General features: G+C 44.7%; 2 protein-coding genes across 9 annotated transcripts; both read right to left on the bottom strand.

Moving 5' to 3' along the window:
- Window positions 1–14,981: 14,981 nt before the first annotated feature.
- On the bottom strand, window positions 14,982–38,529 carry KCNA5 (potassium voltage-gated channel subfamily A member 5). Of its 3 annotated transcripts, none has more exons than XM_085048932.1 (4): window positions 34,986–38,529; window positions 20,000–20,106; window positions 17,975–18,100; window positions 14,982–15,654 (listed from the first exon to the last, which is right to left on the bottom strand). In XM_085048932.1, exon 1 carries the CDS (start codon window positions 38,415–38,417, stop codon window positions 36,528–36,530), a length of 1,890 nt encoding a protein of 629 aa, XP_084905058.1. In that variant the 5' UTR covers window positions 38,418–38,529; the 3' UTR covers window positions 14,982–15,654; window positions 17,975–18,100; window positions 20,000–20,106; window positions 34,986–36,527. The 3 variants fall into 3 exon arrangements, with proteins under 3 accessions (XP_084905058.1, XP_084905061.1, XP_084905059.1); XM_085048933.1 differs by lacking the exon at window positions 14,982–15,654 and adding an exon at window positions 15,662–16,566; XM_085048935.1 differs by lacking the exon at window positions 20,000–20,106.
- Window positions 38,530–44,509: 5,980 nt separating this feature from the next.
- On the bottom strand, window positions 44,510–55,410 carry LOC146443846 (very long chain fatty acid elongase 4-like). 6 transcript variants are annotated; one of them, XM_085048929.1, is made up of 9 exons: window positions 54,550–55,410; window positions 53,969–54,051; window positions 53,330–53,395; window positions 51,340–51,527; window positions 50,065–50,145; window positions 49,253–49,312; window positions 47,974–48,088; window positions 46,954–47,081; window positions 44,510–45,812 (listed from the first exon to the last, which is right to left on the bottom strand). In XM_085048929.1, exons 3-9 carry the CDS (start codon window positions 53,385–53,387, stop codon window positions 45,642–45,644), a joined length of 801 nt encoding a protein of 266 aa, XP_084905055.1. In that variant the 5' UTR covers window positions 53,388–53,395; window positions 53,969–54,051; window positions 54,550–55,410; the 3' UTR covers window positions 44,510–45,641. The 6 variants fall into 6 exon arrangements, with proteins under 6 accessions (XP_084905055.1, XP_084905054.1, XP_084905056.1 ...); XM_085048928.1 differs by having other exon boundaries at window positions 53,969–54,041; XM_085048930.1 differs by lacking the exons at window positions 53,969–54,051; window positions 54,550–55,410 and adding an exon at window positions 54,086–54,519 and having other exon boundaries at window positions 44,510–45,763.
- Between the last annotated feature and the right edge of the window lie 15,855 nt (window positions 55,411–71,265).

Below are 71,265 nucleotides of genomic sequence, written 5' to 3'. Positions count from 1 at the left end.
TTTCCACTCAATAGACTTTAATAGCTAATATTTGCTCGGAGACCTTTTGTCTGCCCTCCACACGCAGGACCTGCTTCCTTTTTGAGATAAATCAGAAAGAGATGAGCCATAACTGAGACAGAATCTGTCCATTTGAATTTCTTCTCCTCATCATGCGGAACTGTCTAGAACACACCACACGCTCATAGACACTGACAGAGATTTGAAACCAAGAAAGAGGGAGAGAGACTATTGGACTGGCTTGGAAGGACCTCAAAGATCATCATGTTCCAACCCCCCCAGCCATGGGCAGGGACACCTTCCACTATCCCAGGTTGCTCAGAGCCACATCCAGCCTGGCCTGGAACACTTCCAGGGATGGAGCAGCCACAGCTGGTCTGGGAAACATGCCAGAGCCTCCTCACCCTCACAGGGAAGAATTTCTTCCTAATATCCAATCTAATCCTACTGTTTGTTTGAAGCCATTGCCCCTTGTCCTGTCACTCCAGGCCCTTGTCAAGAGTCTCTCTCCATCTCTCCTGCAGGCTCCCTTCAGGCACTGCAAGGCCACAATGAGGTCACCCCAAAGCTTCTCTTCTCCAGGTGAACAATCCCAATTCCCTCAGCCTTTCCTCCCAGCAGAGCTGCTCCATCCCTGGGATGCCCTTGGTGTCCCTGCTGTGGCTCCAGCAGCTCCATGTCCCTGCTGTGCTGATGGCAGCTCTGCAGGGGTAACCTAGCAGAAAAGAGCAGAGGGGTGAATCCTCTCCCTCAACGTACTGTGAACTGAATCAACTCACTCATCTGACTGCAGCATTATTACAGTATTCTAATACCAATAAAAGTTTATTCCAGTGTATCTTGTTTGATCTGATTTGCAACAAATAAAGCAGTTAAGTTTTATGATGTGCCCTTTGAGATGTTATTTTTCTTTGGAATCTAAATTTGAACTAAATCAGTCTCTGGTCCCAACAAGGACAAATATTTTAGAAGTGCTGCCAGCCATGCCTTTTAGCCTGCTGTCTCCCCTTTATAATTATTGACGTTGGCATTATACCAAGAACCCTTTTCTTGGTGTATCAATAGAGCTGTGTTTGACATTTTCCTTGCTGAATAAAAAACTGGTCTCAGCCGCGGCATCAGTTTCACTGGGTGCTTCCAAGCAACAGAATCCATTATTTTTGTGTTTTAACAGCATTATCTTTTATTGATATCATTTAGAAAATCATTCAATAATTCTCCAGTAAATGATATCCAGAAAGCAGGAAGTTATTTGCTACAGACCACATCATACTGAAAGGCTGTGTTGAGTGCATGAAGCAAATCTCTTGGCACACCCTTATCAGTGGGCTCATGAGAAACTCCCTGTAGAGGGGAGAGCTTTCCAAGTAGGAAACTGCACCCTCCTGACCTTCAAACCCTGGCATTGTGGTCTCATAGCCCTGCTGTCTTCTCCTGGGTCTGCTCCACACCAGGCTGCACCAAGATGCTGTGAATTACTGAACCCCGAGGAGAATTAGGGTTTGAATCTTGTTCTTATCTTAATGCACACCTTAAGGTGTGAAGGGGAGGAGGTAAATGTCTGGTTTTGTCTCATGTCTGGTGACACAGGCTTTCTGCCATAGCCACCTTCAGGACATGAATTATTCACTAGAAATAATAAGAAGACTGGCACTCAATAAAAACCTGTCAGGTTTCCAGGTCCCATTCAGATGCTAACATTAGCTTTCTTCTTTCAGATGATAGATATTCAAATTCATTTGCTAACCTATTATTTGGCAAAGGAGTCACAGGTCACATTAAGGTTAATTTATGAAATCACTGAAGTGAAACCCCACACCTGGCTTTACTTTTCACCTCTGCAGAATGTTTGCAGGCTGCATCATTGCAAATATTTTTCATCAGAGTCAGCAACAAAGGTGACAAAAGGGAAGTACAACAGCTGGATTTAAGAAAAGCAAGTCTTGATCAACTTTAGTGCAGAGTCTCTTGAAACTGAGCTTTGCCATCTCAGTGCTAATTCTCAAGTCATTATGTGAGTGCATCTGTGTGTCAGAGCCCTGCTTTGAATCCATTGCAATGCCTCATCATATCAGATATTGAAGAAATATGATCATCTTGTGCTGCAGCACTGCATTACCACTGAACTAACCTCCTGTCACCTGTCTGTGCTAAAATCAGGATGCTGGAAATGTGGGAAGTGTTTCTCTAAAATAATAACCTCAACTTTCATGAAGTTCACATGATCATGTTCAGTCAACATGTAAGGAAAAATGAACAGGCTCCTGTGGCTATAGAGACCTGCAGACTCTCATTATTCCTGCACATGCAGTGAAAAGTCTGAAATGTCCTCAGAAAAGAGGGCTGTCAAAACATAGCAGAAAATTTGCCCTGGTTTTCCTCAGTGTACCTTTCATATTTCTTTTAAGTGGGCCCATGGATCCAGCCTGTAAATCTCAAAATAAATTTAAACCTGATGATGATGCTGGGAGTGACCAAAAGCCCAATATGCAGAGCCTTTCAGAGGCAGAAAGGTCACCACTAACCTGTCCCATATTTGAAATATGCCCGGGTTACCTTTTGGCCTCCAAATTGTCACTTGATCTCCCATGGCACAATAATGGCAAAGGACCTGTGGTACTTTGTGCTGCCTCAGCCTAAAGAATTCTGAGGACAAATGGCTGAGAAAGGCTCCTGTGTCCTCTCAGATCCACTGCCACAGGTTCAGTGTTTCCTACCTACACTACTCACTATTCCTGAACAGAGAATAGAAGAATTTCTGACAGTCTACTTGTCTATGATTAGATCAAATGTTACATAATAAATATATTAGACATGAGTGAGTCCATAGTCACCTGATTTCTTCAGAAACCTGATATTTTTCAGATACACGTTTGATTCCAAAAGTCTTTCATCTCAAGCTCACAAAAGAAGCAGAATGAGAGTAAATACCAGATGAAAATCTGCCTTCCTCACCCTCAAGTGCAGAACCTTTTGGTAGTGAACCAAAGTAAAACTTGCATCAGAGACAAGATTGCTTTGTCCCAGTGCAGCCCAGGTGAAATTGGGAGCAGCACAAGAGATGGATACAAAGGGGCTGCACAATACAGAGCTGTTAAATCAAGCTGTTAATATTCTGGAAAAGCAATAGGCAATCTGCCTGCAAGCTACTGATCCATAAAAAGACAAACAATTTTCAGTGAACCTACTTGAAGTGATTTTTATTGAATCTTCTCTCCCAGGAGAAGAATTCACCCTGCCTCAACTGCACTGCTCAAACCTTAATTTTCTGAAACATACAGGAAGATTAGTGCATAAAGGAGAGACCATCTGTTTCCTCTCATCAGTAAACGAAAGATGGTTTGCTCTGTGCAGAAGATTGCAGCCCTTATGATCTTGAGACTGTAAGCATTTGTTATTTAAATGCAAGCAGGCAGGAGTCTAACAGGTCGTTGTTTCCTTTTAAAATGAAGGAGGAAAGTTGCATTACCAATCATTATTTCACATTATTTCAATCTTATCTCTTCTGGCTTTAACAAGCAGCCTCAGGCACATGGTCAGCAGCATGCAGTTTCAACCAGGATTTTGTTTTGTTTTTCTCCTGGAATACCTGTGTGACTCCAGGCATCGAGACACATTTTAAACAGACACACATATGAACCATTGGGAAAAATCCCCTTGGAAGCAAATGTCTGTCTGGTACATATTATTAACACTTTTTTATGTGTTTGTAGATGACAAGCTCTTTCCTTTTCATGGGACTGGCACTGTTAGAATAGTTAATTAAAACAAATTCAGGAGCAAGCCTGGAGACTTGATGTTCCCAACTCTCACACTACTTAATTCCTTCTAGAAGCAATAATGGGGTTTTGCCTCCTTGGATTGTTCCATTTTTATGGTCAACATGTTTTCTAAAGACAGGAAGGTCTTTTAAATGTAGGCAAGCAAAAGCTGGAGCTGTCCCTCTCATAGATTGTCCCTCTCATAGATTGTCCCTCTCATAGAGCTGTCGCTCTCATAGAGCTGTCCCTCTCATAGGTTTCTGCAGCTGAGGATTTAAAGGTGGTCAATGCCTAAAGTTTATGATTGAACCCATGTCTCCAAGTTCCACTGAAATTTATGATGTCACTATCTGGAATTCACTGCTTCAGCCCAGAAAATAATGTTTGCCTTCTTCTCTATAGCTATCCTAGAACAATCAAAGCTGTTCTGCACTTTGAAACATCACAAATCAGAAAAGTTACATCTCTGGCCTACACATGACATATTTTTGGCATCTGCTTCAAAATTCATCTGGATCAGTGGACTTGGAGGAAGAGGGAACAATATGAGTCCACACGGGCCAAAAAAGTCCACTTACAATGACCTGATTCCAGGCTAAAGTCTCAGAGGAAAAGAAGCAGAACAATTTTCATTCCAGCTATTGCTGCTGGGTACCCATTTTGCAAAGTGAATTTGGCAACTATTTAAAATTAAAAAAAAAACAAAAAAAAACCCCAAAAACCCACCCCCAAAACAGAGAGGTATCAGCCCAGCTGTATGCCCAAACTGATTGCAGGTTCCTTTCTCTATAATCAGCACGGCACTCAGAATGCTGAGAAATCTCTATGATTACAAATCTCCCATGTCTTTTACACCTATTTCACTGAGGAATAAAAATGCTACAGCTCAGTCATTCCAGAAGACATCCTATAGTCACGTTACCTGACTATCATGCCTCTTCCTAACTATTTTTTCTATCCTATATCTATGCAGATCTTCCTTTCAATGGCATCCCTGGACTCTTTCACAGAGCAGAGGACAATGTCACTCATCCTCTTCTTTTTGTCTGCCTTTGTCATCGTATCCCCCCAGTTTGCATCCCTACCTATTTATCCCCTGCACCCACTGGGGTCTGTAATTCCCCCTCCCACTTTCAGATTATTCACATTTTGACTATTTATCCCCCAGGATTATACAGTACCTTCCTTCTCCAGCTCACAGTGGCCCTCATGGTAGGAATTTCACCCTCACAGAGGAAACCAAATAAAAAAGGAGGAGTGTTGCCTCTGCCAAGAGTCATTTCTGCAGAGACCATTTAGAGGGCCCTGCTGTCGCACAGAACTTAAATTGGGACCTTTCAGCAGCTCATGATTTTACTTGAATGAGGAAAAAAAACCAAAAAAGCCAGAGCTGTTGAGAGAAGTTTCCCAAGTGAAACTCAAGTCTCTGAAGGCAAGGAAAGAAGGTTCCTTTTTAAAACATAAGTTGCTATAAACTATAGCACTATAAACTGCTGCTCTGGAATTGGGATAAATTTAGTAGGGATTCATCAGTGAGAAGTAAGTTCTCCTGGTATGTGAGCTATCTGTGAAGCTGTCTTCACTGGACTCTACAGAGGGGTAAACAGACTGGCATGCATCTCACTGCACACAGGCTCTTGCATGGGAAAATCCAGTTTAATCCCTGGAATTTCAGCTTTCCCTGTTCTGTTCTTAGCCAGGCAGCTGCTTTGAGGGAAATCTTTTTTCTTCAAGCAAGACAAGGAGCAAGCAGTATGGACTGCATGTGATCAGAAACAGAATTTCTACTGCAAACACTGACTGCTTTGAGCTGTTTCAAACACCTGATTTCTGCTAAAGAGTGTTATGGGAGCAAAGGACAGTGAACAAGAGAGAAAGGAATCAGAAATTATTGGGTTAATTAGGGATCTGATCATAACATTTTTGTCACAAATTCTTCTAGAAGTCTTTTCATGGTTTTTGACTTTGAAGACCCACATACAGGACAAAATCCACCTACTTTGGGAGACCAACTCAGTGAGCCAAGAACTTTCCATGTGCAATATTTGTTTTCCATCTTTCAGTGCTCTGCTGGCTGTCAAACCAATGCACATTTCATGGAGCATGAAGGGAATCACTGGAGAGAAAGGGGAAAGAGCCACTGAGGGCACTGATCCTGCAGCTGATGTGAGGGCAGATTTTGGGGTTGTCAGGTCAAGTTTTCTTCATGTGGTGAGCAGTTCAATCTCTTTGGCCTGGAATCTTCTCCCACTCACCTGATGTGAACTGAATGGACTGATCTGAAGACCAGCACTTTAACTTCTGTCAGTGTGAAGAATAAAAAGTCCTTACTTTGTGCATTTATTTGCACTTTGATTAAGTGCAACTTTGTGGTCTTTCACATTCACCTTGCATTTGCATATGATAACAGTGGAGAACAATCTAAATTTAATCCTATGTGAAAAAAAAAAAATTGTTGTTGGGCCACCTTGACCACCAGACATTTACAGGGAACCATTCAATCTAAGTTCCACAGCCAGAGATGGAAAGATTATTTTCTTAAACATCTGAATAAAGAACGATCCACAGAGACAGGGAAACCTCATGGGATGCAATAATCTGGCAACATAGTCAATCAGAATTAAAAAAACAAAAATGTTTTTGTTATATTTTAAGAAGAAAGGATAAGTAATTTCAACCAAAGGAAAAAAAAATATTTTGAAAGACATTAAAAAGGGTTAGGGCAGAACATCTTATCAAATTTACCAAAGCTCAAAAGACTAGGTTTTTGGAAAGCTGGAGCTTTGGAAAATGGGAGTGCCTGCATAAAAAAATGTTCACTCTCAGAGCTCTGCCCTTGTGCCAGACTGTTTTAATATTAAACTACCTAAGGGAATGATATGCAAACATATAATTTAATCTTAATTTTTGTATAGTAAAGGCATTTCTGTGCCCCATTTTGTTATCTCAATAATTCTTCTGACTTGTTACAGCTGCAAATGACATGAGGTCCAAACTGGATTAATCCTACTGAAAGAAAATTTTATTATTTCCCTGGGTAATGTTCTGTGGTATTTGAGACATCAAGATAAAATTTCAACTCCTGATAGCAACCTTAACCTCCATTAAGCTTTTCTGGCAGTAGAGAAACAAACACAAGGCCTGTAGCACCAAGGTGAAGCACAACAGAGCTGCTACCTCAGTGGAGCTGATATTTTTTTAATTCTGTTCATTATTCTTAACCCTGCCACAAATATTTGCTGTTTCTTCCTTGTACGACTGACTTGACAAACACACTGGAAAGGAATGATGTCATTCCCAGAACGGGGATCAAAAATATAAAACTACTCTCCTCACAGATTATTCTTCATATTTCCACACTACTCTTCCAGCACAGGGTTAGACCAGCAGGAGCTGATCAAGTGCAGGAGCTGATCAAGTGCAGGAGCTGTTTTTCCACAGCTTCCAGTGGATTTCTGGAGGTACTTTGGGAGTACAAAGCCAGAGGAAAGCCCAGGACAGGCTGATGGGGGTCCTGGATGGGAGCTACAGAAAGCTGACCATTCCCATCAGACCAGATCGTCTTCCACAGGAGAATAAATCCACATTTTATTTACTCTCAGTTTCTGTCTTGATCACCACTGTGGTTTTCTCAGCCTTTAATTCCCTGGAAAATGGGAGGTGTCTAATGAATTTGGAGAAGAAATGGAGCTAGTGGAAAAAAATTAGAACAATGTTCTGCTGGATAACGTGGTTTGTGTGATTGGAGACATCTCATCCAGAGCAGTAAAGTTTTGTTTCACCTTCTCATCTGGTTTCCATGACTCTTACTACAAATAATATTATTCAGGTGTAACCATAATTTCATGTATATTCTATTCATGGCACTCTGTCTTATTTCAGCTAGGGAAAAATTGCTGACTTATAAAACATTTCAGTTTGAGCTTTGAAATTTTCAATTCTTTTCCTTTAGTATTTTCACTTCTATCCTAAATTTTGGACAAAATAAAGGAGGGAAAAATAGAAAAAAATGGAAATAGAAAAAATTGAAATTCCTACTTCTCAAAACTTTTAAAGTGACCATCTATAAACTATTATAAACTGCATCAGGAGAAAGTCAGAAGTCTTTGTGAAAACAGTGTGTGTTTTATGTCCCATACACTGGTGTGCCTCACAATTGTAAATTTACATTGGAACACAGCTGAGGTCTTTACATTATTTCTAGACTCTTTTAAAAAGTGGTTACATTGGTAATGTGGCCTTTGAGTGAAGCTGATTTATTGAAATTTCCTTCAGAAATGTAGCAAAAATGGCTCTCAATGCCATGGCTACTTGAGACAAAAGATTGATGGAAATTTCCTGTACATCCTGCAGCTTTTTCACTTGAGATATTGCCATCAGCATCCAATTTAGAGATATTACTCTCACTTTAGCCAGGCCTTTCACTGAAAGGAAAAGTGAAATTGATGAAATCAATTCAGCCTATGAAAGAAAGATAACACAGTGCTGGCATCAGCTTTATAAAAATTCACTGGAATCAGTGGCCATGGAATCAAACTGGAGTCCCAGTTGGTGCAAATTTTCCTTTTTTCCCCTTCTCTTGCACTCAGCAGAGACACATTTCCAGCCCAAAGCAGACAGGATAACAATGAAAAAGCAGAAATGGGAGGTGATTTTCAGTTCACCCCATCCTCACCTCTTGAGAGGTTCAAGCTGGTCACCAAGGGGTGTTTTCACAGGCTGGACTTGAATACTCTCTTTGGGAGGTTCGTTACACTGAATTTTTGGAGCTTCAGTGTTGTTTTTTTTCTAAACTCGTTCCCTGTTACTTTCTTCCCCACTGTACAGCTTTTCTCCAAGCCTTTCATGCCTTCTTTATATGGCTGTTAGCAGCCTTTTCCTTTAGAAATTCACTACATTTATTTCCTCAGATGGATTTTTGGGGCTCCTTCCTACACAGAGAAAGGGGGGTTATGTAGCCCAAAAACAACTTCCATTTATTCAAAGCACTGTTCAAGCCAGTCCCTGTGTCCAAGGGGAGAACAAGAGAATATTCTTACCTCGTTTTCACCCATTTCTCAGAGATTCCATCTTCCTGGCCTTGAGCCACAGCAAAAGAATTTATCATTATTCCACATCCCATCCATTCTCTTACAAGTGTTTCTGCTTTTCCTTGGACTGGATCTCTCCAGAGGATGACTTCTCCTCAAGCCTATCCTCAAACTATGGGAACCATAACAAAAATGAGCAATTTCTACACCACACAACCACATGTAAAGACCCTTCTAGGCCCGAGTTTCATTTTTTTGGAGGGTGGGTCGGGAGATAGGCAGCTAGATTTTATTCTTAGAACCTTCTTATATTGGGAATCAAGTAAGCTGCGAGGAGAAAGTTTTATTCTCATTCATAGCGGTGCAAACACAGAGAATGGCAAAGCTCACCATGGAGTTCTTAAGTGTTCATCTCAGGGGAAGGGAAATTTTACCAGCAATTCATATGTAGAGAGTCAGGGAAGTCAGAGTTTTAGCTGTCAAATTTACTCAGCTGCACTAACCTGGATGGCCAGTTTTAAAGTCTAGCATTAACTGTTTAGCATTAATCTAGTGTTAACATTTTCTTTTTCCTATCAGCTCTTGCTCATATTTCACACAGAAAACCTGTTAGATGATCAAAGGTAAGTGATAAAAGCTGCCTTTGCGTGCTGCATTCTGGTGTATCAAAGTGCTTTAAATAGACCTTATTAGAAAAAAAGAAAAAAAGAAAAAGAAAAAAAAAAAGAAAAAGAAAAAAAGAAAAAGAAAAAAAAAAAGAAAAAGAAAAAGAAAAAGAAAAAGAAAAAGAAAAAGAAAAAGAAAAAGAAAAAAGAAAAAGAAAAAGAAATTATTTTCTTTTAGAGTTTTTTCTTCCAGGATCTCAAATCTTGCCTAACAAAACCCCAGTTTAAGTGAAGAAAAGCTGAGACAGCTATGAACTCTTGGTCTCATTCTCTTCATAGTTATTTGTACTTTGAAGGTTTACAATATGGGCTTTATTTGTGGGAATTTTCAAAGGAGGCTGAGCTGGGAGTGCCAGTTTGGCAAAACAGGCTGGAAAAAGCTACTGAGAAAAACATGTCCCTCAGCATTGAAAGATCTTTGCTCTATGTGTGCCTAATAAATACATGCAGGGAGCAGTCTGGTTTTTCTGTCACACTAATGAAGCACAAAGAGAATGGAAAAATCAAGCAAAGCCAAAGCAACCAAGAACCTCCCCTGGGTGTGGTGCTGAGCCTGGGAATTCTCCACCTGCATAGCCAGGCAGTGCCAGTGGGGCTCAGGGATGCATGGCAGAGGATGGAGAATGGCATTGGGAAGGCTCTGAAAGGAAAATTCTGTTCTCTAGTGCATCATTCTCATAGTGCAGTGCTGAGCAAAGGCAATAATTTCTGTAATCACATACAAAAGGGTTTGGTCTTACATCCTATTTGCCTGTCAGGCTGAGCTGTGCAGGACCAACGAGAGTAAGAGTTGAAAGGAACTTGCCCAGAGAAGCTGTGGCTGCCCCATCCCTGGCAGTGTTCCAGGTCAGGCTGGATGTGGCTCTGAGAAACCTGGGATAGCGGAAGGTGTCCCTGCCCATGGCAGGGGGGTGGAACTGGATGTGCTTTAAGGTCCCTTCCAACCCAAACCATTCCATGATTCTGTGAAACTCATGGAATATCAGGGTAAGGAATTCTAGCAACTGGGTGGTTTTGTGAGAATTCTGCACCAATAAATGGGATTTTTTTCCCCTCAGTCTGTGACTCCCTGTCACAGACTCAGGTGCTCACATGGCTGCCTTGGCTCCAAACTGTTGCAGTGAGTTGTCTTGTTCAAGTGAATCCAAATGATTGGTTATCCTCCACAGAGGTTTGTAACCCCCACACAAGCTGAGGGATGATAGCTCTGGTCCATTTATAAAATAGTCCTTGGCCACCATAAATAGCACTGAGGCTGCTGCCACTCCCTCAGTCCTCAAAGGCTTGTCTGCCCCTCACTCTCTGACACTTCTTCTTCCTGGAGCAAAAAAATCCCTGTTCAGCTGGCCTGGGGAATGGCCTGTGGCAGAGAAAGGAGCACTCTGCTGTGCAAGAAGGGAAACGATCACTCTCACTTCATTCACGTCTGTTCCCAACTTCCACACTGGCATCCATCTCACCCATGGGCAGGAATGGGGCACACCCTGCAATGAGCAAAGGAAAATTCATTCCTGCTTTCTACCTCCTCTTCTTCCCGAAAGCTACTTTGAGCTTTGCTCTTTCAGGGTAGAAGCTAAGGGCCCTTGACTCAGCCAGGGCTCAGCATGGTTCAGTAAAGCCACAAAATCACAGAGTGCTGTGGGTTGGAAGGGACCTTAAAAACCATCCCATTCCAACCCCCTGGCCTGGGCAGGGACACCTTCCACAAGATCAGCTTGCTCAAGATACTTATTCCCTCCTTCCCCTGGTTGGCAGAGAGGGGAATAAGGGTCCCTCGATGACCCCTCAGCAGCACTGATCTTTCCACAGCCTAAGAGACCAGATGTTGGCCAGTCACATGCAAGAAAGCTCCCACATGGCCACATTCCCCCCAGCATCAACTTAGCCTGACTCAAAACACCAGGTTCAACTCTGGCCTGAAAGGCACTTTGAAACCCAGAAGCACATGAGCACAGAGCTCTGCCTTGGCTTTGTGGGTGAGGAAGGTTCAGGGCTTGGGTGAAAAACTTTACTCCATCTGAAAGTGAAGCAGGATGCTCACTGCAACACAGGACCTGTCAATCTCTGCAGCTAGGACGATCACCCTGACCCTGTCTAGCATCCATTAAAGATTTTTTTTCTTTGCATTCTGCAAATTACATAAGTGGGGAGCCCCTTCGAGTTAGATAAGAGGGGGTTGTGGTGGCAGCTGCTGCTGCCTAAGAGGGAAGGAAAAGGGGCAGTGAGTGGAAAGGGACTGTCACAGCCAGAGTGGCTTTGCTGCAAGTAAAGGCTTTCCAGCTGGGGCTGCGTGGGAGGGAGCAGAGATTCTGCCAGCAAGCAGAAAGGTGGAGGATTTGTGGTGATGTGGTTATGTTGTTTGTTTTTTCTAAACACAAGCTAATTTATTATCCTGGAGCCCCTTCCTCATGTAGAGTTCTCAAAGGTGACAGTTCACATCTCTTCAGACAGACTGGGCAGAAAGAGTTTGTATCAACAACCTCAAGCATTTTAAACCAACAGCAAAGAACCTAACGAAAATATTCCCTCCCTATCACCCAAAAATCATTTTTGGTTGTTACCAGATTTCTCATCCTATGGCAGCTCCATTCCTCTCCCTGTGTCCCACAGAGGTGAGTGTGTGTGGGTCCACACGTGAGAGACAGCAAAATGACAGCTGAGAGCCTTTGAAAGTTGTGAAAATCCGACATGATTTCAAGGTGATGTTTTTTGGGGGGGAAAGAATAATAAAAATACCCGAAGCAAATCAACCTCTTTGTGCTTCTTTCCCACCCTCAGTTTGTCTGCACTCAATGAGCAGGGTGAGAGCAGCTCTCTCGGAACACATCATCATTAATATTTTCCGCCTGCATCTGCTGCACCCAGGCAAAAAATGCTCCAAGCTCTGCCCCAGCCTTACATCCCCCAGTGCAGTTAATGTGCTGAGAGGCACTGTTTTGCCCTAGTAATCTTGTTTACACATGTTTCCACTGCATTTTATTCTCTGCATGCCTGTGCTGTAATCTCATTTGCCAGCCTCAAAGGTAAAAACAAAACACAATGAGCTCTCAAGAGCAAAAAAGAAAAGGCAGGAGTTGCAGGAATGCCCTTGCTCATCTCACGTAGGCAGGAATGTGCTTTTTCACCGCTGCCACGTGAGAAACTGCACCTCTGTGCTCAGTGTTCCCCGAGCCCTGCCTGAATTCCCGACTGGGCAGCACAAAGCGAAGGGATTTGCCGGCAGTTAATTCAGATAATTGTATTTTCCTGCTGCCTGTGTAACGGAAATGCCAGAGCTCTGGGGGCAGAGGATTCCACGTGCGCTCGCCTGCCGTATGTAGTGCACCGTATGCCTGCAGCTGCCCTCCTCTAGTCCCATCTGTTGGAGATTGATGTTGATTTTGCTCATCTTGCCTCCTAAAAACCCTGCAATAATAATGAATGAACTCAGCGTTCAGTGGAGTGTTGGCAGCCGATTCAGACTGATGGCAGGCACACGCTCTGCAAGGCTCCTTTGCTGCAAACACGTTTACAAGGGTATGGAACAGGATCCTGGCATTAAGAATCCTGTCCTAGACAGGTCTTTGCTCCATGTTCACCTCTGGGGATTTCAGTCCATCACCTATCATTTAGAGGAGTCTCTTGTGTTTCCTGACTACCTTGGGCTTCTTTTCCTCTAATTACAGACACAAAGCCCAAGCACAGTGCAAGGAGCTGGTTAAGGACAGAGTCAACTTCCGAGCAAAATCCCCTTTTCAGGCTAAAGATATTTTCCTCCAAATTTAATCTTTCATTGCAAATTAAAAGCCAATAAATAGTATCAAAATTATTTGATTAGCCTATTCTGAAACTCCAGCTTATTAAATCATGAACTTGCCTCCTAATCCTCTAATAATGACAAGGAGAATCTGGAAAGAAATTAAGGAACATGCTTTTGGCAAAACAGCAGCAGTGGCTAACCTTAATGAAAGAAGATGTCCTATAAATAGAAACCCTAATTATAAGCCAGCCCCAGATGTTTGTTTACAGGAACAGATCTTGTTTCTGATTGGAGATGCCTAGATGTGTGTACTATGCCTCTGAGATGTCAGGGGAGTCAGGAGCTGTCATTTGGGGGTACATGAGAAAATACAGCTGTGCTCAATTCAGTGATGAAGGTGTAGGTAAGTCAGATTAGTCACCTGTCCCCATCACTCACAATCCTCAGACATCTCCTTGGAGGTCCTATTGCCCATTCCCTGTGGTAAATATCCCACAGAAGAACTGCTTGAGTTGGTTCAGATTTCATTCTATTTAAATGGGACACTTTGCAATTTGTATGATTTAATATCCTGAACAGAGGTTTGGCATACAGCATTAAGCAGACGAGGATGAGAAATGCCTTTCCCTCTTTGCTTTGTAAACAGCTGGATTTGATGGAGTCTTACTTGCAGCAAGGACATGTTCCCAACACACAGAAAGTGATAGAAAATTTCCCATTGACTTCACTAAAGCTTTGAGACCCAAAGGAATATTGCAGCAGTAAAAAGCCAGCATTGTACAATGGCCTCGAGTTTCTCCTGGCAGTGAATGTCTTTTAACAAATATGCCAAAAAAAGCTGAATCTCCCCAAAGCAGGAGAGACATTGAATGGTTTCATGCCCTTGCTCTGAGGGACTTTAATGTCCACAAACGCTCAGAGCGCTCCGAATTTTGATAAGTTCACTCTAAGATCAAAGCCTGTTTCCAGAGACTCAGAAATCTCCTCATTAAAGCCTCAGTCCTGCATCCATTTGTGCATCTGCTCACGTCAGTTAGGACTTTGCCTCAGCACAGAACAGAGCACTTGACTGGATCTATCCAACCCAAGGAAGTCAAGGCAGTTGGAAGGAACTGGAAGATCCATGTGACAAGGATGAAGTCCTCCAGTAAAAGGAGGACTGTGCATTAACCCACAGATTTCCCAGGTCATGGTACTCTATTCCTTAGCAGAGAGGGTTAAAAAAAAATAACAAATGCCTTTAAAAAGTTTGTGCTTCACATAACCACATTTCGTTTAAATGCAGATAAACTCTGAGGTGTTCAGTGAGTAAAAAACAGAAGAGCTTCACTAACATCGAGGAAATCAGGCTGGTTGATGCCAGCTGAGAATCTTCCTTCAGGACTCTAACAAGGCAGGGCCAGGTCCTACAGCATCCAGCAGGTAAGTATTGTCCTCACACAAACTTCTCTGGTGAAACAGGTGACACTCCACTGACTCACGTAAAATCCATTCTAAATTTAGCCATGGATGAGAACTGACATAAAGAACATAAACCTTTTTGGAGCAGGAAAATCTACCTTTCAAATCCAAACAGAATTATGAAGAATTATTCCTGAGCTGAGCTTACCACTCACTGGTCATTTTTTCACCATCTCAAATCCCACATCAGAAGAATTTCAGGCTGTGACAGATATAGATATAGATAAAAATATATATAAAGAAGTTGATTTAAATATAGATTAACACATTCAAAATTATCAGTCACTGTTATTCAGAAACTGTTACCACTGTCACACACACGTGATATAGTTTTGCAGAATGGGGACATTGTTTTATTGAGTTATAGATGGGGAAAAGGCATAAAGAATACAGGTAATGCACATATTTGAAATAGCAATATAAACATAAACAAAAAAATGTTCAAGTCAAAGTCACATGAAAAATTAGACTAATCTTCAGATGCACTCTAGACTTGTATGTACAGCATTTTTATGCTAAAAGTAGAAATACAAACTCCAGAGATGCAGCACATCTCAAGAATACAAAATAAATAAACAAAGATGAGTGCCAATAAAAGAAAGAGAACAAACACTTGAATCTTCTTCCAGAATGAGAAAGTCTGATATGTAAGAACCACGGGAGAAGATGCCCAATCTATAACAATAACTCAATTTATTTCCAAACAAAAGCTCAAATAATAAAGTCTGGTGCCTGGGAGTGAGCCCAAAGGATTTGAACTTTTCTCACTCGTGTTGTGGAGCTGAACAGTTCCTCTATGAGAGAAACCTCTAAACAGACCAGTGTTTCAGCAATCCCAGTGAAGAAATCCAACTTGCTGAGGATGTCCTCTTGATGGGGACATCACAGTTAGTTATCCAGAGTGAAATTCTTCTGCAGCTTCTAACCCAAGATGACTCAAGACCAAAGGATAGGCTGGTTTGGTTTCACTCTGCAGCAGTCTCCCTAATGGTCAGTGTCTGCAGGGGGAAAACAATCAGGAGACTGTCATGCAAAAACTACAGTAAACAACAAGGAAAAAATCATTAGGCCCATGGCAGGGTGTTGGAACTAGAGGATCTTTAAGGTCCCTTCCAACCCAGGCCATTCTGTGATCCTCTGATTCTCTGACAGATTCACCATTATTTCACTTTCCTTTCAAGGAGGTTGCAATTAACTGAGTGACACTGAGCACCACCAGTGGTTTTCCTGACGGAAGTTTCTTCTTCATCAATTTGTTTGCATAACCAAATATCCTAGAGAAAAAAAATACCAAATCAGCCCCGTTTCCACTCCTACAATCCTTGCAAATTAGATTTTTATGGTAGATTTTTCCTCTCCAGAAAAATAGGTCAGTTCCCCTGCAGTGATGCACACAGTCTGAGGCCCACGTTTCTGCTTGGAATGAGCACACATGGAATGCAAGTGCCCCTTGGAGCTGGGCATCTGCACATGCCACCGACTCCTTCAGCTGGTCAAGTGACTATTTGCAGATTTCCCCTGCCTTCAGAGCTGAAGAGAGGCCTAAATACTTAAGCCTTTTTCTACTTCCAATCTCCCTCTCTGAAAATATGGACCATAAATATCCTCTCCCAGGAGATTAGTCCTGGAACCTTATTGGGCTTAAAGTTACGTTCAAACAATGTCCTAATAAAAACAAATAGTAAATAAAGTGCGTTCCAAGGACATCAAATCATTATTACAATGACTTCCATTTTTGTAGAACTTCCAAAACAAGTCTTTCTGTCTTTACGCATTGGAAAATAAAGAGACTTGGTATACGAGAATAAGTCAAATAGATGGAAATATAAAAGTAAAAAATAACAGGAGATTGCCTAAGAACAGTATTTAAAACCAGAAAAGTTATTCCCAAGTAGCTTCCCAGGCAGCCACTATAAGACAAAATAGAAAAGAAAGAAGAAGAAGAAAAAGGGGTTTTTCAGCTTAGTGGGATCAAAGAAGTTGGTTTTAACAATAACTGTGCACCTGAACGATATGATTTTACACACACACACACACACCCCTTAAATCCATCACAAATACATGGTTTCTTTTCTCAGCATGTGTGCAAATGCTTCACTTCATAAAGCAGCCCTAAAAGAGCAAAGAGGAGAGAGAGAGCCCTACAAATATTGGTCATTCAAATTGTGAGTCCTGCAGCATGGGGACCACACAGCCACCTCCCTGCCTGTCTCAGGAGGCTGTTCCCCAGTTTTGGCAAAGTTTTCCACAGTCTTGAAGGTGAACTTAAGCCCTAAAGTGACATACATGAAAAAAAACAAGAGAAGCAGCAAAGTGAAATCCTTTGGAAAAGTTTCGAACAGAATCTGTGTGAAATGAAATAAACAGCTCTCCCCACTCTGAAGTAAGAAAGGCAATTTCTGTCAGAAGAGCTCTCTATGTGTTAATCTGCAGTGAAGCCTCAGTGCCAGAGCTGGCACCCTTTGAAGTTAAAGGAAAAGCTCCTGCTGTCTTTGTGATGCCCAGATTCCTGACTGGATTGAAAAATAAGAGAGTAAGAGGCTCCCTAAGCTGCAAAGAGCTCTCTGAAGATCACTGTCCAGTGATTAGAGGAGATGTCAAGGGGACTGGGCAATAAACCTCACACTGGCTGAGCTGGAAATGCTCCCGATTTTGTTGTGAGTTATCTCAGAACAAAGCTCAGCCAGTACAGAATGGCAGATTTGAGTAGAAAAAGAAAGATTCACATCTCAAAATAAAATAATTGGCTTTTTTTTTATTTATTTATTTTACCAATTCCACTTTTCCTACTTTTTTTTCCTACTGATTCATGGGAGCTAGAATCAAAGTTGAATTTTATGTGGGTTTTTGTGGTCTTTTCATACTCTTATCCCCTCTTATCTCCTTTTGAAGGAAGGAGAGAATAAAAAAGAAAAAAGAAGGTTGTAAAATGAAAGGCACTTTACCAATTTAAATTTTGAATAGACAAATTTTTTCCAGTTGATGTCAAATTAACTGAACTCGATGTTTTGACGTAAACATGAAAAATACGAACACAGCTCTTTGACACCCTTTGATTACATATTTCCTACAGCAGGAACTCCTTGATTAAGAATTCTCAGCCAACCTAAAGGCCCAAGTATTAGGAGTCCCTGCAATCTGGCATCCTGAGCCATAATCTTCCCGAGTAGCACAGAGGGATCTGTTCTGAGCAGCAAAGCATCTACGCTAGGGCAGAGCAGTGCCTGTAATACAAGCAGGGATAACACAGGGTAAGAGATTAATATTCTGCATCATACTGGGCTCTGTTATTTTTATCCTGCTGTTTCCTTCACTCACCATCTCATGACTCACACCCTCCCCACACTGGAATTTCTGCCTCGGTCTCGTGGCTCGCTGGTGTGTTTAGGGAAGACGTGGAGAGCTGTCTGGAGAGGACTGCTCCTGCTTGAGCTCCAGGTCGCTCTGCAAAACACACAGAGACACCAGAATTTACTGATTTAGCACATACCTGCTCCAGCTGTTGCAGTCTCTTCAGCAAACTGTCTTCAGCATTTGTGAGGGTTGCAGCTCTTCCTTGGTTTTACAGCCTCAGTGATGTTGCTGGATGCAAGTCCAAGTTCCAGACAATCACATGGAGAGCTGGCATTACACCAGCCTTTAATAAAAGTACAGAGCTCGACCTGTGAGGTGATAAAGGGCTCATGAGAGGCAGGGGAATGTAATTCAAGATGAGTAGAAGAGCTGAAGAGCTATTCCTTACACATTTCTTGGTTATCACCTCAGGGATGTAGTCCTGATGCCACACCAGTCCGATGCCACACCAGACAGACCATCCAGGATCAACACTTCCTGAGGCCAAACCACAGTTCCCGGATGTGGGATGGGAAGGCTAGGTCACAGGAGGAATTAGATGTTTAAATCCTTCCTGATGGCACATAGAGCTACCCTGATCCAAAATGCAGAACACCTAAACCCCAGTGCAGTCTGTTGCTGTAGAATCCTGCACTCACACTTCCCAGTGGATTCAGTTCCCCAAGTGCCTGGACTCTGGCTTCTGTTTAAATCCAGAAGAAACATGGAGTTTGCTAGTTAAAAATCTAAATTCTACCTCATTGCAGAAATTAGGCTGATCAGAGGAAGCATAATTATTTTCTCTTACCTCCTTGCTGAGTGTTAAGAGCCCCTGCTCAAGAATCACAATTCCCTCCTTTCCCTGTATCTGAACTTCCATCTCCATCTTCCTGAGGGCATTTTCTAACCAGTCAGAAGCCAAGATCACAGAAGGTTCACCCTTTATACGAACAAGCAAATATTCCCTAGGCTAGAGGGAGTACTTCAAGCAGCAACTGGACACCATATCATCCTTCAAAAAAAATATTCATAACAGAAAATAACTGATAAATCTCAGTCTAGCAGATGTTTCCTCTTTTATTGCCATGCCACTTTAAAAAATGAACTTCATGGAAAGGAGCCAAAGAAGTCTTGTCCACCAAATATTTACATCTTGACCAAAAAAAGGTGTTTACCTGAAAAAAGGGGCATAAAATCCTAACTCAGGTATGAGAATTCCACTCAGCAGCAAGATTCCCCTCACTCAGGTACTGAAGCAATGAGTTCTCCAGGACCTTAGTGTGTACCTAGCCAAAGTAATCCCCTTTTTGCTGAGAAGGTAAGTAGGAGTCAGCTCGGTTCTGGAGTCAGTTTGGCAGAAGGATCACTTGTGATCCTTTGTGTTATTCCAGCTTTCACAGGAAAATATAGCGAAGGATGTCAAATAGTATTTTCTCACAAACTTTTAGATCTGCTGGCCTCCTGCTTTTCCTTTTTGCTCCAGTCTGGCTCTCCAGGTAACACTGGAAAACACAAAGCATGTTTTATTTCTGCTAATGTTTTGTTCTCCAGATTTGTCCTGAGGCAAACTTCCTACCCCATCACATCAACTCAAGCCCTTCACATTTCACATGGGTTGCTGATGATGACTCAGAACAGCTGAGGAGTCTTTTGTTGGTGAAACAGCCTAATCCAGCAGTGACTTGGCTGCTCAGAACCCAAACACCAGCCCAAGCCACCCATCACATGCTCTGCCCTCTCCTCCTGTCCCTTCCCAACATAACTGGCTGCCTGGAGCAGGGAAGATGTGCCTGATGGAGCAGGAAAGGCTGACGGCTTGCACATCCATGCCACATTCAAATGTCAGGGCTCCCCTGAATCCAAAGGGCAGAAGCTTCCCTCAGTTCACCCTCAATCCAGAAATGTGACCTGAACATGAAAGTCATGCCCTTCCTCTCAGAGAATTCCTCCAGCTGGAGGATGATCAATGCAAGGGCCCCAGGAGAGGCTGAGGAGGATGTGATTACTGACCTGAAATTAAGCCTGTGCACACTGCAGGAGAAGCTTCCACTAAAATCTCTTCCACTGGAGTCAGCACCTCAGGACAACAAATGCTGCTGCAGTTGGAAAGAGGATTACTGGAAAAAAAAAAAAGTAAAAATAAATAAATAAAAAAGCTAAAGGGAATTGGAGCAGCCAGAGAAAATCTTGTTAATGCAGCAGTGTCCTGCTGTGAGCTTTCTGTTTAACAGAGAGGCTCCTTGGAACTACTGAGTTAAACAAGTTTTTGCTGTCAAACACCTCTCAGCTGTCCTTTAGAGTAAGGCTTGTCCTGAGCTGCAAGTTCCTGTTCTGAGATTGTCTTTGTCTGCAGCAGTTCTAAGTGGACTCTACGGATCCAAAGGAACCCTTTCCATATCCTACTTTTCAGCTCTGTTTTATCACCTGAGTTGCACAAAAGGTCAGGAAAGGACATACAAATATGTCAAAGAAGGTGCCAAGAAGATGGCGCCAGGCTCTCTTCAGTGGTGCCCAGTGACACGACGAGGAGCAATTACAATGAACTAAAACCTAAGAAGTTTAATCTCAACATGAGGAAGAAATTCTCTCCATGGCGGGTGACAGAGCACTTCAACAGCTGCCAGGGAGGTTACATTACCACCCTGCAGATGGTAACTGGCAATTCTGACAAACTGGAGCAGGGTGGTTCATTTTAAACAAGACTTTTAATATTCCAGAAAAAAAAACCCAACAATTAATATGATTTTGTTTTAGTGATTCAGAAGAAGGAGTTGCAATCTAGAAGGTAAACCAAATACTAAAATGTGTATAATCACTATAATTTCCAGAGAGCAGTGATCAAAATTACCTCAGATCTGTACACTGCATTCCCTGTTACTCCATCTTCATAGCAAATGGATGCCTACCATTGGATATAAATGTCATCTGGCACTGAAAATAACAAAGAAGGATGGTAGTTCCCTGCTCAGAGCATCACTGAAAAGCACTTAAAGTTACTGATGTAAGATGAAAGCCTTAAAAATAAAACCACATCATTAAAAGAGCAGGAATTCTGCCTTGAACATGAAGTGTCACCAGTTTCAAGACAAGTATAGTTCTATATTTGGAACAAGAATTAATGGGAAAGGAATCTGAAAAACCCAAACATTACTACTCGATATTTCAGCCTGAGAAATGTGTGAGATATTTCTCAATCTTTCAAAGAGTTTCTGAACTAAGGGGAAAGGTTCTCAGTTTGCTCTTTCAAGAAACTAGTTTTCAAGAAGTTTTGTACTTTATACTATGAACTGATTTATGCAAATTTTATCTTCATCCTGTCCATGAATTAATGAGTTGCCAATCTCGCTGCATTTTAAGTAAGATCAGCACCAGATGGAAGGCAGACTTGCTTAATAAGGGGTTTTATCAAAAGAGTAATTCAGCAAATATACATCTGAAATCCAGTGTCAATACTGACAAGTCTAACAAACTTTCCTAAGAAACCACCTGATTCTGTGGTGGCTGGATTCAGTTTGAAGTTCCTGGAAGAGATCAGTATCCCCAGCTTGAACCATGCCCTACAAAAGGTCTAAACTGAGCCCTGAGCTCAGTTCTGACCCCTGTGAAGTCAGTGGGACCACACCAAGTGTCTTCCATTGCCTCCAGACTGTGATTTGTTGTTTTGAAGTCAGACACTGGCCATTGCCTAAAGTGCACCCTTTGACTGCCATGGTAAGTCTTAGATTAACTCTTTCACCTCCAGCTTAATTCGATCAGCCTTGATATGGGCAGCAGTTTTAGAGCAAACATTCTGTGGCATTGTCTTTCCTCCGTTCCTGCTCCTACACAGGCTGTGTGAGCAAAGACTTCTTCCCTGTGAACTGGGAATGTAGACCAGGAGCAGCTTCCCATCAGAAAAACACAGGGTTTACTGAAACAACAGCAACTCCCCTCATCAAGTGCAGCATCAGGTCAGGTTTGCCTGTGACAAAGGCAAAGGGAGGCTGGCACAAGGCAGTGTTGAGTCTGACAGTGTGTCACTTCCACAGGTGTTGCAGGAGCTCGTGGGAGGTGTTGCTGTGACTCATGGAGGCTGTCAGAACTCACAGGGCAGCGTGGGGAGACAGCCTTGCTCGTGGCTCTGCTGGCTGTACAAAGCACCAGGCCGTTCACAAACTGAAGAGGAGCAAAAGATGTTCCAAGAGAGGGCACGGGGAGCTATAGCTCCTCTGGGCATCTTGTGCCAGGGCCTCAGCACCCTCACAGGGAACAATTTCTTCCTAGCATCCCATCTAAACCTGCTCTCCATCAGTGGGAAGTCGTTCCCCCTTGTCCTGTCACTACATTTCTCTCTTCAGGTACTGCAAGGGATTTATTCCTGTGAAGCCTGCACCTGCTTCAAGAAAGGCTGAGTGTCCCCTGTCAGTGAGTGACACACTGGGTGTAATCGTGGGAGAAGGATCATGGGAGTGAAGGTGAAAATGTCATGTCATCTTTACATTAATCTGTGGATCAGCCCATTTTAGGATGCAGCTACAGATGCAGGAGCTCAAAACTGAATGGGAATCCTTACAGATGGCTGAATGATCCACAGCAGAAAATTAAAAAATGTGAGAAGGAATTACCCTTTAACACAAAATGGGATTAAGCTATGGAACTTAGTGACACAGGTAACCATGGAAGCCAGAAACTTCACTGAATTCCAGAAGGATAGGACACCTAAGGGAATATCCAGGTCATACACTACAGAAAATAAAAACATGGAATAGACTCCTATTCCAGCTATCTTTTCAAGTAGTAAGTACTCATCTGGCATACTGTGATGCTACACAATGTCTTTACACATCAGTTCATCACTTGCAACTCCTCAGGTAAGTTTTTTTAAGGAAAGTCCAAAAGTCCCATTTGCCTCAAATTGTTCCTACGTCCTCCAGCCCCATTTTTCCCAGCTTAAGCATTATGGACTGACAGATATCCTTCCAAATATCCCATCTAAACCTGCTCTCTGTCAGTGTGAAGCCATTGCCCCTTGTCCTGTCACTCCAGAACCTTGTCAATAATCTCTGCTCATTCTCTGCAGAAGAAAAATTGCTGTAAATTCTTGCCTGTAAAATCTGAAGAGCCACAGTAATGTCCCTGTTACATGCATTGCATTTTCCCCAAACAAATGTAGCAGGAGCAAAATAGGTCAAAATTCTGCAACAGGAACTGTAAGATGATTCTCCGAACATACATGTTATGGCAATGCCCCAGATACACTTCTGTTCCCAAATACCTTTTGATTTATCACCTAGTGTATAACAAAAGGTAAGACTTACTTGTTGGGGAATTTGCCTTTTCTTTTTTGTATTTTCCTTCTTATTTTTTTCCTTTTTCTTTTTTTTTTATTTCTGAAAAATATGCTTTTGTAAGATATTTCTTGCTTTTAGCCTGTGTGCTTATAGCATTATTTTGAAAAGCCACTAGGCAGATGGTTCCCAAATGTGAGTTAATAACTTGTAGGTAGCTTTTGGGGAAGCTTTTTGAAATCCTTTCATGCAAAATGATTTCACAAACTGCTGCCTGCCATCCTTTGGCTATTAGAACAGACTATTTCAAAATGGCCAAGAGAAAAAATGGCAGATTATGTTCCATTTGTTTTGCAGTGGGCTGCTACACTTATTTTACAGTGGTAAAAGAACACAAAGGGAAAATAAAGCATGAACAAAACTTTCACTCAAGATTTTTCTAGACCCTGGAAGTCATGGCAGGCATCAAGGTGAGGATGTTTGGGCCTCTGCCCCTCTTCTGCAGCATTTCTTACCTTTCAAAATAAGGTTGCTTTCTGAGAGAGTAGCACAGGCTGAATATTCAAACATCAGATTTCACAGCATCATAGGATTAATGTAAAAATCAGATTTCAAACAAGAGGTTCTTCCTGTTCACCACTGGTTTGGCAGAGATACTGTGAGCTTTGCATGGTATAAAGTTAGATGTGTTGCAAGTGTCCAGTCTGGTGAGAATTTCATCACTGGTTTTGAAGAGATTTCACCAGAAATCCATCACTGCACCAATGACAAAATTCTGAAGTCTTTCTTAGCAATGGCAGGACATCAATGCCTTCTGACCTCACCCAGATGTGCCTGTGTGTGAAACAATCCAGTATGACTGCCCTCCCTCCAGCGTGATTCATAACTTTAGAAAATAAAACAGAAAAAGAGAATATTTTCAGTTGGAAAGGCCCAACTGTCTGAGCACTCCTCTCCCAGTGTACATTGTGCCCATCATTCCTCTCTTCCAGGCATAGAAATCCAGCATTTGTTCTTGCTAAATTCACCCCATGGCTCACAGCCCAATGCTCCAAGCTCTCACAACCTCCTGGCCCTGAAGAGTCAGCAGCATCTCCCAGTCTGGTGTCACCAGCATATTTCTAACGGTGTGTTCGACTTGCTCACCCAGATTGTGGATAAATAATTGAACAGGACTGGCCCTAGTCTTGAGCCCTGAAGAAACAAAGCCCAAGACATAAAACCAGCTGCTCAGAGCCCCAAATTCATAGTTACATAGCAAGTGGTACACTTGCAGTTCTGCCTCAAGATAAAAGGCACTGTTTACCTCATTTCTAAGCACAACTCTGCTCCTTGCTGTTATTCTGTAAATCCCATTTAATCAGCATTTGCAGCATTTCAGAGAATTCTGTGAACATACCACGGACTCTCCTTTTGACAGAGCAACAATTTAGGCCAGCTAATTCCACAGCTCTTGCCTAAGAGCAGCAATCTTAATTCCAGTCTTTCTGTCCCACAAGCAGCAGCTACTTTTCCAAAAGCTGTAAAAAGAAGATACCTTCTTCAAGGCTGGTGTCCTTTTGCCAAATGCAGGTGAAAATGGCTGAGTTCAAAAGTTACTGATGAACAAAAGAGTGACTAAAAAACCTTGTTTCTGTTTGAAACCACCAAGCCCTTCTCCAGACTGAGCCCAGCTCAGTCCAACACACTGCTGTCTGCAGAGCTGATATCAGTCAATTTCTGTGGTGCTCCACAGAGCCAACCACGTGTGAAAACAGCTTCATCCAAACCTCCTGCTAAGAGCACCACCAAGCCACAGTGTGCCTGCCAGTGTGGGGAAGCATCAAGCCAACCCTGGGAGCCCTGCCAGGGCCAGGATCTGTACTCTGTGGCACACACTGGCACCATCAGCACACCTGCTGAGGGTGCATTCAGCTCCTGCACCCAGCTGGTTGAGAAATACATTGAAGAGGACTGGCCCTGTTCAACAGGGAGAGCGAGGCACAGCCACATCCATTTGGCCTGGAGTATGGAAATCAGGAGGGAGACGATGATTGATGATGATGAGACACTGAGCCTGCAGGAGAGAGAGAGGGATGGGAGAAGGATGGCATGCACAGAAGCACCTTGCCACTGCCCAGGGATGGCTGATGTGCCCACCAAAGCTGGAGCACCAGACAAGAACATCCTGACCCTCCTGGTGCCAAGAGGCTCTCAGGCAGCAGGACAGGCTCAGCACTGAGCTCTGCTGGACTGCCACTCCTGGAGGGCTGCCTGGCCGCAGTGAGAAGCACCAGCTCCAGGCTCCTTCTGAGATCCAGAGCCAGCAGCACAGCAGGAGCTGGCTGGAGCCCTGGATAGAGACAGAGCCGCTGTTCCCAGCGAGATGATGCTGCACCCTCCGAGCTCGTCCTGCGCTGCCTTAACCCCTGTGCCACCCCTGCTCGCCCAGTGGGAGCCTGCAGTCTGCTAACGAGGCATTTGCTCTGATGAGGCAGCAGACAGAGCCCCCCACAAAGCCTATAAAAATTGCTGACATTCACAGCACCGTGAATCAGCCACACTCAGCCTCCAAATTCTACTGCCTCGCTGGGAAATGGAAAGCTGCAGGTTTGGTTCACTGCAAACCAGCTCAGCTCAGCGCTGTCTTGTCCCTGTCATGTCAGCCCCAAACTGGAAAGAACAGCCACAGGGCAGGCAGATTTGTCTGCACCGCTTTGTTACCTCCACAGCTAAACCTTGGAAAATCCCTCTTTTGCCAGGAACTTTTCCGGTTGCTGTTCCTCCCTTTGGGAAAGATGCTAATTGGCTGTTTGTCATCTGATCAGAAAGGGGAATTTAATATTGCCTGGTTGAGCCACAGCCTGCTGAAATTCACTCCTGCCCTCTCCTTAAATTGAGCAGGCATGTCTGGCACACACCTGAATAAGAAAATTTACAAGCAAGGCTTCTTTTCAGTACAGGTGCCTGGCTCATGGTTCCTATTCAACAGAGACTAAAACTTTACAAAATCAGCCATTGGCAGCACTCCCAGGATATTTTTCCATTCGCACATATTTCTAAAAATGTCAGCACCAGTCTAACCATTCTCATCCTGGGAGCCTGACATTAGATGTACATTAGCCCGGGAAAAAAAATACCCAAAATGCAAGCCCCTTCTAAAAAGGAAAACAAATTCAAAGTATGTTACACTGGCTCCTGGCTCTGGGCTCTCTGCAAACGAGGAAATTTGACAGCGTGATTTTACACCCATAGCAATTCAATTAGAAAATCAGACAAGGGAATGATATGGTTTTACAGGGATGAAATGTGAATGATATGTGAGATCCTTATTCAGGCCTGCTTTGCTGTATGTTTGGGTTTGTTACCAAACAGCAGACAAAAAAAGTCCCAGGCAGGACCTTAAGAGCCATGTGCAGTCCTGGAATGAAATCCAGACAGCTAAAGAACACTGCATCTGACTGTGGGAGAGCTTCCCTGGGGAGAAAGCATTTTGGCTTGAGCATTTTGTTCCACTCATCAGTGTCTGATCATTTTCTCTTCCAAATTCGGACCCTTCACACCCCTCCCCAGCATCACCTGCCTTGCCTGAGGGACGAGTGCAGCCAAGACATGCCACATTGCCATTTGGGCACGCAGAGTCCAGGCAAGAAGCAATATTGTTTCACACTGTGCCCGCAGCACATGCCCTCAGTGTTCCGTCACCCTTAAGAGAGATCTCCATTTAATTTGGGCTGTCAGGAGTCAGGGAAAACAAAGGATATGACTGCAGAGCTCAAGCCTATCTGAGTAGGATTCCTGGAATGGAATCCAGTTGACTTCAGCAGGACTAATCCACAGCTACAGAGTGAACAGAGCGCAAGGCATGCTTCTGAGATACTTTAAATACATAATTCCATGAATGCTGCAAAAATGACTTTACAACTGCTCTCCCTTGGGGAAATAATTAGAAAGCCCTCCTTTCCTTACTGTCTCTGATGATGATTGCATCTGCTCACCTCCACAATGTGTTTGGCACCTGAATAATGCTTTTACTTTCTTGCAAATCTTCATATTTTCTACATGTGCATTTTCACTATGTGTCCTGTCTCTAAATAACCCTTCTCACCCCCTTTTTGGGGTGGTTGACAGCACTAACATCTTAAACTATTGTAGTTAGAGCTGTCAAGATCCATGGATTACAAAAAAGATTTTTAAATGGAAGTTTACTTCCAGACATGCAGTTTTTCTGACTGAATTTAACTCACATTCCAGTCTCTGGGGACCACTGGCATCTAGGCTCACCTTGAAATCACAGAAGAATTCTAGTGCTGGCCCACTTCCTTCCTGTGCTGGGTGGTCCATGGTTTCTGCAGCACTAGAATGTCATATCTTCCCACCCCTTCCTAATTTTTTGGTGGGTTTGTTGGTTGGTTTGGGTTTTTTTGTTTGGTTTTGTTTAGTTTTTTTCTTAATTTCCAGTTATTTCCTGGTGCATCCTGCTGGACAGCAAGACTAGGGGCTGTGCTCAGCCACCAGGGCCTCAACTGGAATTCCAAGTGGAATTAGAAGATGCAATGATGGAAATACAAGGGCTGAGCAAACAGGAAAATCAGCCAAACCCCAAAACAACAGCAGCCCCCTCTCACTGTCAGATCCACTTGTGCTCCTCTAAGTACAGTTGGAAAAGCTGGGGGCTTGCGTGGTGATTTTTAGCAGAGTTGCATAGAGATGAGTGCAGGTGGAAGCAGAATTAGCTGAGAAGAGATTTTGGCAGGAATAACTGTGCTCAGTGAATAGAGACTGATTATTGTTTAAGGACGTGCCAATAGGGGGAATGTGCAAAGCTTTTAAGATACCCCAAAACTTGCCTGAGGACAAGAGGCTTTAAAGCAGGGCTGTATCCACATTTGCCACCTAAAGAGTTGGAGGAAATGATCCCAAGCTATTAACCACAATCAAGCACACCTAAAGACTCCTGGTCAAGCTGGTAAGTCTGTAGCCAAGCACTCTCTCCCAAAATATTCCTAGGCACGATGTGGGAATGAGCAGAGGCAGGAAGGGAGCCCAGTAGGCTGTGTGCCGAACACCTTGTTTCAGAGGGAGCCTCTGGCAGCAGGAGCAAAGCCTGTCCCCTGCCAGCTGGCCTCAGTGCCAGGGAATGGTCCTGGGCACATTGCATTTTCTAATATAGATGCAGTCAGGATGTCTATGAGAATTTGTATCTCCTCCTCAGTGGAATATCCAGCTTCCTTTTTAAGAACAGAGCTACCCCATTTTCCACTAGCGAGAAGCAGTGCAAATTCTATTTTGAAATGCACACTGTTTCCAAGCCTTCCAGAGAGATTTCTCTCTTGTGTTCCACAATTCTGCATTTCCCAGCCTCTGCTCCATTGTCAGGATGCATCACTGAGATGGAGATACTCTGGGAGACAAGAGGAAACAGGAATCTAACAAAAATTTTGTTGCTTACTGGAACTTACTCCACCAGGCCTGCAGGAAGATGCCAGTGCCTCCTTTGGATCCACACTTTAGCACATTCTCCTAAAGGCAGGTTCTTGCATCCTTTCAAACACTGAGCAGGCTTTTTAAACATGATCCTGAGAGATACTGTGCAGGAATTTTGCCCAGTGGCTGAAGTCCAGAAACAACTCTGGGAGCCACCATCCCTTTCTCAGTGCAATGCTCTGATATCTCAGCTGTGGACTCCTGCTCTTCCCTTTGCTTCCCATTTGGCTCCAGGAACACTGTCTCCTTGAAAGAACAGTGGCTAAGCTTTAGCTAGAGGGCATTCCCTCCTAGAACAAGCTTTGTCACCCTCCACACTCCCTGCTTCCTTGCATCATTTTCCTGCATAAGAAAACACCATGCATTTTCACAATAACCTTCCTTTAAACAACCCTCTTGTGCAGCACCACCTTGAAAATTAGTGTTTTCTGAACTAAGAAACTCATACAATTTGCTCTGCAAATTAATGTTAAAGCCTTCCTTCAATCACACCCCGTTAGATTGTCGAAAAGTTTTAAGTAAGACAGAAAAAAAAAATTATAAGGCTATGTTGCTTAAATCCTTCAAATATTTTTTCACCTCCCCAATCACAGGCATTTCTACTGACAATTAAGCAGGGAGGAGGGAGAGAAAAAGGTTTTAAATGTGTTGAATTTGCTTGAGAGACTTAATTGTGGTATAATGTAACTAATGTCTGCTAACTGAAGAGAGCAAAGAAAGCCCTGGTATGGATTTGTGAGATTTTCTGTAGGAATTACTGCATGCTAGGACACCACCACTGGAGTGAAATTACACAAAGGAAGAAATTCTAGCTGTTTCTTGTACACACCAGACCCTCACACCAACGTAGTATGTTTAAATCACGTCTTTTCCTCCACCATCTTCATGGAAACATCAGCCCTGACATCAGTATTTATTATGCAACTCTATTGTTCTGAGAAGAGCTGCAAGGTTTCATTGCACTCCTCGCCCACAGAAGTGAGGAAAGCACCACTCCTGGAGGTGGGATTTGAGAGAAGAGACCATCTATTTCAACATTTATCTCCAAGCTGGCTTTGTCAGAAAACCAGAGAAGGTCAGAATTACCACTGTCTTGAGAAGTGGCTTGACCTCTTTCCATCCAAGGTGGCTTCTCCAGTAAAATCCTTTCCAATGTCAATTTTTACAGAACCATAGCTGTTTTTTGTAAAAATGCAAATGACAACCTCCATGGCACACCACAGTTGAAACACAGAAATAAAATGTGTCCTTCTTTTTTTCTCTTCTTCCTGCCAATCAAGTGTTAGAACCTACACTGATTTATTTGGAAACGTCCCCCTGATGCCTGTGAATTACTAATGCAGGAGACAATTCACAGATGACTCTTGGCAAATTCTAAATTCTATCTGGAAAATCATTAATTCTGCAGTAACCATAAAGACTGTGTGCTAGGAAGCCCACACTCTAATGAAAACACTGTTGCCAGCCAGGAAGGTTATTAATTTTACTATTAGATCATTTCTGGGGCATCCACAGCTTCTCTGGACAACCTGTGCCAGGGCCTCCCCATCCTCACAGGGAAAAACTTCTGCCTAATATCCAACCTAAACCCATTCTCTGTCAGTTTGAAGCTTTCTTTTTCTTTAAACAAGTTGGTATTTCTCTTCACAACTTCTAATTCCAATTTATTTTTTAGTCATATCATTATCAGCTTTACGTTTTTCCTATCCCAATTAACATAAAACTTTTTATTTCATGTTATTTCAATGGTTATTATACCCACATTTTTCACAGTGTTTCATCACACAAATATTAGGTATGTTCTGGTCAGTGGGCCCACAGAGTTACTGGAGAATTGCTGTGTTTATTCCTCCTATGAGCTGACACACTGATATCAGACAGCATGACCCATGTCCACTGAAGAGTATCAGCACCCTGAGGTCCCAAATTTAGGCCAGAAAAAAACCAGAACTTTAACAAGCAGACAAGGAGAACTGGGGACCAGTTCATGCATAAAGAAAGACAGCTTATAAAAAACAAAACAAAACAAACCCCAAACAACTTAAAAACCAACCAACCAAGAAACAAACTTTACAGAAGCCACAAGACTAAATGGCACAATCTAAAAAAAAAAATATTTAGTGGTGCTGCACATAGCATAAGTCTTGTTAGAATGATTTTGGAACAATGATTTTAATTGGTTATAGGCTGTATTATTACAAAGACCTTTTCTATTTCATTTTTTGGACATTTGGAGCTACGGAGTGAGGCTGGTGGCCACACAGTGACATGGCTAAAGCTGCACCAAAGGCAAGCAGATGCTGTTAAACTTCATCTCCCAGTTTCCTTGCTGCCCCTCCATGCTGCATAGGATCAACCTCATTATTCCTGAGGCTTCCCCCACACAGTGCCTGGCACACAACATTCCCATCCCACACTGGCCAAGTGGCAAGGCCAAAGTCTTGATGGCATGCTTAAAGCCCTCCTTGCATCATTCCCTAAATTTGGCAGCAATTCACCCTGGGGGGCCCTGTCAAATTCCACTCCAGTTTGTGGCATCTTGGATCTGTCCAGCTAAACGGCTGGATCAGATGTCAGTGAGGCTGCTCGTCCCTCCCCACGGCTCAGTGGCACTGCCACATGCCACTGAACGCTCTCCTCATCTGACCTCAGCACTAGCTTCACTCACACTGAGCAGGAAGAAGAATTTCTTCTCAGGAAGGGCTGTCAGGCATTGGAATGAGCTGCCCGGGGAGGTGGTGGAGTCACCATCCTTGAAGGGCTTCAAGAAGCAGCTAGACGTGGCTCCATGCACTGGTTTAGTTGACAAAGTGGCAATCACTCACAGCTCGATGACCTTGGTGGTCTTTTCCAACCTCAGTGATTCTGTGAAATGTTTCAGGAGAGTCAGACTTTTTGTGCACACATGTATCTGCCACTGAGAGAGCTCTGACATTTGCTTTGTTACCTAAAGGGAGGTGAAGGGCAGCGCCTGGAGAATGGCTCAGTGCGCTGCAGATGGAGAGCCCCACCAGCAGCACCTCCACCAGCCAGCAGTGCTTGCAGCTGGAGAGGCCAGGGAACAGCCAGCACAAGTGCCACGTTCTCCTGACACAGCCCAAATGAAAAGAGCACACAGAAGAGGGATTTGCTTGTGCTGCTCAGAGAAGCATTAAGTCCCCTGTGTGTTCAGTGACCCCACCAGATGGGTCGCAGCGCACAGCTGCTGGCATGCAGCCCTTGCCTGCAGAGCCACTCCGAGCCATGCAAGAGACCACAGAGGGAATCTCTCTCTTCCTTCAGATCCACATTTTAGACATCTCAGTCCAGCCAAGCCCACTCCTATTTGTGCCTCTCCGAGCCCTCTCTCCGTTTGAAAGGCTTGTTCTTCCCTTCCACAGCATTTTCTTTGCCCTGCCTGTGCACAGATCATGGTGCAATTGTTCATAAAGCTCTGGGAGATGAATGGTGTTATATAACTGCTTGTTACTGTTTTATCGTTTTTTAGGATGATGGAAAAGTAAAAGGGAAATGTGGACTCCCCTTGAGGCCAGGCTGAGCAAACTAAACTTACATCACTGGTGACCCAAAAGAATATTCACTTCAGCACCCTCAAGAAAGCATTTTAGTGCACACTGTCCCACGTGAGAGGACAAGCCATTAATAACTATGGCATGTGTGGGGTGAGGAAGCTTCTCTGTTGCAGCTCCTAGCCAAAAGGGTTTACAAAGAAGCGTTGGTTTGTTGTTTGGCTGGGTTTGTTTGGGGTTTTTTATGCCTGCAATGATTTGCTATTCATCAAGCTCTGATATATTGATGCTTTTGATATGGCAAAGAGGTTTTATTCAGCTTGCTGGTCATCCCAGGTCAGCTAACATAAAATCAATAGTGGTTAGGGCATATTTCCTTCTTGTAATGGGCCTAGAAGAGAAAACTCTTCCTGTCTCACATTTCCAGGAGCTTTCCTGGAGGGATTCAGCTCTCTCTGACTCTCACACTCTTTTGCAGCACAAATCTGCATTGGCACATTACATGACTACCACATACCCACATATCTGCCCCAAAATCCAAAGGGAACCAATGGCCCCAAAGTTTCAGCCTGGTTTATACTTCATCTTTAAATAACCATCAGAGAATCAAAAAATACCCTGAGCTGGAAGGGACACACGTGGAACACTGAAGTCCAGCTCAAAATGATCTCAACACTCAAAATCATAAAGATCAGTGCATCTAAAACACCTGCTGAAAACTGAGTTACTTTAAGCATGTGCCCATGCTAATTGCCCTGCTGAACTGGGCTCTAGCCATATTTCTGGTCATATTACTCAGTCTTTGGCAGCAGTACCTCTCATTAGAAAGCAAATCCTTTACTGCTCTATAAGCCAATAGAAATTATGCATTATTCATAAAGGTGTCAAAGCTGACTTTGCCTGAACTGTGCTTAAAAAACATTTAGAAACCCAAGCCAAACAAATATCTTCAACCACGTTTTAAGAATAATTTGTTTTCTTTCTCTTGGAAAGTTCTGCTGTTTTGTCATGGAAAAACACAGCATATTCAAACAGAAGGCTGAGGAGTGATTTGACAAGCCTGCATAGAACCCTGTGCAACAGTCAGGGTGCTTTGCTCTCACTAGGCTTGGTTTTGATTTGGACAAACTCTACTCTCAGTTGTAGCAGGGACATATTAGACATAAGAAAAAATTCTTTCCTGTGAGGGTGGTGAGGCTCTGGCACAGGTTGCACAGAGAAGCTGAGGATGCCTGGAGCTTGACATACTGAAAGATGTCCCTGCCCCTGGCAGAGGTTGGAATGAGCTGATCTTTAAGGTCCCTTCCAACCAACACTATTGCATGGTTCAATAGGCTGGAATCCAGAACCGAATTTTGCAGCCTGGCTGCTGTGGGAAGTTTCAGGCCCTCAGCACCTTGCAGGGCTCAGTCCTATGGTACCTCTGCAAACACAAAGTAGGGCTCAACAGGCAGTCATGATAATGTCACAGTTCACTGCCACTGAGGGGTGAGGATTTCACTCCTTGCTTCCTCATTTCCCCACACTGCTGACTTTCCCCATCCCTTCCTTGCACCAGCTCTGGAACTCACTTTCCAACTCACTAATTTGGCAGAAAAATCTACCTAGTTGGTGCTATATTTAATTTTCTGTCAGAGAAGTGAGCTCAAGCAGCTCCTGGAAGAGAAGGCAGCATTTGTACTTCCACAAGGAGAGAACCAGTTCAGTGTAAGCAACAAAAGGACACACGGTGGGAAGAAGAAAAAACAGGAGGGAGGAAGACCAGGCCTTCCCTTTGTGTCACCAAGATCAGCTTGACCCACTCCCCACAGCCTCGATCTGCTTTCACCTACATTTCCTGCAATAACAAAAGAGATGTAATCCAGATCCCTAAAATCCTTACACAGGGTGCCAAACAAGTGGACACACTGGCCCTGCTCTAAGGAGCCTACAGCCCAATCCAACACAACACAACACAACACACAGCTGGAAGACCAAACTCTGGCAATCAGGAAGGTGGGGGTAGTAGTTAAGAGAAAGACAACCTCAAAACTTTCTCCTGAAAGACTCACTGCAATTGTTTGGTACTTATTTGGGTGAGTCAGATGGATTCAATCAGCAAGAGCAAATCAAGCTACTTGTCTGAGCAAAAAGCCTTACTCTAAGTCCATCAATGTCCTAGATCTCAGCACGTGCAGCAGAGTTACACCACTTCTTTATTTCATCTTAGACTCAGTCTCACCAAAGAGCTGATTCTGCACTTCCCCTGGATGCAACAACTCCCACCAAAGCAAACTGGAGATCTGCCTGAGTCTGGAGTGCAGCTGCACTGAACACTTTTCCTGTCAATCTTGTTTCAGACAGCTTCTCAGCACATTACAGCATCATTCCTCATCTAAAGAAACAAGCAAAGCAACCAAGAAATCTAAAATTCTAAAATTAATGTGGAATATGCTGTTATCCATTAGGAGATTCAAATTCCTTCCCCTCACCCCTGGGGTTTGGGCTGAGCACTCTGTTCATGAAAATTATTACTTGCTTGGCACTTGTTTTACTGTCTAGAAAGGAAAAAATCATCATGCATTTGGGCATTATCATTAAAGAGCATAGTAAGGGACAGGAAAGCAGCATTTGTGTCTGGGGGAGAGAATGTCAGACCACTGCTCTGCAAAGCTGATTTCAATTTATCTCAGGATATAGATGAGGTACTCGAATAAATTATAATCCCAACTGAGCACTTACTTAGTTATATTAGAAAATTTGTTAGAAACAAACCTTGAGCAATGTTGACAATCAAGCCTTCTCTTTCTGCTACTCTTGCTGTGCCACAGGATGTGGGAAAGGCATGGAACATCCTTCAGCAATAAAACAGAAGCTGGAGGGGGAAACAGAGACGTCCTTTGCAAGAGAAATGGTAACTCTTTGAGCTCTTTGAGCTAAAGGAGCGACTTTGTGTCAGCCTGCAGAGTAAGCTGCGATCTCGATGAAGATAATGTGTCACTCGTCTCTCAACAACACCTCAACTGTAAAATCCACAGTGCTGAGAAGGTTTTGTTTGGAAATAAAAGAAACCAGGGATGTGTTTTGATGAATAGATGGTGCTTTCCATCCATGTCCAAGAGAAAAGCCACGCAATGGTTATTTCAGCAGCACGGCACGCCACGTTTGACTCCTGAAGTGCCATCCACTCCCAGTCTATGGTAGCTAAAACCAGTGAACTGTGTACACAAATGGTGTGTGGATACATAAAGGTGACTGATACACATGCCCAAGGAATCTGGAGCATACAATGAAAACAGTTTTGCAGATATTGCACTCAATATTCTACTTTCTTGTTGTGCCTATCCACTCCCTCACGGTGTTGATCTGTTGTGCACTTGAAAATCTGTTCAGATCACTTTTGATCTGTCATGCACTGGATTGAAACCAGTAACAGCAGACTGTGTATTTTTTTCTTTCGGTCTCAAAAATATAACAAAGGTATAAAACTGTAAAACTACAAAGAAAAAGAAAAGAAAAAGCTGCACATACTTCTTTGAGTGGGGCCAGTAAGCACATGACTGAATTACTTAGAAATTCTGAAACAGGAAGGTAATTCATAAAATTATTTATAAAGATGTATATCTACAATATTTAATAATTTAAGGCTCACAAGAAACTAACATATCAATGACAACAGAAGTTTTCTGCTATAGGGTTCAAAGCACCAAATTCACTTCACATACAAGATAACCAGATCTGTACTGATCACAAGTGGAAAACTCAGAAAGTGCTGATCTGCTAATGTTCCTAGTGCTTTAATGATATATTTCACAGGAATAAGAAATCCCCTTTCAACCATAAATACAGTCATACAGATACAAAATATATTTGAATAATTTCAATTTGAAACTACAGTACAAAACCCCAACCTCCCCCCTCCCATCCCAAATCCATTCATTCTCCACACACACGTCCCCTCAATTCTGTATACTAAACTTGGAGAAACTGAATTGGTTACAAATTACCCATTTAAAACCAATGACCATTTGCTAAAATAAGTTTCTACAAATTAGATTTTTCACTGTCATAATTTACCAGCTCCTGCATCATGGAGTGTAGCTTATTCTTAGTCTATTTTAAAAATAGGTGACCCTTTGTGTCATGGAAAAAGAACATAAAAACATGTATTCCTGGAGGACTGCTCAGGACAGTGATCAATTTATAAAATATAGCCTGACTTAAAAAACTAATTGGTACTAAAAGAATAATTATAGTAGCAAGTTTGTGACACCAGAAAATCCCTCTGCCCCTCTGAACTCTAACTCTCTCCTCTCCTTACAGGTCTGTTTCCCTATTGGTGTCCAGACAGAGAGCATAGAGGGATTTTCTAAGATCTACGTTACTTTTTGCTTTGATATTTGCTTTCTCTAAGGAGCTGGTGCCATTGTTGAACTCCTCACTGTTTTCCAAGTGCACAACAGATTTGTTCAGAGAGTCTTTACTGGGTCTTTTCTTCCCTTCTCCCCCCGCAGTGCTGCCCTGAGCACTACTGTGTTCATCTTTAAGGATAGACTGCTCTTCGTGATCAGTCTCTCGGTGGTAGAAGTAGTTGAAGTTGGACACGATGACAGGGACAGGCAGGGCGATGGTCAGCACACCTGCAATGGCACACAAGGAGCCCACAATCTTGCCCCCCACAGTGACAGGTCTCATGTCCCCATAGCCCACGGTAGTCATGGTTACCACAGCCCACCAGAAAGCATCAGGGATGCTGGAGAAATGAGACTCGGGGTCATCGGCCTCAGCAAAGTAGACAGCACTGGAGAAGAGGATCACCCCGATGAAGAGGAAGAAGATGAGGAGGCCCAGCTCCCTCATGCTGGCTTTCAAAGTCTGTCCCAAGATCTGCAGCCCCTTGGAGTGCCTGGAGAGCTTGAAGATCCTGAAGACTCTGACCAAGCGGATGACTCTGAGGATGGCCAGGGACATGGCCTGCTGCTGGCCTCCGCCCCCATTGCTACTGCCAGCCCCGGGCTGCTGCTGCTCATGGGCCAGTTCTGTGCCCAGGGTGATGAAGTAGGGGATGATGGCCACGATGTCGATGATGTTCATGATGTTGCGGGAGAACTCGGGCTTGCTGGGGCAGGCGAAGAAGCGCACGAGGAGCTCGAAGGTGAACCAGATCACACAGGTGGTCTCGATGATGAAGAAGGGATCAGCCAGGCTGCTGGGCGGCTGCATGGGTGGGGAGTCCCCGGGAGTGCCATTCAAACCTCCACCTTGCGGGGGTAGGGGTACGGGCAGCTCCCTCTCGTCCCTGAACTCGGGCAGGGTCTCCAGGCAGAAGGTGATGATGGAGATGAGGATGACCAGCACGGAGACAATGGCGATAGCCCGGGCTGAGCTGGAGCTCTCAGGGTACTCAAAGATGAGCCATACCTGGCGCTGGAACTCATTGCGGGGCAGGGGCTTCTCCTCCTCTTTGATGAAGCCCTCGTCCTCCCGGAAGCGCTCCATGGCCTCCTCACCCAGCTGGTAGAAGCGGATCTCGTCGGCGAAGACGTCGATGGAGACATTGACGGGCCGGCGGAGCTTGCCCCCGGACTGGTAGAAGTAGAGGATGCCGTCGAAGCTGGGCCGGTTGCGGTCGAAGAAGTACTCGTTTCGGAGCGGGTCGAAGTAGCGAATGCGCTTGTCGGGGTCGCCCAGCAGCGTGTCGGGGAACTGGTTGAGGGTGCCCAGCTGCGTCTCGAAGCGCAGCCCCGAGATGTTGATCAGCACCCGCTGGTGGTGCATGGCGCCCGGGTTGGCCGCCGCCGCCTCCTCCTCCTCGTCGCCCGCCGCGGCCATGGCCATGCCCCGGCGGTGTCCCCCTTCCTCCGGCGGCCCCATGTCCGCTGCGGGGCGCGGGGCGCGGGGCGGCGGCCGCGGCGGCAGCGCGGGGGCTGCGCGGGGCTCCGCCGGCCGCTCGTCGGGGCTGCCCGCGCCGCCGCTCCCTCCTCCGGGGGGCTCCGGCGGGGACCGCTCCCGCTCCTCGTCCCCCGCGGCCGCCGGCGGCAGCGGGGCTGCCGGGGCGCTCTCCTTGCCGTCGCTCAGCTGCGGCGAGCCGGCGACGTGCAGCAAGTTGCCCCGCCAGCGCGCCCGGCCGCCGGCGGCAGCGGCATCGTCGCCGCCCGCGATGGCCGTGGTGCCGCCGTTCTCCAGAGTCACCAGCGCGATCTCCATGGGCAGCAGCGGCGGCGGCGGCGGGAGGCAGGCGCGTCTTAGGCGGCGGGCATGCTGCGCTCGCCGCCCCGCTGCCGCCGCCGGCCACCTCCGGGCGGCCGCGCTGCCCTACCCTGCCCTGCCCTACCGTGCCCTGCCCTACCGTGCCCTGCCCTGCCCTGCCCGACCCGCCTCCCCTCACTGCGCCGCCGAGCGCGGCCGAGCGCGGCCCGGGGGAGCCGCCCGGGGACCCGGATATGAACGAGCGATCATTATATTATGGTCGCTTGACGTCAAAGAGGATCCCTCCTGCTCCGCGCCCCCGCGCAGGCAGCGGCAGCATCCCCCGGGGAGCCGGGATGCCGCATCCCCCCGCGCCCCGCCCCGCCCCGCCCCGCCGAGGGTCTGCGCGTCCGGCCGCGGGTGCTCTGGGATGTGCGCGGGGATGCCCACAGGTGATGCGGGCAGGGGCTGCGGGGGCACCGCTCCGGAGGTGCGGTGTTCGGGCTCCCGCCGTGCCTGTGCCCGGGCAGGGGCTGGGGACGCGCTCCGGCGCGGGGGGCGCGGAACACACCGCCCTGCGCTCCGCAGCCCGCGCCCCCGCCGCGCCGGGGGATTACGGAGTGCCCCCCACGCGTGGATTTGCTCGCTAAAGGGATTGCGCGCAGCGAGCGCTCTGGCTGCAAACCCCCGCTCACCTCTAATGAAAATCAGAACTGAAAGCCCCGGGGATTCCTGCCGCCTCTCGGCGTGTGTGTCCCCCCCCCGCTCCCAATTCCCCAGCGGATTGAGAACAAAGGAAAGGATTGGGTATCTTTTTTTTCCGCTTTGCGTTTGTTCTCCCCACTCCTGTTCCCTCGAGTTTCTCACTGAATTAGTGCGGCTCCAATAGGTGTTTCCCGAGCCAGCAAACGACATTTCTACCAAGCTACCTTCGTGTCAACCTTTGCAAACGGGGCCACACTCTCCCGTTGATGCATTCTTAAACCCACATCCAAGGCTGAAACATTTCAGTAGATGTAGATTTTATTAGAGGGAAGCAAGCAGCTTTACACAATGATTTCAATTACTGCTCAGTAATACAATTGATGCTAAAATCTCACTTTCTATATTCAACCATGAACTCATCCATTCTATTCAAGGTCTGAAGGGGAATACACTAAATATGTATCTAAATACTGTAGGATTAGAACCTGGGGCTATATATACCACTCCAGTCTTGTGGAGTTCCTGGTTTTCTAACAAAATTGAGTGTTACCATTTTGCCTTCCCATTGGCATCCCTGCAGGGACTTTTTTTTTTCTTTTTTTCTAAATCCTTACGTTAGTACTCATAGCTCCATCAAACACTTTGCCTAGATTCACTGTGACTAGTAGTTTTCCCTTAATTTAAAACATTACCTCTGTGTATGAAATATGCCCAAAGGTATTAAAAGCACTGCCAAAATAGAAAATCATAATTGTATTCAACAGTTTCTGTAAGTGGTGGCTTGCAATTTACCTCTGAACTGAGCACAGAATTGCCAACTTGTTTTGCCACTGTGCCAGTGAAGAAAAGGACCATTTTACTCACACAAGTACTTTCTAGAAGCAAAATTATCTAAAAGATGAATTCTGTGAAAATAACTTCCCTTTGTTTTACAGTTATTTAAAGGAATAACAACATACCAAACCTGCAAAGTGTAGTATAACACCCCTTGGGACTAGAAAAACCCCCACTAAATACAGACACCACACAGACACACCTTTTCACCCCAACAGGGAGTGGGAGATCTGCTACCAGTGCATATCAGGGATTACAGCCACAAAAGGGCTCGCACACTCCAAAACTATTCTGGTTTTCCAGCTCTGTCAACTCCTCTAATGCAAGGCGTTCTCCCTCCAAACATTGCCTCAGGAATAACCATTTATTTCAGGAGAAAACATCCCCAGATATCTGTGATGGTGGGAACCACATGGAGCAGAATGAAGTGCACAGGAGAGCAGTAACTTGCTGCCTCTCAGATGCTTGTATCCCTTCTGCCATTCCTTCATCAATAACAGGGAATGCCTGAGAGAGACCACACTGAGTTTAAGTTCTGGTTCAAGCTTCTAGCCTAAGTATCAAGTTGCAGTGTTCACATCCTGAATCTGAAGGCAGATGGGATTATGATGAAGGGCAAATAAAAGAAAGACTTGCCCAAATTCACCAGGAGGAAAGCCTCGCAGAAAACTCTATGAAGAAAATGTATGTTATTAATTGGTGGATTAGAAAAATGCAGCTGCTTGCTCAGCATTTAAGTAACCTGTAACTACCTTCTTTGCAGCTTTACAAGTTCTGAGAATCTACTGTGGTGTCTGTAAGTGTGGGCACAAAAAAAGAGCAGAGAAAATGGACAAGAGAAAGGGGGAGGATAATGTTAAAGGGGAGAAACATCTACTCCAAGAAGGGAATTTTAAAGGATGATTTTTATTTAATATCCTTCATTTTTGCAGTTCAAATACCCTGAACAGTCTCTTGAAGAGCATCAGAAAGCCAAGGTACTGGACAGAAAGGATAACATGAAGCATAGGGAAGCATAGTGATTAGATGTGCTACTAATGTTTTAACCAGGCACTCCCTGGAAAGAATTTATTTTTCCCCACCCTTGTGATTTCACCAGAAGTATTTTCTACCACGAGGACAGGAAATCAGTGCCTTACTCTCCTGCACATCCACACCAAAACTTAGCATTCAGTGCAGCTCTCACTGCCACTCCAGCTCCCATTATGCCATTGCAGAGCAGGTGTTGCTGCTGGCAGCTGTCCCTCAGTGTCCCACAGTGAAATGGAAGACCATGGAGAGGTGCCACACGTTGAGAAATGAGCAGTGGGGATGGTCTGCATGGGCTGCATTCACCTCCACCAACTCAAATACACATGTACACACCACACCCTCTGGTATCCCTGACCAAGAACACCTTGGGGACATCCAATCTTGTCACAGATACTCCCTCTTGGGCCATCCCTGTCACTGGCAGGGAGTGACAGGGAGTTTCAGCTGACAGGGAGTTTCAGCTTCATAAAGATAAAAATACAATGCTGAGAGGTGAAGAGAGGCACACCAACCCCTTGAGGCTGTCCACACCTTTCCTCCTCAATGCTGATGGGACTCCACATGTCTCCTTCAGCACGTTTTGTGGGTACAGGCACCCCAGGGTGACAGGGGTGACTCCTTTTTTCCTTCTCCATGTGTTGACTAAATAATAGCAAGGTTGTGGCAGATGGTGAGGAACTCATCTGAAGCTGAGAGGAAACTGAAGGGGTTAAAGGCAAATCCATGCCTCTGCCACTTGGTTAATTCCTCAGCAGCCTGACCCCGTGCTGAGATGATTCAGGCCAGAGAGGGAGACTGCCATAGTCCCCAGGGGACAGTCCCCAGAGAAAAGATTCGTATTTCCTGACCAGGAGGATTAAGTACAGGGCCATTGACAGATCACAGTAAACATCTGGATGTGAGCACTCCATCTATCAAGCCCTAATCCACAAAGCTATTCATTAATGAATTCAGCACATTCACACTGTTCTATATACAGGGCTGGCTGATCTTTTTTAGTGTTTGGCTTCTAGGTGGTATACATCTGTATCAACAGATTTTTATTATTTGTGTAAAGCAATTATCGTATTCTGCTTTTGCTTGTTTAATTGTTTAGAGTAATTCTTTTGCCTTTAAAAAAAATGAAAACACATAGAGCCATATTTTCTGATAGCATATAAAAAAATCCAATAGCTAAAACCCAACCATGTGCCTGCATTTTCTATTGCTTTGCAATTTTAAGCTCAAGTTCCTCTGGAAACTTTCCATCACACAGGGATGGAAAAAACATTAAATAGTAATTGATTTTCTTTTCTGTATTTTGTTTTGATTAAAATGAGAATCCCTCTCATTTATCTTCAGAGAGAAAGTAAGCACTGAGTAAATGGTCTGGTTAATTCAAAAGTAATTTGATCAGAACATCCATAATTTACATTGACTGGAACAGCAGGAAAGATGCTGAGCACTACCAGATATCAAGCTTATTCATTTAAACAGCCTACTTACACTGTGTTGTACATCTTGCTCATGTAAACCACTCTAAGAGTGTCTAATGACCCACATTTTATAAGGGGGGATTTACACACGGCCATGCCCTTAAAAGTCATCTGTTAAGATTGAATAACACTCCAGCCTGCTCCCAGCAAACAGGGCTGTGGAGCTGAGTGTGTTGTTTTCCACACAGCTGTGCCAGCCTCTCCCCAGAGAGATCTGCAGCCTTTGTCACTGATATTGGTGGAATCAGCGTTTGGCTCAGAGGTTTTTCACAAATCCAGCTGCGACAGGATATTTTCAATTCATCCTCCAAGCTTTGGACTCTACCAGACAGCATGAGCCATCCAAGCTTGCAATTTATAATTTCCACCCCTTTTGACCTTCAGGGCTTTGCTGTGGTGTAATCTTTAACTCCAGGGACTTGATTTTAGAGGACAGATCCCATTGGGTGCCTTATTCTCTCTTAGATTCCAGAGGCACATATCTGTGCTCTCAGGTTTTTGTCACAACAGGGTGGCCCAGGTGGACAGTTCCAACTGGAATAACCCAATTTTAAAACAGGAGAATGAAGACAAGCAACTGCAAACTGAAGGAGCAACCCATAGAACCACTCAGCTATACCACTGCAGTTTTATCTTCACTGCCAGTGCAAATACCCTCACAAGTGAATTTTGCTTGCCTCAATGCTTCTGTAACAGCTGTGCTCCACGCCAGTGTCTGTTCCTGTGGGGAAAGCATGGTGTTTCTGGGCAAACTTAATCCCTCCTTATCAGTCAGCTGAAAATACTTCATTTTCACCCTGTGCCATCAAAGTTACACCAATCAAAAGCTCTTGCTCATTTAAAAGTGCAAGATCAGGCCACTCAGGCTGTGAGGAAGAGGGAAGGAGGTTTCACGTCTAGAACAAATGGTGACAGTGGTGTCTGATTTAGGTGATCAGTCACTTCAAGCTTTCAGGTTACAAATTTGTACTTTTGGGTTTGTTACCTCCTATGTGGCCAGTGGCACTCCAGAATCCATTCTCTGTCAAATCAAGCTGCATAGGCTGCTTTAAAAAAAGCTAAACGGTGTGTTTACAGATTGACAGATTTTAAGGAGGAGTGGAAAAGCATGGAGTAATCTCATTCAAATTTCCTGCTCATTTCTAATTTTTAAGCAGACATGAATCAAGGAAAATCAAAATAACTGATGCTTACTCTGGTATAAAATTATGAGTGAAGCCTTTGAACTTAATAACTACATTCTGAAAACATTTAAGTGAGGAGAAACTGAGGTTGAAGCCTACTCATGTACAGAAAAAAGAGCATTAGATTGCTTTGTGAGCCCAGATAATCTAGCCAGCTGCAGGAAATGCTTCACCACGAAACTAGAGGGCCAAAGGTACTGATGGTTTAAGCAGGAGAGGGCTGTAAATGAATCATTAAGTGGACAGGAGTAATGAAATGGTTTTTAATAGACACCCTTGCACTGCATCTTCAGCTCTGGAGAGGCCCCAGGGGAAACCCTGGACATGAATACAGTATGTTAGATCCTGTTTTCCTGTGTTTCCCAACAAAGGGAAGGATGAAGTACCCTCCCAGGGAGTTGCTAGTTAAAATTCTAGTAAAAGTAATATTCCAGTGTGCAAAAGTGTCGCTACTTATTAATTAGCATGGGAGGATATTTGACAGGAAGAAAACCAACTAGCACAGATGCAGAGAGAGTTTTTCATACTCACCAGTGGCAATCAGAAGAGAGACTGTTCAAATCAATTCCAGGTTTGGAATATGAACACAGAGTGGTGAGGAGCAAGTTGCATTTATTTTTTGTAGCCACTCAACTCCAGACTGCTGTAGGGCACACAGGGGTTTTTGGTGTACATCCATTTGCTAGGTTCAGGCTAGCTCTACTCCTCTGAACATTCCCAATGGATTTGGACTTTTTTACATGGGAGGTGGATTTGCCTTGGCAATGGCAATGCACCTTGTTGCTAATTCCAACCCTCTCCTTCAACACCTTTGTGTTTCACAAAATACCACTACTCTGTAATACAAGTTTGACTCAAGTGAGCATAATTCAATCAATAATTACCACTTTGTAGTTTAATTAGGATTTTCAAAGCACTACCACATCAAAACTTCAACAGTATTTAACAGTCTGAATATAAATGTAAGTGCCAAATTCTAGTTATAATTGGTTTAGGAGCTAAAAAAGAAGCCAATTAGTGATGTGTTAAAATCAATGGACCCATGCAGGTTTGCAATACCCAATGAAATGTTTTTATACATTTTGTATTAATTCTTATACAATTTGGTAGTGGAGGTGGTTGCTTATGGTGTTAAACTGTACGTTTGGCGAGAAGCAAAATTTTAAAATAGCAGTATGAAAAATAATAACAAGTTGGAAGAAAAAGGTTATGAATAGGGAACATCAATCTATTTTTTCTAGTTCAGTTATGGCATATATAAGGAGCAATACCAAGTATGTTCATGCATTAAAATCCTCTGTAGTTATGAAACCAACCAAAGGCAAGTGAGAATTCCAGAAAACGGGACATGGTGATTCTTACTGCATTGGTTTCTGATTAGGATGAAAGTGCTAATAATACTTTCTTCAGCTTCAGAACATTGAAGACACCTCTCCAGCCAGACATCCTGATGTCCAATTTCCTTCCTGCTTACATTGATGTAAAGTTAAACCATCAGGACAACCCAGTCCTAGGAGGAGCTTCCTTAGCAGGACAGGGTGGGATGTAGTGTCCATGTGAGTGCATCCTGCAGTCCCTATGGATTCCTGACTGCTGCTGCTACCTGGACATAGATTTCCAGGCTGGAGGTGCACAACTCTGCCTGATCTATCTACAGCACCAAGCTGAGATAGTTTTGTGGGTGCAAAGAAACCCTCTATAGCCTAAGAAATTACCTTGGACACTGAGTAAAAGATGGAGGGGAAAAAGACCTTCTTGTGCAAATGTCCCAAAGCCTGCTATGCTTGTGACCACTTGGCTTAGCTTGGCCCCAGCTTAATTAAGTGTGCTCCTCACTTCCTCAATCCCTGAGTTTACATCATTCCTTTTTTCTCCCTAACCCAGGATACTTGAAGGCAAGGCACAAGCCTCACACAGACCCCCCAAATACATTTTCTGCATGAAGCCATGGCATGAGCAGCAGAGAACGTGCATGTTCATCAGACTGGGCTCACTGTCCTCTTTGATTTCCTTCAAGCCAGCTTCTCCTGCTTTCCCCTGATGTAGGTCTGATAGTAGAAGTGTAGGAAGAGAGCCAGGAGGCTGAGGATGTAGAGGAAGACTGCTGTGTTGAAGCCATCAGGGAACGGGCACTCTGTGAAGAGGTTGTAGGAAGAATGAGCAGCAATGGCCACAAACTGGCACTGGAAGGAAGAGGTGGAAAAAAGAAGCAGCCAGATTAGGGAATCTACGTGAGATACACCTCAGGTGGCCCTGGGACCATCACAGTAACTATCTCAACATCCTAGCAGAGTTCTCATGCCACAGGGTCACCTGCTTGCCTCTCCTGACATCCTGAAAATCTGCCTTTCAAGGCCAGCAGTGTTTTCCCAACAGGAAAGATGCCCATCACACCTGGAGGCTTAGCCAATCCAGCCTCTCTGGCCCTTGGCCCATTTCTCTGCTGTAGTACAGATGTTGGACTATGGAAACTGAAGGTGGGGAATTTCTCTTCCCTAGTGGTAATCAGATTATCATACCCATAATTATTTTGATTTGTATTTTAGCTTACAGAGAGCAACTACAGATACTACCTTTATTCATTTAAACATTAAACACTAATGCTTTTTTTACACTTAGTCACCTGTCTCAATACCCTGAAGCAATGAGTTCTACCTACCAAAAGGATGTTAAATAATTTTTCTTTCCTGTGCCATAATTTGCATTGCAAATACCTTTTTATTTCATGCAATGCTTTCTTGTTCTCCTTTTCCATGCAGGATAAGGGAGAATTCTGGACCAGCTATCAGTGCACTATTTTATATATATCCTCTTCCTCTTCTCTTGTAACTGCATAATTTTTGTTTGCAAAGCCAGTCTTTGAGGGGAAAAAACTCCTACAACCAATGCCCTGGTCTGTATCCTCACATTTATGCTGTATCTTTGAAAAAACACAGGGTTTTCAGGATTTGTTACTTCTCCAGAGACGAGGGAAGGAAAATCCAAAGGGATTTTCTAGCAAAAGAGTAAAATTCACATATTTCTCTTTAACTCACCCTTTTTCCTGCAGTTATAGAGACCTTTACTTTCTGAAAAAACTGAACGATGGCTTCCCAATCTGCAGTCCTACTGAGAATCCAAAGTTTCCCTGAATTACCATCCCCCATCTCTCAAAGTCAAGCTCTGTTTTCAGTGCTTCCCACCTCAGAGTGGCACATGAGGCTACCTAAGGACATGCTGCTCTCCCCAGGCAGCAAACAGAGATTGAGCCACTGAGGTGACAGCCAGCAGAAGGCATCACACCTGGCCACAGAAGGGCAGGGATGAACATTTGGAGCTAATTACCAGCTGCAGGATGGTCAGGTAACGTTTCCACCACAGGTGCCGGTGCATCCGCGGTCCCAGGCTGGCCAGGGCGTAGTAGCCATACATGAAGATGTGGACAAATGAGTTCAGCATCCCAACAAAGAAGGCTGATGAGTGAAGAAGTGAGGGTGAGCGAGACACAGAAGCCATTCCAGGCTAACCCTCTGAAGAGGTCACATCCACAATGATGGTGCTTTCAAAATACATCACAGCCACTGCTGTGCATGGGCATTCCCTGCAGGCTCTGCCTTGGAAGAATGGCAGTTTCTCCTTCCCTCAGCATACGGAATCACAGAATGGGTTGGGTTGGAAGGTGCCTTAAAGGCCATTAGCTCCAATCCCCAGGGACATCTCCCCCTAAACCAGCTTGCCCAAAACCCCATCCAGTCTGGCTTTGAGCCCTGCCAGGGTTGGGGCATCCATAATATATCTATCCCATATCAAGTGCTAAGAGGCAGAGGAGAGACTTTCTCATTTTCCACCTGAAACCTTTCATAGCATTCTGCTGTCAAGGCTGTGTAGCCAAAAGGGCTTTCCAAAAGAAAATACCCCAGGATCCTGTATAGGGCCTACCTAGAGTGGCTTAGTACCCAGGTACTTCCCTTCCAGTTCAGCAAAAAGGAGCAGCAGTCTGGATAGAGCCCAGAAAGGGGCACAGTCAGAGCAGCAAAGAGCCCCAGGGCCTATGAATGGGGAGTGAGGGAGAACTGCTCTGGAAGGAAACATATATTGACCTTCTAAAGGATGTTATTTTTTTCTGTTTGGACTCACTCTTTTGGCACACTCTCTTTCTGGGTGAGGCAGTGAACGTGGCAGTCTAAATAGCCCCAAGAACTGAGTAGATGGGATCATCTGAAAGGCACAAGTTTTTCACACCTTTGGAAGCAGGTGAGCTTCCTACCTGCCAGTCAGACCATCTGCACTGTTAATGCAAACTGCACAGCCCAAAAAGCCCTGAAACACAAGGTTTTCTTACAGAAGCATTTCTTACAAGCATACCTTGTCCTCCAGGCACATATTTGACCCCTGACCACCAGTTGAACAGCATAGTGCCGTGATGGTACACGTGCAGAAAAGTCACCTGCTCTTGTTTCTTCCGCAGAATTAAGAAAACCTGAAACAAGCCAGACCAAGGAAAACCTTGAGTTGATGTGTTCAGCCAAAAATTTCACAGTAAAAAGTTATAAAAATAGTTAATGATGATTCTGAACCTCCCAAACCCATTTCTTCTGCTGTTGGTAAAAACTGCTGAAACTCAATATACGCAGTAGAACTTATAGGAGGAACTTCCTCCTTATAGGAGGAAGGCAGAATTTCTTCCACAAAGCCCCCAATATTTTTATCTTTGGGTTCATGACTCAAAGTTCAAAGAGGACGCATCTGAGACTGTGGCTGAGCTTCCATACAATTCACAGATGCTTGGGTCTGGTGCTTTCCAGGACACAGGCTGGATATTTACTGCTATCAGACGATGACCCACAGAAAAATCACTGTGTTGAATGCCCAAACCCTCGTGGAATTTGAATTAGTAAAGAGAATGGTTTTGCCAGATGAATACATGTCAGGTCACTATATTTCAGCATGCACATGCCTACACACACAAAACAAAAAGTGAATCTGCCTTTCAGGGACTCAGGACTGGCAAAAAGCTGCTTTTGTGGCTGATGCAAACAGAGAGAGGATTGGCCAAACTCCTGGCAATAGGCCTAGGAAGGATCCATATGTTTATTCACATTTCGGTGTGCTGTCAGCTTACACCCCAAAGAGCACTAGACTGTGAAGTTTTAGGCTAGGACAGCTTTTTTCTGCTGGCCAAGCAGAGACCTTGTCCAGTCATTTAGTTAGTTCATTTATAGTGCAGGAGGAGGCCTGAAGACAAGCTGTAAAGAGGTGCCCTTTCAATTCCCCACGGGACACAAAGCTTCAGCGCACAGCTCTGGAATTACCCCAGAGTGGCAGCAGAGATGCTGCGACTTGGCCACTCGCAGTTCCTTTTCTGCCCCACTAATCACCTTTAATCAGCCAGACAGGCAATGGCAGAACCTGTGTGGCACCAGCAGCTGAAATTTTGGGGGCCCACCTGGCAGTAGCCAGGGGTAAAGCCTGTGCTCAGCCACAGGAAGGGTGCTGGGGAGGCAGCATGTGCAGCCACCGGCATGGAGACAGCAAATCAATAGGGGATCAACCCAGGACATCAGTTCTGGCTCGCTGCCCCTTTCTGACAAGGAACTATCTGTTTCCAGCAGATAGTCCCGCTGCAGGGCTGAGCCCTCCTTACCGTATCCAGCAGCTCGATGACTTTGGAGAAGAAGAACCACCAACACACTCTTGCCATCTGCTGGGCAGCACAAGGCACGGCGGTTAGAGCTTTACCCAAAATCAGCGCATTTTCAACCACACTCTGTATCCCTGCCCACCCAGGGTCTGCAGCAAAAGGGGGAAATTAAGGGGTTGTTTTCGTTTTTCTGTTTTGGTTTGTTTGTTGTTTGTTTTTTTTTTTCTTCCAGATGGTAAGTCTCTGAAAAACTGAAAAAGATAACATGCTGCTTGCATCTGTTTAAAGCAAGGCATTGTAACTCCAAATTCAAACAGAAAAAACTCATGCAGCATTTTGGAAAGCTGGAACTGGTGTGACCCAACCCCCTGTGATGACCAAGGAATAGTTTTAACCAAACCCCTCTGCTACAAGAAATGTGGAGTAAGATCTTTGTCATGCAAAGCAGAGGATATTTTTGGTTTTCTCGTTGAAAGTGATCACCCAGAATCCTTACAGTTCATGCAAAGAATCACATCTACTTCAGAGGTAATTTGCAATATCTATACAAGACATCTACCTTCAGCTGGTAAGATCACCCTCTCTACAGGGATCAGAGTGCAAACTTAGATGGCTGTGCTGACTGAGATGATTAATTTTAGAGAACTAAAGTAAAGTGCAACTGCTGAGACTGACAATTCAGTGGAATAGATTTACAGGCAACAACAAACTGGAGTCAAAGCCTTCCTAGACATGCAAATTGCTATTTATGAGCAGAGGAATCTGCAGGGCCACTGGAGGGCAAGGCCTGAGACAAGCTTTCTCTGGAACTGTACCCTCATTCCCAGCTCACTCCGGCTGTAATCCACTGGCTGGCACAGGTAGCTGTAGTTGGCCAAGACTGAAGTGGCCAGGAACTGAAACAAATGAAAAGCAAATAGAAATAAATTTTCTGTTCAATGCCATCTGTTTAGAAAAAAAAAAAAAAGGTGCATATTAATACTAAGGTAGTAGGGTCTCAGTCTAATAGTTACTGAGAAAAAATCCATGTAGTTTATACAGCTGAACATATAGTAAAAACCTAAAACACAGTACTTTGTGTCCTGGTTGGAATCTCAAAAAGCAAATTTATCCTGGGAAGGTTTGTAGCTCTTTATGTAGTCACTGGAGTGCTCAAAACTACTTCAGCAGAAATAGTGAATTCTAGGCTTCTGAATCTCTCTGAGAAGACACTGTTCTTGCTTGTGAAGATCCCAGGCTGTTTTGTTTTTTTGGTTGCATTTGTCTGTTCACTGGAAAGCCAAAAAGTGGACCAAGTTACCAGTGTAAGTGAGCAACCAAGCACAGAGAAGTGATTCTCACACCTGTCTGCAGGTGGAGCAGCATTTGTTTAGAAAAAAATGCAATTTGTGTTAATGCAACGCTTGTGACACAAAGTAAAAGGGCATATTTGTTGACATCAGAATGTTTTTGAAACCTGCTTGGCCATGTTGCCTTGAAGAGTTTCCAGTGGCCTTCAGAAACTAGTGGGGACAGGTTTGGGGAAAGGCTTCTGCATTAAGAACACGCAGAAAAAGTGTTCTTTACACTCTCAGCAGCAGGAAGACAGAGTGTGCTTTGCACTCCTGGAGAGAACTGCCCAAGTTTGGAAAATCACAGAATGTTAAGGGGTTGGAAGGGACCTCAAAGATCATCTAGCCCCAAACCCCTGCCATGGGCAGGGACACCTTCCACTAGAGCAGTAGTTCTCATCCTCAGAGATGGATCCATCACCAGCCAGACTCAGGTGAAATAAGGCAGTTCCACATCCTCCATACATTCTGCACCTAACAGGGATATCTCAACTTGCAATTCATTCATTCATTCATTCATTCATTCAGGTTAAATGAAATTCCATGTTAATTTTATGAATTACAGGAATGGTAACTTTATTTCCAGAAATGAGAGGAAATAAAGACCAGCAGGACAATACTGCTCCTCTTGTGGCCAAAGAAGGACATGTCCAAGCCAGCTCCCTCTCCATCAGAATCCACCAGCAAAAGCTGTTCAAACGCCTCTGGAATTCACCCCCTTCCCAGGTGCTCACCTAGGAGCCAATCCTGCCTCCTCACCTCGTAGAACATGTAGCTGGATAAAGCCACCATGGCCAGGTTGTAGGTGAGCAGCAGAGCCCGCAGCTCCAGTCGCCTCCACTGCCGTGTGCACGAGGGTCCCAGGGCCACCACCAGGAGGTAGGAGGTAAAGATAAGGGTGACTGGAAGTGGAGAGTAGACCAGAGGCCATGGGTCTGTCCTTGGATCTGGAAAGCAAAACACACAGCCAAAGCTGGCACCTCCACACACTGCAGGGCAGAAATATTTGATGATATTTAATTCCTTCCCTTCAGCGCGCTCGCTGGCTAAACCAAAACTGGTGTCTCTGTGTCTCTGCAAAGCTGCACCACAGTCCTTCTCCTGCCGGCGGTTCTAGGTGCCAGCTCCTGCCCAAAAGGCTTTAGCACAACATTTGGGTATGGACTGCCCTAGTGGAGGGCAGATCTTTCCTGGGATGAGCTGGAGCCCTCCCTGGGCAAAAGGAGTGATCCAAGACACTGTGCAGGGATGCACGGAAGGAGCCAAAGCAACAGTGGCTTTAGGCATGTAAATCTTTACAGCTAAATAATAAAACTGTTTCAATCACTGGTGTTACTTCCTTCGAATCCTCAGGATGTCTGAAATTCTCCACTCCTCCATTTTTATACCTGGTTGTATAGTGGACTCTTTTATAAGCATGAATTCACTGGGAAATGCCAAAACAGCTAAAAGAGCACTTCAGTCCTGCAGCAAAGGGAAACTCAACAGTTTTTCTGTCATGCCACCCCCTCTTAATCTTGCCCTATCACCCAGGATATATTGTATCTGCAAAAACATCCCAGCTGCCATTCATGCTTTCCTTTCCCGTTCCCAGTGTGATCACTGCTCTGCTAAACTCCCTCATTTTTTAATAAATGCCATACCAGTCTGGACAACTCTGCTAAGCCACATCCCCTCCAAACTTCCCAGTTCTTTACTAGGGTTGTTAGGGGCTGTCTCAAGAGCTCTTTGGTATTCCATTTCTGGGTTTAACAGTTTGTCAGAAGTCCTGAATCCCAATTCACACTCTCTTCTGGAAATCAAGTCCTGACACATTTCCAGTCTGGGCATTATGCCCCATGTCCTCCACCTGCCAAAGGCACCATGCAGGCCTGACATTCTACCTTCATGGCATTTTGTGGCTTTTCTTTACACCCAGGGATACAACAGTGTGGCTAGCACAGGCTTTTCCCACGAGAATTCTTCTTGTGTTTTATAAATAAAGTTTGGATGTTGTTGGAACAGTGTCCCAGAACTTGGGCAGTGCAGGCCTGGCCAATCAGGCCTAGGGGAAGGCTTCTGACTGACCAATCTGGGTGACTTTTGAGAACTCTATATATATGATGAAATCAAAACAAAAAAGGTCATTCCTTCTTGCCACTGAGAACTGGTGCTTTCATTACTCTGCTAGCTGCTCAACAGCGACACAACAGAGCCCTTTAGGACCAAACGGAACCTCTAACTATTGAAGATCTGATGTCTCCTCCCTGCAAAGTGTCAAATCTCAAGCACTGGGGAGTGGTTTCTGTCAGTATTTCATTTGATAACAGGTTTGACTGGCACCACAAAGAGTTTAAACCCCAAAATATTAACTCTTTGGTCTACTAGGCTTTTCCATGACACATGAACACGCATTAAAAAAAAATTCACTTCCGTTAGTACCCCAGATTTAACAGGCATTCCCAAGCATTTATTGCTCCTTGTCCTGTCAGAGCCCACTGGGAAATCCCCCATCCTTTCATTCCTTGCTTTGATCCAGCTGGAGGGTCCCTGAGATATGTTTCAAGATTTAAGAGAAGTTCATGATCATGGAGAAGGAAAAGTGGAAATCCCTGGTAAACAACAACAACAACAAAAAAAAAAAAAAAACCCAACAAAAAAACCCAAAAACCAAGTGGGCTGGTGTAAGGATTGAGTCCTTTCTAGGTTTGGTTTTCATGGTCACGCTGCTCATGCAGAAATGCCCATTTTAGACAGCATCTCTACGTACCTCCACTTTCAAGAACCCAGTTGTAGAATTCCTGAGTTTTCTGCCAAATTGAAGCCATCACAAGTTCTGGAAAGAAATTAATTTGACTGAGTCTAGAACAAGAATGCTCCTTAGACAAAGGCTTAGGACTACAGCTAATGAAAAGACAATAGTTTGCTTTCTAAAACTTTGACTTTCAAATGAGGATTAAAGCTCCCTTTGAAAAAAGGAAGAAAGAGAACCCCTTCTGCAGTCATTCGTTATTCAACTTACAGATTTTTTTATTTATAAATTTAAATAATTTATTACTTAATTTCCAGATTTTGATATTTCACCTCAAAAAAATGCTCTGAGCAGCTGCATGTGAACCACCAGAGCCAGGACCTTCATGCACCATTGGGAAATCAGTCATGAGGTATTTTTTCCCAAAGCAGTGTAGGCACAACATTCACGTGAGGATGCACACCAGGTGGCATAACTGCATCCTTCTGCAGGTATTATTGGATATTCCCAGTGCTAGAAGGCAGCTAGGGATTGATTCAGTACTGCTGCAACTCCAGAGGTATGAATAGAACTGGTTATTTGGCTTTCTGACATACATTACTTTGTTTTATCTTACAGACATTCCATAATATAGTATATAAAGTAGAATACTCATACATATTATGATGATCCTCCTCTTCCCTTCTTTCCTTTAGCAGGGAGATGTTTTCAATGGCACTTGGAAGTTCACCTAGAAAACACTTTTCTGCAGTTAGTTTCAACAGTTTGTGTTACCTGATCCAGCTCTCTCCATCAGCAAATACACAGGACCAGCTTCCTCCCAGTTTCAGCTCCTGCTGGCATCGGGAAAAGCACATTTTCTGCTTTAACTCCTCACAGGCTGTGACATCCACACCCAACATCGTGTCGGTGACAGACACACCCTCGCCCCAACTTCTCTCCTGCAGTTCATCCTCGCAGCCAAACACCAAACTTTTTGGGGTGTTCCCCCCACGCAAAGCCCAGGACCCCCAGCAGGTCTCACACACATCCCGACACACAGCCACACGCCCTTGTAATCCGGGTGGAATCTGCCGGCACCGAGATTAGTCGGTGATTATCAACTGGCTCGCAGTCAATCCAGCAGGGATTTCATGCAGTTACACTCCCTCAAACAATCCACACGCGTTCCAGCTCACTCCACGTCCTTTTTTCGCCCCCAGACCGCCGGGAAGAGCCAGAAGGAGGAGCCGACTCACCTGGGCAGCGCAGCTGGCTCCGAGCATCCCTTTCTCCAGGGGTGTCCCCAGCTGGTCCCGGCGCGCAAAAACAAACCGCACTCTGCGCTCGGCTTTCTTCTCCGCAAGAGAGGTGAGCACATCACCTGCTGGCTCTCCCACAGCCCTGGTGGATCTTCTTCATGCCTCTTCCTCAGTCTCCCAGCGGCGGCCACGAAAAGCCACCGCGAGCCGCGGGCAGCGTGGGGTTGTCGCGCAGCTTTGCCACAGCGAGAGGTTACATCACATTCTCCTCCCCCGCCCTCTCTCGCCTCTCCCCACAGGGTTTATCAGATTAGGGGACTGGGAAGAGGAGGGAAACGGATGCAGAAGAGGGCTGGGATTCCGCAGGAGTGAACCACTGACCTTTAGTGCCATGCTGGGGAGCCTGGCCAAGTGGGAACCGGGCCAGCATTTCTCCTGCAGGTTTCTTCAGGACATGCCACGGCAGCTTTGCGGGCAGTAAAAGGTGAGGGATCACGCCTGGCAACCAGTCTCTTCGGAGCCCTCCTTCAGCCCAGCACAAGGGGCTGCCAGCAAGCATTTGGTGTGCTCAAAATAGGTCCAAACCACAAAATGAGGGGGCAGAGAACAGTGGGAACACTTTCACTCACTCACCCACTCACTCAGAGAAGGCAGAGAAAGCCCAGCTGGAGTTACCCCCTCCTATCCAGCCTGTATTCCTGGGAGAGTCACATTTAGCCTTTTTAAAAATAGAGGAGTATATTTGGAGGGGTGTGACAGTGATACCAAGTGATCTCCAGCAACTGCACCAAGGGAAAATGCAGAGAGCCATAACGAGCAGCAGGCCCAGTGACCCAGTCCCGTGTGGGGGTACCAATGGACCCTGGACCCCCACCCTCCAAAAAACCAGCTCAAAGCCAAGTGATGGGGTTCTGCTTGGTCACCTGGGGTGTGGATATGTCCTCTTACCCTCCCAGTGGGCACAGTTTATTAGCAGAACCCCAAATAATAGAGAGGGTAGCACCTTTTCTCATACCCTTGCATTGTGTCTGTCACCAGCTCCATCACAAGCCCTTCTGAAGAGCAAAGCACCAAAGATTAGCTTTTCAAAGCAGCTTTTGGAATTAGGCATATCATGTGGTGGGAGTTTTTCATTAAAACACATCATGTGCTGATGCTGCTGGACTGCTACTGTGTTTCTACGATTTATGGAAACTGAAAAAATTTAAATAAGTATTGTGGGGAAAGGTGCTTTAGGGTGAGGGGTTTGAATTTTGGGGGTCAGAGGGTTAGAAGGGCAATCCAGTTCAGAAGAGGGTTTGACTGACCTTTGGAATCATATTGGTTTTTTTGCTGACCCAGGTTCAGGGAGACAAATATAGTGAACTTTACAATTATAGCAAACTTTACACTTTTTTTTTTTTTGAGACCTTCCTATAAAGGCCCGTTCTTTAAGTTTGTTAATTGCTCATGAACCAGCAGGTACTATTTCTATCATTTTAGTGGCCCAGTCCTAAAAAAGGTTCAAAGATTTATCTGAGTGAATTGATGGAAGTAATAAATGAGACCAGTGCTTTCTGGCTGTCACATGTGGGTGGGACTGTATTTTATTATCTGTATCTGGTAATTTAAGCAATGTTTGTTGAGCTATTTATATTGATGTGTAACACTCAAAATTACAGACACAAAACTTTTCCATCAAACTTTTTTTACCCTGATGAAAAAAATTCTGCTGAATTTTCACAAATTTCATTTGGGGCAAACAATTTTGTTGTTCACATTAACTAGATTTTTTTTTTTAAATACCATGAAACATATTTAATTCTTTAAAACCTGCCCTGTTCCTGAAGTGTTCCCAGTGGTGCTGTTGCAGATGTTCGTTAGCATGGCTGGCAGATGGAGAGATGTCATCAGTAACAAGGTACTTTTACAGTCCAGGAGTGGGTGGCCTTTGATGAATGTCAGTGCAACTGTGAGGGCAGCTCTGCAGGGACCACACACCTCTGGGCTTTCACTGTCAGCAAGAGCTCAGTAGAAAAATAAAAAACCAACAACATTGCTCCTTCGCTGAAATGGTATTAGGGGAACTCTGCATGCCAAAGTGAATTAGGTTTTTCATGCAGTGATTTGGCAAGAAGAAAGGGTATTGAAGGAACATGGGTAACAGCCATGGTAATAAGGAACTCAGTCATGTAGAGTGTGTGACAGCTCAATCAACTCCACCAGAGATCAAAAAATATTTTAACTAATGAAAAGGCTGGCTATCTCCAGCATAGTTCATAGGTGATGCCACAAAGTCACTGTCAATAGCAAATACCAACAGCAAACCAGTCCTGAGGGCTTCTAGACAGTGCAGCTTTTGCTCTTTGCTCCTTTGACTGCTGTTGCTTTCCAGCAAAGCTGTACCAAAAGCACAAATTACCAAAAGAGAGCTGGTTTAGTACTTGAGAAAGACAAGGAGCAGTGGGCCAAGTCTCATCCAGGAATCCAGGCTAAATCATGGTGCTGCTCTGAACACCACAGCAGAGACTTGGCAGATCACAGAACCACAGAATGGCATCAAATTCACTTCCTATGCAGCTCAACTGGATCAAACTGCTCAAGGGTTTGTTGCATGCAGATATTCATATTTAGTGGATTATATGCACAGAAATTACTGGTAACTTATGTATGGAACTGGCCTCAATGAGAGGTAAATATCAGAGCTGAGCATGCCACAGAGCAGGAAGGAAGGTGACAAACCCACAAATCTCGTTCAGCTCATATCTACATCTGCACTCCTGCTAAACAAGCTGCTTTTGGGATAACACATTTACAAATCAGGAGAAGTTCGAAGATCAGATTGTCAACACTTCCAGCAAATGAAGCACTGCTTTGTTCCTTGGAAAAACTGTCCTCCACAGAAAGCTCTGAACTCCTGAAATGGCATCTTTGTGCGTATATTGCCTAGGGAGGTTCATGTCATCTCCCCTTAATTCACGCTTTTTAACAATCACCTCAGCTCTCAATTGCTTGCCACAGAAATAAATGACAGCTGGTTTTATGAGTACTCTCAACCATGGGTAACACAATAATAGATGTTTGTACAGCAATAGAATTTCCCACAGGATAATAATTGAATGACTTTGTTTTGCTAATATGCAATTACCAGCTTCTATATGTTTCGGGGGAAATACTGTGATTTCAGGTGACAAACAGCCATCACTAACACACTCTGAAAACCTCACCAAACTTCTCAGGACATTTGGGTCTACTTCACAAAGCTCTTGTGCATGAAAAACTTCAAACTCCTATTTGGAGCAAAAAGAAGTCCTTAAGATGCACAGTGAAGCAGCTGAAGCTGCTTCTGGCACAGGGATTCTGCTTCTTGATTGCCTCACTTATGCACCACACAACCAATTGCACAGACTTTGAAAGGTTTAGAAGAGATTACAGGAAGGAATTTTTTGGCAGAGGTACTGAGCAGCCTGTCTCTGTGCATGAGACTGGGAGATTGCATCAACTCTCGTGTAATTACGGTCTTAAACCCCAGTATTTTAGTTTTACCAGCATAGATTTTTCAGTTTAATTAATCCACAGGGTCTCGGGAAAGTCATTCAGGCTCTCCATGCCTTAGTTCCCAGAGCTATAACGGAGAGGGAAACCTTGTCTCTCCCACAGGAGTGTGGTGAAGGTGACCTGCAGTGAGTGGGGAGCCAAATCTGCCATATTCCACCCATCTGTGTGCAAACGAGGGTACTTCTTCTGGCTCTGGGGCTGTTTGTTGTCTTTGTGACCTTGGGCCAGTAATTTCAAGTGTGAATCATCTAAAAAAACCCTAAATTTAGGTGTCTGCATCTAATTAACTTCTGCAAGGCTTAAGGGGGTTCTAAGGGCTGATCCAGCCATCCACAGAGGAATGTGCTGACATTCAGGGTGCCCTAAGGTATCTCACCTGAGCTCCCATTGTTCTGCTGGCAGGAAAGGATTCCTGCAAGTTCTGTGCCATATCTGCGAGATCCATGTGGATATCAGAGCTATATTAAGGCATCTCCAGTGGCACTGGACACCTACCTACTTACAGGCCTCTGAATTGAGTCCTCTTTGCTTCTATACCCATTTGTTTTCAGCCTTGCCTACTTATTTGATCAGTTCTTTGAGATAAGAACCTTCTCTTATGATGTTCTTTTGTGACCAAGCATCAGTCTTGGTTGTAGGAGCCTGAAACAGCCCTGTCTCCAAAAAATCATTCCCAAAAAACTCCTAAGCCTAAAGAACTCAGAAGCCTTTGACTTTTCATCTCCAAATCTGCTGTCCTCTCAGCATGTCTTGAATCAGTGTTATTTCAAAGTTGCACCGTGACTGGCAAGGAGAAGTGACTTAATGCTGATCCCAAACATCATTCAGAAACCTCCCAGAAACCAGCTTAAAAATATGTGTTGATCAATTGGGTAATAACAGCCTCTTATTAAAAAAACCCCAAACCTTAGGCATCATGGTAGCAACAAGGTTTTTATGCCAAAATCTTGGCACAAAAGGACTGAGAAGCCAAAAGAAAGCAAAGTTGATGAGCCTTCATTTCGACATCCAAGGGAAGCCAGGAATATTGTTCTAGTCCTAGAGCTCTACAGAGAACACAGAATGAACCAGATTGTCCAAGGGCTCCAACAGAAGCAGCCTATGGATCTGCAAACCCAGACCTCATGGCATTTCCAATACGCTGGAGCCATGGGAAGAACACAGATTTAATTCCTGCTGTAATTAGTGCAGTACCCAGCTAATGAGAGTACAGTGCTGATGACTCCTGGCTCTTGTTTCCCTGTCTGAAATCAAGGGAATACAGAATCTTCATATACCTGTCTCCTGGTGATACTTGAATGTTTCAGTGCTTCTGAGAACTTTCCTCTTCCATTTCACTCCCACACAAACCCACCAACAGCACTGAGCTGAGAAATTAAATCTTACCAGCTGTTCCTATCAAAGGGAGAGTGTATAACAGAACTTGCCACTGAATTTCCACTGCCATTGGAGAAGGGATTCCTTTTCCTTTTGCCTCTGCTTTCTGATAGTCCTCCACTATGTGCACTCAGCTGATCAAACATGCCAGTCAGAGCAGATGCTGCTTCAGAAGCTGAAGAGAGAGATTAAATTGTGCACAAATGTGGTGCAGGGCCACCTGCACATGTCTGGGGTTCCTACTACAGGAAAGAGGATGCTCTTGAAATTGAAACACTTCAGTTGAGAGAAAATAATGTGTATTTTGGTTTTAAAATCAGATGCTCTGAATTACCACACCAACATCTCTCAGCCTCATGGGGATTCTGGAAGTCTAAGACAATTCTTCCTTTTTTTTTGTTTGCCTGGCAGACACCGACATCACCCTCCCTCTGCAAGGATGTCTCCACCAAGTTAGACTTACCTAAATCCCTCTGTGATGGTACCATGATTTCATCCCCTTCTGTTCCTGCCCTGCACCTGGAGAACCCTCCCCACAAAAATTAGTATGGCTCCTGTCTCACTCCTCTTCATCATCAAGCCTTTCACCCTAATTATACCTGCACATCACTGACATGTGCTGGTCAACCAGGCCATGATGTGTCCCCAACTCTTTCCACTTTTATTCCCATTTTGCCTGCTCCTGCTGTTATCTTGCCCGTGTCTGTAAAGCACTGGATCGTGTCTAACATACAGACTGCAGGTTCTGCAGAGGCTGATTCCCTGTGCAGTGACTACCAAAGTATTTATGGCAGCAGTGAAAATTGAGGATGCAAAATCCTCTTTCCTCCTCTAACGATCTGGTACATCTGCTCCCAGTGATCTGGAAGCCAAATAGAGCAGATATTTATAGGAGCCAGAAAATGAGCAGTTCGACTTTCCAACTTCCAATGGTGGATTTTGGAGCCAATAGGCAGCACAGAGTGTTCTGATCTCTGTCCTTCTAAAGCAATTACTGTTTGGAGAACAGCAGGCACCTTCCTGAAATTGCCTTACATTTACAATAGCAAAAGAGATTCAGTTTTGTCATGGTCCATCTTGGATCTCTTTCTGTTCACAGCCCATGTGAAATAGAAAATTTCACCTCATGTTAACGTAACTCACGACAAAAGACAGTGACATGAAATCCTTACTGAGGCAACAAATTCCTCCACGCAGAAAGAATGGCAACATCTCTACTGGGCTGGGTTTCATACATTGCTCTCACAGTGATGAACACTGTGATCAAGTCCTCAAGGCCAGGTTGGATGTGGCTCAGAGCAACCTGGTCCAGTGGAAGGTGTCCCTGCCCATGGCAGGGGCTTGGAACTGGATGAGCTTTAAGGTCCCTACCAACCCAAGCCATTTTGGGATTCTCTGAAAACTGTGGGTGATCACTGGAGAAAAAACTGCTATTCCCCCTCCATTTATTGCAGAAAAAGGATGTGGCTGGGACTCCAGTTCAGACTCCTTAGGCCTGTTGTGAATCAGTCAGTAACACAAGGGCCACACACAGTCATACAGCTGCAGAGCTGCATCATGAAAGAGATGTGAATCCTTTGCAACTCCACGGTGTTATGAGGTTTAATTACTGTTTTATTCTTAGGGATCCTCGCAGAAAGGCAATTTGTTCATGGGAAGCACTGTTAATATTGCTGCTTCTGGCAAATACAGTCCTGGTAAAGGTGTCAACAAAAGAGCCAGAGTAACATGCAGGAATTCCCTCTCCTCCTGTTTTCCATTCCCCTCCAACTGCATTCTGTTCAAGGGAAAGTTAACCTTGTCTATAGGCACAGCTCTTGTCATAATTCCAGGCTACAGGCCAGTTCCTGAGGGATGATGTGGACTAGCAATCCTGCCTGGGTAGCTCACTATACTTCAATATGCTTCATCCTTCCTTCTTATCTGAACTACTGTACGACATTTGGAACAGATCCATTTGGGATTGTACATGCTCCTTTGGATTGTGGGTTTGTCCTTGCTGCCCTGCAGTGCTTTCAGACACAATCTGCTACACACCAGTATGGGAAAAACACACTTATGACAGAGTATACTCCTAGCTGGAAGCCAACAAACCAGCCCTCTGAGAGGACAACACTGATCTCTGCCACAGGAGATGTGATGGAATACAGAGCAGGCACTGACCTTGGAAAGAAAGCCTGGTTCTGAGTATGCTGGTCACACACCTCTGTCTCATTTGTTTGTTAAAAAAAAATGTACAATTCATCTTCATCTGTCTCGTAACAGACCAAGGAAGCCTTTCAAATGACTTTCTGTCATGAGGAGATTAGACAATTAAAATATGATATGACTCTGCAGCTAGCAAGGCCCAAACTAATGATATAAAGAAAGCAGAAGATAAAGGGCTGTCTTTTGCAAAAAAAATGTCTACATGGCTCCTGGGCTTCCTTAAGACTAAAGAGATTGTGCACTGAAATTAGGATAATATGCTGAGCCCCAGGCTGGTAGTTCCATCTCTGTGCTAAGTAGGTAAGGAAGGAGATTTAAAGACAGATTTCAAGGTTTCCTGCTGCTCCTTGCCAAAGCATCTCCAAAGGCATGCATTTAGGACTGTGATAAGTGTCAACCCAAGCAGTCCCCAGGCTGCTTTTTTTATCATTTAGGACTGTGATAAGTGCCAGAATTGCCCTCCACATCATCCCTCAAGAGATCCCTCCCACCTGCTTACAAATGGCTTCACTTCTGGATTTCACAGCCTCACCTGCCCAACCCCACTCCCCAGGAGTAATGTCTCAGCCAAAAACCAGCTGCCACCAGCAAGAGGTGACGAGAGAAGGGCCTAATGTCACATTGGAGAGCTCACAGTGGTACCCTGGGGAGCTGATGATACTCCCTCAGCCCTGTGGGAGCAAGGTTTCCACCCCCAGGAATGGCAGGGATTTCTCATAAAGAAGATACACCAGCTGTGGCCCTAAATTAATAGAATAACCCACCCCTCAGCACTATCAGGAAATCACTTCTGTTGGGTCCCTTATACGTCAGTTAAATGGATTATCAGAGATATCCTGTAGCTCCCAGGCAAATATTCATTCTCTCTGAGCTACCTGGAAGCCAGCCAGGGCTCAGCTGTGGACTAGGGACCTATGCCAGTTATTTTATTACCTGAACTTTTTTTTTCTGCCATGCAGCCATGAGTCTTTAGTCATGTCTCAGGCATCACAGTCTCTTCTTCTGTACTTGGGAACATTTAACAGCTGCACCTGCTGCAAAAAATCTGTTTAAAAAGTTGATTTAGCAATAGAATTATAGAGTCTCTTGAGCTGGAAGGAGATCCTGCAAGGGTCACTGAGTCCAGCTCCTGGCCCTGCACAGACACCCCAACAATCCCACCCTGTACATCCCTGAGAGAGTTGTCCAAACACTCCTGGAGCTCTGGCAGGCTCAGTGCTGTGACCATTCCCTGGGGAGCTGTTCAGTGCCCAGCACCATCTGGGGGAAGAACCTTTTCCTGATCTCCACCTAACCCTCCCTGACACAGCTCCAGCTGTCCCTGGGTCCTGTCCCTGTCACAGAGAGCAGAGATCAGTGCCTGCCCTCCTCTTCCTCTCGGGAGGAAGCTGCAGAAGTGCTGGGAGGTCTCCCTCAGGATGCCCTGCAACTGGACTATTGTGCTGAATGATTTTTTTTCCCACTGTGGATCGTGAGAGGGAAAGTTTGAGAAATGTTGGCACTATTTGTACCAAAATGGGCCAACTCACACATTCCCTGGACAGGACTGGCAAGTATAACAAGGGAAACCCAAAAAAGCAGCACGTGGGTGCATGAAAGGATGAGGAAATTGTGTTTTTCCTCCACCTGACAACTCCAACAGTGTAGATTCTTCCTCTCCTGCCTGATAAGAAAAGATAAATCATAGAATGGCCTGGGTTGGAAGGGAGCTTAAAGATCATCCTGTTCCAACCCTCCTTCCATGGGCAGGGACACCTTCCACTGGAGCAGGTCCCTTCCATAGATCCATGAGAGGGTCTAAAGACACTTCAGCTCAAGATGGTGCATTATACAGGAATGCATTCACTTCCAAATATGATGTTATGTTTTGAATGCCACCCTCAATGTATTTTTACCCTCTTTGGCCATCACTTCTTCCATGGTCTGTGTTCACGCAGAGATCTTGATGCAGACACTGCTCACACATCCCCACAGTCACCTCTCTTCCAGAATGACCTTAGGCTTTCCTCTGCAGCTCTGTAGTCCCCATATATACAGCATTTCAACTGACATCTTCTGAAGCCTCTCAAATTTGCCCACTTCTTTACCAGAATGAAGTGACCTGTGACAAACCCCATTGTCCAATAAAAATAATTACAGGGGAAAAAACCTTCCATCACTTCTGACACTTTTTTTTTTTCACATATAATACTCCTCTCCACAGTGTTAATTCATTTAAAAATGTAGTAAAATGCTGAGATTTTTGGGAGGTATAAGTTTGCATAATATTTATCTCAGAAATGAAGAGTTTAAGAGTATTATTATTAATATTAGTGAAAAACTGTAATTTAAAAACCAACAAAACAACAGAAAACCAAAACCAAATGACCAAACAACCCTGTGGGAATTGCTTAGTCACTGCCTTGTACTTTGTGCAAGATGAATAAAGTGGTGCTGAGCAAATCAAACGTTAAATGCTCCAAGATCAGCCCTGGCAGGAGAATATGCTCCTTTTGCAAGGACTGGAAGGAGGATGCTGCTGGACAACTCCCACCTGGGAATTTGTCAGGGAGGTGATAACAGCCAGGCTTTGAGATGGACTGGCAGAGTCCTGTGCACACAGACCTGGCAGGAGAAGGGGTGCTAAGGCTGGAGCCTCAGCAGGTGTGGTGTGGTGTGGCTGTAACCATGCCAGACTCACAGCATTCTATCTCTGTAATTAATTAATTGATTGAGCAAGATTAGGGCTATGCACCATGTGCTTTTCTCTCTTTTTCTTAAACCTAGTTTACTTTCTCAGTGTGTTTTTCAGATTAACAGAGAATTTTCACTGACATCTCTGACCTCTGCTGAATTTCCATTTCCCTCAGGTGAGCAAACTAGAAGGCCAAATCTATAAACAGGAAGAATTATGCAATTTTTGAAGACTGGAATTGAGTACCATCATGAGCTGTTACAGTTAGGATGGATTCTAAGGTAGATTTTTTTTATTTCTACCACTAGAGGCCTGTAATGTGCTGCACATTTAGAAAAATCCAAATTATCTGTCAGTGGCACAAGAGTACCACAAGTACAAATCTGCATCGTGATGGTAAAGAAGTTTCTACATATTTGATTGCACTTTCTGAATATAACTTTCTGCCAATGGCAGAACAAGTTCAAATAAGCAACTATTCAGTGGTTTAGTAAGAGGAAACAATAATCAAATCATTTAATTTATAAACATGAGCAATTTTCCTCATCTCTTTTTAAAACTCGTGGACTGATCTCTTGGGTAAGGCTTCTTAGGTTGGGATTTACTGAACAGACACCCAGCCAGCTGTTTTCAAGTTAGGAATAAACAGAAAACTAGGAATAAATACTCACACCTAGTATGTTTGTGCATTGGTTTTGACAATATAGCACATCTGACATCTTCACTGGTAGCCTGGAAAAAGTACCTCACCTATGCATGAAGGCTTAATGCTATTAGAGAAATACTTTTTTATTCCAAAGTAGTCATAAGAGGTGAGTATTTCCAAAACAATAGTGCTGTTTTTCATGTTGGGGGTGTTGTTTTGGTTTGGTTTTCTTTCATTTTGATTTGGCTATCTGATCCCTCTGCTTTGCTCTGATAGGCAGATTTTCTGCACAAAAAGAGAAAACTTAAGTACAACTAATACCAGGGGTGAAAAGCTCCAGAAAATAAACTTGACCTGAGAAAAATTGCATCACCACTTGTCTTCCTAACTGGTGCTTTTTATCAATGATGCTAATTCTCTAAAATCTATAAAACTGTATTCACCCCTGTAGGGGTGAGGTTTTGTAGATATTCTTCCATAATTACCCCTAAAGGTGCAAGAAAAATCCACTTTTATATTACCTCCTCTATTAAAATTATATCAAATTTCATTTTCAGGCTGAAAAAGGCAACACTGACATCCCCCAGCCCAGGTCTAATAGCCACTCTTACAAGCTGGCCATAGATCCATGGGCAGAGCCACTGACATTTCACCAGATTCATCTCAGAGCTGCTGCTTCATCCTGCAGAACCCATTTAATCACAAGTCACCTCTCACTGGAGGTGTTTGCAGAGGAAGGCAAGAACTGGCAGGAGAAGTTGCTCCCTGGGATAGGATTCATCTCACCTAAGCTTACCCACCTGCAAGTTAGATGTCTTCAGCAAACCCACAGACCCTGGAGACAAACCAGTGCTGTTGGGAGGTGAGTCACTGTGCCTGTCAGCTCTGCCATGAATCACCAGCTAGCAGCGCCTTGGGTTTGTACTGACAAAATAAAGAGCCAAGACAATTAACTGAGACTTTATGCCTGAGTGTCATAGTTCAAATCAGGAGAAATGTCCCTTCTGCTGCCCCCGGTGTTGGAAATACGCAGCAGTGAAGGTCTCTGCTGAGGGTTCTGTGAGGCAATTTCTGTGTGGGACATAAAGCAGGCAAAATCGAGCGCAAAGAAATGGAGATGCTTTGATTTGCTGGTGCTTCCTCCCCCAGTGCTGCGGGTGCTAAGTGACTCCATAAAACATGAGGCAGTCAGACTCACCCAGAGCCCTGCGGCCAGTCTTCTGACAGCCACGGATGGCACAGAGAAAAGGCAGGGCTGTCACATCCCCAGGGGAGGAGGTGCTGTGCTTTCCTGCCCTGCTCTTCCCACGCTGGGGCACTGCCACCGTCCCTCTCTGAGCGCACAGACAGGGTCACTGCAGAGCCTGAGCGCAGCAAGGCAGGGAAAAGCAAGAGGAGGAGGCGTTTTGGAGGTGGAAACTCTTCCCTTGCCACCCAAGCCAAAGCCTGAAGGTGACTCATCCTCCTCTGCACTCGCTCTTGCACAGCTCCTTCGTGCGCTGCTCTTCCCTTCCTTCCCCTTCCTCCCTCCCCGTAGAGGTGGTCCAAAATGTCCTTCTTTCCCCAGAAAGTGATCTTTTTTCTCTTGATGACTGGTGTATCAGCCAAGAAAAGCCCTGTTTTTCTGCATTGCTTCAGGCACTGCGCGAGTCTTTAGGCATTTACTGCAGAACAGGGCAGCAAATCTGACACACTTGGTGGAATAAGCGTTCCAAGTCAGGGGCTCAGCAGATATAAACTGATGTGGCTCCAGAGAAAATGTGACCCTCAGTGCTCCGCTCGTGGCTTGGGACAGCAAATGCAAAACGCCCCTGGCGAAGATTTTGAAAGCAGACTGGTTTTAACTGGTCACAGCTTTGCTGATTTTGAAAACTGTGCTGCTTCTAATTCACACCAGCATGGGAATGTTCGATAACAGCCTTATTGTGCGCTTCAGCGCCCAGCAAAACCCATCTTCCCACACACAGAAAGGAGGTGTCTGCTAAAATTAAACGTCATCCTCGTTAACATTGTAACACGCCGAATTTTCCTACTGAAATGTGGCATGTGGAAGAGCTGATAAACAAATCCTCCGGGCTGAGGCTTCAAACAGGAGAAGGCAGTAAAGCAGAATTATGCTGTAGATTTGGTGCTGTAACTCTCTGGAACAGAGACTATCTGAGCCTTGGTGTCCTTGGCACATTCATCCCAACAAAGCAGAAGAGCCAAAGTACTCAGTGACCCTGGGAAGATAATCAACCTCTTCCTCCAGGAAACTCTCCCCATGGGAAGCCAGCATTCCCTCTCTGGGGCTGTTAAGGAATACATGCACCCCTGGAGTCATCAGGAAAGGCTTCCCTCCTCTATTTCTCAAGGCTACATCACTAAGTTGATGGAAACATTTCAAAAAGCTACAGGGGAAGTACAGAAGCATCCATGTCATCCTGAAATGAGTCCTTCAGCCTGCCTGAGGCTGTCCTTTGGGCAAACAGCTTAGCTTTGCACACAGGGGACAGGCTCCCTCAGGTGCCCTGAGCAGGTGTGGTTCGTCTGGTGTCAGGGGACACCAGCTGAGGCTCAGGTCACACCTCTCTCCTGGGCCCATATGTTTCACAGGACACTGGGCCCATATGGTGGCCCTTGAAGCAGTCCCTCAACTCCTGTAATAGTTAAAAAGCAAAAACAAGCCTTCTTGCAATGGAGGCAGAATGCCTCAGCATTGACTCCATTGCAAACTGTTCTCTCAAAAAACATGGGGAGCCAGCAGATAAAAGAGAAGTGATAACAAACCAGCAACCAGGACTGGGGATGAGATCCACCAGCCCTAATTTCATTTTCAGCACAAACTCTCTAATGAGCTTGCTTTAGCCCTTCTGGAAAGTCCTTACCTTCTCATTCAAGATGGATATTCACACTGGTATCCCTCAGGCAGGCTCAAACCACAACTGAAAGAGATATAGTATCACCTCCTCTGATCCTGTTACACCTTCTTTGGGAGAGAAGGTGTTCCTGCTGTCTCACTGGAAACTGCAAGCTCAAGATTTGTGCTCTGGAGGCTTCCCCTCATTCCTCAGTCTCTATACAACACACCAAATATTTAAGGTAGAGTATATGAATGGCTTCTAAACTAGGTTCTGAACGCAGATGATGAAAATACCTGCACTCATGGAATCCCAGCATGGTTCAGGCTGGAAGGGACCACAGTGGGTCACATCTGGTGCCACCTCCCTGCTCCAGCAGGGCCATCCCAGAGCTCACAGTACAGCATTGTGTCCAGGGGGCTCTGGAATATCCCCGGGGACGGAAACTCCACAGCCTCTCTGGTCTCTGTTCAGGGCTCATTCACTGCCCAGGACAGAAGTTGTGCAGGTGGAGCTCCCTGGGCTCAGTCCCTGCTGTTCTCTGGTGCCATTGCTGGGCACTGCAGCAGAGCCTGGCCCTGCTCTGACCCTCCCTGCACACAGGGACACCCAGGGCTGAGGCCTGGGTTGGAAAGGGACCTTAAAGATCATCTCATTCCAACCCCCTGCCATGGGCAGGGACACCTTCCACTATCCCAGGTTGCTCAGAGCCACGTCCAGCCTGGCCTTGGACATTTCCAGGGATGGAGCAGCCACAGCTGCTCTGGGCACCCTGTGCTAGGTCCTCCCCACCCTCACAGGGAAGAATTTCTTCCCAATATCCCCTCTAAACCTCCTCTCTGTCAGTTTGAAGCCATTGTCCCTTGTCCTGTCACTCCAGGCCCTTGTCAAGAGTCTCTCTCCATCTCTCCTGCAGGCTCTGCAAGGCCACACTAAAGTCACCCCAAAGCTTCTCTTCTCCAGGTGAACAATCCCAATTCCCTCAGCCTTTCCTCCCAGCAGAGCTGCTCCATCCCTGGGATGCCCTTGGTGTCCCTGCTGTGGCTCCAGCAGCTCCATGTCCTTGCTGTGCTGAGCCCCAGGGCTGGATGCAGCTCTGCAGTGGTAACTCAGCAGAGCAGGGTAGAGAGGCACAATCCCCTCCCTGTGACCTGCTGGAGTCCATGCAATAAAACAAATGGACACTGGAAAAAATGACAAGCTTCTTTCCCCAACCTTCATTTCAATTTCTTAGCTTATGGATATAAATAAGGAACAATTCTCCTGCAGCTGATGGGAGTTATGCTACTCCCAGCTTTCTGTTCAGCACACACACCCAGACAGGGTACAACCATTGAACACATAAATCAGAGATTCCCTGCACGCAAACACAGCTTCTGACTTTTCTGGAAGTGAAAGTCTGCCCAGGGAAGTGACGATACTCCCACCAGAGTGGCACCCTTCCTGTTCCCATCCAGGAGCAGGCTGGGAAGCAGAGATTGAGCATCCTGCTCCCAGCCCACACAGCAAAGTCACTGAGGCAAAATGCTTTGATACAGGAGAAGGGGGGAGGAAAAGCAAGCTCCTACTGGCTTTAAAAACTAAACATTAGATTTAGAACTCCTGAGCATCTTATGCATTTGGTTTGAGCCAGGTTCAAGGTGCTGGGTCAGCAGCCTCTGCAGTGCTGTCAATGCCTTTCCCTCCTGATCTGCAGTTCGTTAACATCTTGGCATGTGGAGACTGCTCTGGCATGCACTTCACTTGGAATCTGCTGCCCACAGCCTCAGGGAGCAGCCATGTCCTTCAGGACCCTCATTCCCTCTTTTTCCCCACTTCATGGAGAAGACAGAAAAAATAGATTGGAAAATAATAGAATGGAATAGAACAGATCAGAATATTTCAGTTGGAAGGGACCTACAATAATCATCCAGTCCAACAGCCTGAGCACTTCAGGGCTGACCAAAGGTTAAGGGCATTGTCCAAATGCCTCTCAAACAGTGACAGACTTGGGGCATTGACCACCCCTTCAGGAAGCCAAGCAGGGTCTCAGTGTCTCACCACCCTCTTGGGAAAGAAATGCTTCCCAATGTCCAGTCTGAAAAATCACACAGGGCAGGGGAATATGCTGCATTTTCTGCTATTGCAGAGACAGAGAACTGGGAAAAGGAAGGACAAATGTCCCCAGAAACCTTTCTCCTGAAAGATATTTGGACATGGATATTTAAGCTACAATTGTTGTTGTGCCATTGCTCATGCTGGTATTTGTTGTGCTCAACTATTAAGTTCAGGTAAGGAAACTCCCAAGTAAAGGCTGACAGAAGACCAGTCATTTCTCATCTTCCTTTCTTTTTATCATATGCGGATATGTGGGGGGAAAATGCATAGAAATGACTGCTTTCTTTCCTTTTAACTCTCTTGCCAATCTGAGATTTCTGCCACTTGGGTAAGTTGACTTAGAACTTTTTTCTTTAATAAATAGAATTCAGCTGAAGCTACTCTTGCAAGCTAGGCATGAGGATCTAGAAATGAAAGACTGGTTGTTCTTGTGAAAGATGTTATTACTTCAGTCTCTGACCCTGATTGTGCTGATTCTCAATTTCTTGTGAGAAATGATGGTAAATGACATCCAGTCCTCCTGGATTTCTGACTATCAGTGTCTGGTAAGAGACCTGCTGCACTTACAAATTAAAATTAAGTCTGTCCCTCCACCAAAATAATAAAAAAGGCAAAATACTGGACACCAAGACCTGCTGGGACTTCCACACATTTGCAGAGGATGTGTGTATGCTGAGAGTGAGTCTGTCTTGTTGCCATCTCAAATGCACAGGAAACATTTCTTTCGTGAATATGAACCTTTCAGCTGCAATTCTCCGTGCATAGGAGGTGGCAGGATTTCCTCTAGGAAGAAATCATAGTCCTTGTATGCCCCCACACTGATACATCCTTCAGGATTCCTGTAAGGACTCAGAGCAGCTTATTTGTCATTTGTTAATTGAACTCAAGGGGATTTTTAATGTGAAAAGAGTCCTTTGAACGAGACAACTGAGTGCAGCCAGTGAGGGCTACTCTAAGATGCAGACTGGCAGTCAATACAGCTGAAATTTGGTTCCAGAACTTTGACCCAAAGACTGACAACCTTTTTTAGCATTGTTTGAATTCTGTCTAGAAAAAGCCAGGGGGGATGGGGGGATATGGAAGATTGCTCTTTTAAAATCTTCCACACGCTGTCACAGCATGCAGAGCAAAAGACTCACCAATAGTTATGACTCCAGGGTCAGCACTGCTAATTGAATTAATTGAGGCTGCACTGAGTTGCACCATCACAGAACATGACCCCAAAATGTTGCATTTAAATTCATTTTCCCCATGTTTCCAGAGTTCTAACAAGAGACAAACTGCCTCCCCCTCAGCAGCCATAGGGTATGGGAGTATATAAGAGCTGTTTGACT

Source organism: Lichenostomus cassidix, chromosome 1Aa, assembly GCF_008360975.1.
Source record: "Lichenostomus cassidix isolate B80296 chromosome 1Aa, HeHo_3.0, whole genome shotgun sequence".
Taxonomy (NCBI): domain Eukaryota; kingdom Metazoa; phylum Chordata; class Aves; order Passeriformes; family Meliphagidae; genus Lichenostomus; species Lichenostomus cassidix.
The sequence above is the reverse complement of the archived record's forward strand: the minus strand, read 5'-3'. Positions and strand labels throughout refer to the sequence as shown.

Excerpts from the sequence above, each read along its gene's own strand:
- LOC146443846 (XM_085048926.1), bottom strand. Across the intron at positions 50,146-51,339 it reads CCAGCTACATGTTCTACGAG|TTCCTGGCCACTTCAGTCTT; the intron begins GTGAGGAGGCAG and ends CATTTGTTTCAG. Across the intron at positions 45,813-46,953 it reads ACCTGACCATCCTGCAGCTG|TGCCAGTTTGTGGCCATTGC; the intron begins GTAATTAGCTCC and ends TCTTCCTTCCAG.
- KCNA5 (XM_085048932.1), bottom strand. The coding sequence starts at position 38,417 with ATGGAGATCGCGCTGGTGACTCTGGAGAACGGCGGCACCACGGCCATC.